Raw genomic sequence first — 70,002 nt, forward strand, 5'->3', positions numbered from 1 at the left:
CTACAAAAATCACACTACAACTCTCTCGCTCTCTCTCTCTCTCTCTCTCTAGAAAATATAGAGACAAGTACAAATCGTTCACCAAGAACATAATACAACACGACTAATGTTGAGCGTCGGAGCCCGCACCGAGGGAAAACCCAACCTACGTGCGGTCATAGGGTCCGGCCCTAGATCGAACCACGGACGGTTCTTAGTACTAATCCAAAAACGCGATTAACATTTTGGCGCTAGAAGGACGGGTTCCCGAGAACAACCACGGGCTTTCCACTAGCAAACTATTTTCCTCCGCGGAAAAATTTCAATACAACGAAGATTGACCCCAAAGCTTTCTCCATGGAAACTTTCCACCACGACCTCCGGTTTTACCTCAAAGGTCTTTGTCTTGGTGACCGGAGACTTTTTCTTAAACAAACTTCAATGGCCCCGGAATGGATACGGCCGAGACGATCCGACCGAGCACAAAGACAAAATACTCCATGTCGGGGGCGATCGAGACTCCCCGACAAGATACAAAACAACACCCCGGAACGGATACGACCGAGACGATCTGATCGGGCACAAAGAAAAAAGACTCCAAGTCGGTGACGACTGAGACGTCCCGGTGAGATATGAAATCAAGATCCCGGAATGGATACGACCGAGATGATCTGACCGGGTACAAACAAAGAAACCATTGACAAAGTCCGCGGTTTGACTCCTTAATCAAACCCTGAAAACAAGCTCCACGACAGCCACCATTGTAACTCAATGCCTCATTGGCTTCGTGACCATTGTCGCTCAAAGCCACCTTGGCTCCGACCCTTGTCGCTCAAATGCCTCTCTGGCTCACGACCTTAGTCGCTCAATGCCTCCTTGGCAATTCGAAGATACGACCCCGGGTAGCTAAGGTGGGATCGGCCCCGAGTGGCATAATGACTCCGACCCGATATGGCTCGGGATAGTCCCAAGAAGGGCGAAGCCCCGACCTCAAGGGGTACGAGTGAGCATAGCCCAAAGAGGCATCGACCCTGGCCGTAAGTGGTTGAGTCGTCATGCTACTCGGATACGAAAAGGACTTACTCAGCCACAAGAAGTTTGGGTCGTTGCACAACTCAACATAGGTTTTGCTTGGGTCCCTCAGTCTTCCAAAGTACAATCTTAGCCCCCGTGGCTCTGAAAATCCCGACCCCCGTGGTTTAAGGTCGCTCGATCCCCGTGATCGTGTCGCTTAAGGCCCCTGTGGCTCCGAAAATCTCGACCCATGCGGTTTAGGGTCGCTAGGTCCCCGTGATCGTGTCGCTTAAGGCCCCCGTGGCTCCGAAAATCCCGACCCCCGCAGTTTAGGGTCGTTCGGTCATCATGATCGTATTGTTTAAGGCCCCCGTGGCTCCGAAAATCCCAACCCCCGCGGTTTAGGTCGCTCGGTCCCCGTGATCGTGTCGCCTAAGGCCCCCGTGGCTCCGAAAATCCCGACCCCCGTGGTTTAAAGTCGCTCAGTCCCCGTGATCGTGTTGCTTAAAGCTCTTGTGGCCCCGAAAATTCTGACCCTGTGATTTATGATCGCTCGATCTCCGTGATCGAGTCTCTTAGCCCTCGAGGCATAATCTTTCGATATCCCTATCGCGCCGCCCCGCATAATCATAAATGGAAAACCAAACGGTCCAAAGACATCAACTACGAACCTCTCGGGGAGTTCAAATTAAATTTCTTGCACGACAAGTCACGCAAGAAACTGGGGGGTTAATGTTGGGTCAGATTTTTGCAAGTTAGAAATGACACCCCGAGAGCAAAAAATGACACATCAAGCCCATACATATGGCTCAAGCCCACAAGAAAACTCACGCGCCAAGCTCCGAGTCAACACTCGTAAAATATCTTTCAAAGGAGACTCTCAAAGAATATTTTCAATCTAGACTTCTTGAAAAATCTTCAAGGCAAAGCCACAAAAATGACCACCTGGTTGGCCAAAGAAAATGACCACTCGGTCGGCCAAAGAAAATGACCACCCGGATGGCCAAAGAAAATGACCACCTGACCATCTTCAGCCAAAACAACCCGACCATCTTCACTTGGCCAAAACCACCCGGTCGTCTTCACTCGACCAAGACCACCCGGTTGTCTTCACTCGGTCAAGACCATCCCGTCGTCTTCACCCGGTCATCTTTACTCGGTCAAAGACCACCCGGTCATCTTCACTCGGCCAAAGACCACCTGGTCGTCTTCACTCGGCTAAGACCACCCGGTTGTCTTCACTCGGCCAGGACCACCCGGTGTTCTTCACTCGGCCAGGACCACTCGGTCGTCTTCACCCGTTCGTCTTCACTCGGCCAAGACCACCCGGCCATCTCCACCAAACCAAGTACTTCTCACCAAACCCCTTGGCTCCTATAAATCCCCACACTCATATTCACAACACAAAAGTAAGTTTCTCTCAACTTGTCAAAAGTCTACAAAAATCACACTACAACTCTCTCTCTCTCTCTCTCTCTCTCTCTCTCTCTCTCTCTCTCTCTCTCTCTCTCTCTAGAAAATATAGAGGCAAGTACGAATCGTTCACCAAGAACATAATTCAACACGACTAATGTTGAGCGTCGGAGCGCGCGCCGAGGGAAAACCCAACCTACGTGCGGTCATAGGGTCCGGCCCTAGATCGAACCACGGACGGTTCTGAGTGCTAATCTAAAAACGCGATTAACAATATGCAAAAAAAAAAAAAAAAAAAAAAAACCCTACTTGAAAAGTACTCTAAATTTGTATCATTTTATAATAATAATACAAAATTTATATAAATAGCTCATTAAAACGTTTAAAATTGCTATATAATCATCGTTTCGCAAATCATAAGTAAATAGCAATAAAGATGATGTGACTTAATAACGAAAGTAGCTATTTACCTAAAATTTACATCTGTAAATACATGAAAAATATTATTTATCTAAAATTTATAAAACGTTTGTTATTTAACAATGTCAAACTATAAATATAACTATTTAACTAATGGACTTTTTTATAATTGACGGATACAGCATGTCAGCATCTACCCCCGTATATTGAGTCAATATAAGTAACAATAATATCAACGTAATATTCGTCGATAAAATGTGTAAGCTTTAAAAAGCTTGATTTCCAAGGGACGTTGCTATCTAACTGATTTTTTTTTTTTTTTCTGAGTCGGTTATATAAATGTAGTTGTCTTCGTTTTGGGCTCTTCTACTATAATATATATGATTTTCAATTGCAAAATTGAAATTATTAATTTCCATCCTAACAATTAGCTAGTTTATTATATGTATGTATGTGGCCCATATATGGTGAAAGATTTTTTTCGACATTCAATCTTTTAGACTAAACATTCTAGAATCGAAGATTGCATTGTATATAACTTTATGCAAATAGTTCTTCTGCTCAATTCTCATTGTTGGCCGAGATGATGATTGTACCATGAGTGTAACACAAGTGTGACATTTTCCACACTTTTGAGTCCCGTCGGGGACATGATCGTAATATTTTCACCGTTGTGATAAGCCCTTTGTGCGTCGTTTGTGTGGAACGTTTATCGGAGGTGGTTGTTGCTCCTCTAATTCTTCTTCTACTCTTGATTGTTGGATGCAGATTGAGTAGCTTATTTTCTTGTTGATCTCGATAATTATATAGATTCATAAATTGATATGGAATTAATGGATAGTACTCTTCAGGTGGAATTTAGAGGGGCTATAAAGAGGAATGTACGAGTGGTGAAATTTAACGAAAAATATATTTATATCAAAATGATGTTGGACTATAAGCAGTTTGAGGTGCAACTGTAATTATTCATATTGACAAATAAATTTGGTCGTTGGATCTCCAATAAATTTAAATCCATTTGCCTTAATGATCAAAATTTCGTCCGTCCAATTCCAAATGATGGCGATTGATTGATTGCTCTACCACGTAATTATTGTCTTCCTTAGGCTATGGGGTGTTCACATCATCATAGGGACTTTTGTGAAGAGACCCGACCCAAAAAAAAAATGCTTACAATATATTTTTTGCACAAAAAATCTGGTAAATTTGAGGTGATGTCAATTTGATCGATTATGGCGTGTGAAAGAGTAAACACGCTACTAAAAAATAATGACAGCTGGGATTAGTTTTTTAGAATGGATCATTTTTTATTTTATGAACATCATGATTCATGATGTATATAACTATTTATATGTATATATTACATATGAAAAAAAATATATATATATATCCGTTCTGATTGATGACTAGATTTATAAAAATACCGAACATCTCAAGTTTTTAGCAAAATACTACAAATAAGTAATTCTTCTGTTTACTAAATCCAATTTTACAAATATTATTTTCCAGTATTTATGATGAATTCTTTTTACACAAAAAAAAAGAGAAATGAAGCTGACCCTAGCTTAGTATAAATTTTTATATCAATAAATTCGAACTATTGTTCGCCTGAACAGTACCGGATTTTATTTGAGACTCCGTGAATAGAATTCGAAATTTTCATTTAGATTACTGAAAAATGGCAGAATCGAGCTCAAGGAAAATTATTGACAGCATACATATACTTTTATCTTACCAAAAAAAAAAATGAACTCATACAAATCTCTTCAAATTTTTCCCTTCTTATCTAACTAATGAAAATAAAATAAAAAATAAAAATAAAATCAAACAACTCGCCAAATCGTATATTTTGAGTTTTCCGATAAAATGGCTAGAATGGTCAAAATCCTTTATTATTTTTCCTTCCACAAGACCATTCTCTTATTTACATATATATATATATATATATATATATATATATATATATATATATATATATATATATATATATATATATAATTAGTCGAACTAAGCCACTTAAAACTTTGAAATTGTAATCTAGTCAACGTTTCGTCCAAATTTTCACTATAACAAAAAATGATAACGTGTCTTAATTATGTAAGATGTTAATTACTATAATATTCTCTACTAGAATTTGGCTTAAAAAACTTGTAGTCCACGTTTGATCATTCAAAATTTTTCGAAGTTAATACACGTGTATATATTTCGAATTAAAAAAAAATTATATATTTGGCAAAGTTGGTTATTGAGCATTTATTTCTTTAATGAACATTATAGCCGTGTAAGCAAATATAGTGTAAATGTTTGTAAATTTTTGTTAATCTCCGATGCTTTGTTAATTTCTGTTAATTATGGTAAATTTACATATGTGCAGGTAGAACCGATCAATGTCCACCAGTTTGAAGTTGTTGATGGTGTTATCAATTGATATTCTTTCATTTCCTTTAATACGCATTTAATACGGTGTTGTTCGCAAGCCGATCAAATTTTCAATACGCATTTATTTAGTTGACTTATACAATCAATTAATATTTCTTTCCTTTCTTATTACATTAACAAATATCCTTTTATGTATTCAAATTAACCAAATTTCAGTCACGTGTAGATTAGAATTCCCTCAAACGTTGGCTACTATTTTCTTCGATTAAATTTGATCACAAGGGTATATTAGGTAATTAATAGTCGTAAATTTCAGTAAATGGCTAGATTAAAAAATTTACCAAACGTGTGCTAGAAACAAAAAACCAAGTTTCAAAATGGTTACGTTGTTAGATATATATATATATATATATATATATGCATATACATAGATATACATATATATTTAATCCATATAATTATTCCTTCATTCGAAACCAAACAATTGTTTGCTTCTACGTCTTCATTTTTCCGAGAATCCTTTGTCCACAATTCCATAAATATTTAACCATAATTTATAAGAATACTCTGTTACTCCATGATTATATATATATATATATATATATATGCTGTATAATATGTGCGTTTAACAATAATCTGAGATTCTGAGAGCAATCCTTGGCGTGTATTGACCATATGTTAATGCCCATTATACTATCATAAAGCTATAACTAATCATGCGCTTACGTACTTATATCTTATATCTAAAAAAGCCAACAATTTGACCCTCTTACAAAGATAATGATTGCATAGATCAAGTATTTTATTTTATGTTTTTGTGATAAGATCCTTTATATTTTTTAGTGTTTACAGATGAATAAGTAAACGACATTATACAGCACTTGGCAGTTCCATGATAAAGTATAGTACAAAATTAACAACAAGAGAAGACAGCATTATTTCCTAATGGTATTAGAGGCACATAATAGAGGTATATAAAATGCTATAAAATAAATAAATAAAATATATTATATTCCACATCAATTATGCTGTTCCCTGAATTCCTAATTTCTCCTTCTATCTCCATAAAAATAAAAATAAATGGTTAATTTTTTTATCAAAATAAGTAAATGGTTAATTGTTTATTAATGTCCGATAAAAAAAAAAAAAATTGTTTATTTATGTTGGCTTTTCCCACAGGTAATCGGGCTTTGTTGTCACCTTGAAGAAAAAGCATTTAGCTAGCCTCTCAGCCAAGTACGTCCGTCCAAAAAATAAAAAATAAAAAAAAATAACAAACAAAAGGCTGATTCAGTAATTTTAGGGAGCTTGTTGGGATGACGTGGCAGCCTTCAAGTGGTTGAGGGACAAGAGTAGAGAGTAGACGGTTAAAAAGCAAAGGAAAGAGTTTGTTTTTGCAAAGTGCCAACATTATTACTCTAATAGAAGGATCTTCCAAATTCATTGGAGAATCTATTCCCTGTTTTTATGATGCACTTACCTTTGTTTTTGCAACCTAGAGTTTAGCGAGAGAGAGAGAGAGAGAAACAAATTGCACTTTTCCCTTTGGTCATTCATTCTTGTATAAATTTATTGAATTTAGTTTTGTCAAAAAAAAAAAAAAAAAAAAAGCTTTTTGTTAAAGCTGAGCTAAGAATACAATGCAATTACACTCACTCCGATCAATCCTCTGTTCGGTTTCTTGCGCTTTTCAAAATCATTTACACAGATGGGTATGTTCATAATCCAATTCCAATCTAAAGAGGAAAACCAAGTATAAGAAAGAAAACCCATGTTTTCCTCAAAAAAAAAAAAAAAAAAAAAAAACATGTCAACATGTCTTTTCTCTCTTTCTCTCTCAGTTGATAATTGGATTTTTTTTTTTTTTTCCCAAGTGATGGGTGATTCTATAGGTGGAAATGGCGGCGAAGGTACATCTGGGTCTAAAAGCTTTGAGACTAACTCAGATGGATTTTTAGGGTCTTCACTAGATTGGGAATCCTCACAACCCTTGTCTCAATCAGAGACATTTCAGCCACATCTCTTTACTGACGCTGATCATGTGAGTTCTGTTTTTTTTTTTCTTCGTTTTTCGACAGTCACTTGTTAGATAAGCATACAAGTTCATGAAGAATAAGAAACTGAGTAGACCTAACAAAGGGAAGAAGAACAAATTCATGAAAACCTCTCTGTGTCTTCTAGATATTTTGGTGCATAATATAACCATGCTGCTTGTTTTGTGACTCTACTCTGCCATAAATCTTTATAGTATATCATTCCTTTCATATGCATTTTTTTCCAGAACCTTATAGGACCGGCTAAAAGACAATCGCCGATCCAACCTCAAAATCGATCACATCTACGAAACCCAATGTACAACAACAACCTTGTTGTAGAAAGTGAAGCCTTGATCCACGTAAAGCTCCCGTGGAGCCTCGGAGGAAATCAAGTCGCGGTAACAGGCTCGTGGGACAATTGGGAAACTAGGTACCAAAAGAAAGAGGCTAATGTTTTAAAAGAGTTATTAGCTTATTTCAATACAGGACATTTTGTGAATTTGTGTTCAGAGATCAGTTGTGTAGAGGAGTCAACGGTTTCTTCGTCACCAAGGCACTTCCACCAGGTGAATATCAATACCTCTTCATCGTCGATGGCTATTTGAGATGCGCTCCGGACTTGCCCTGGTCTGATGCTTCGGGCAGTGCTTACAATGTTCTGGACTTACGGGTAAATATTATTTCTCATCATATAGTTTCTTTCGCTGCACAACCTTGTTGTTCTTACGCTTGGAATGAGTTCATTGGAAATGGAGCTTGGAATAGAATAAAACTTGCACAAGGTTTATTATCTTAGGCCTTAGATAGTCTTTTGTAAGTTGTTGCTGTCGTTGTTGATTAAAATAGAATAGTTTAACATTGTTAGACTATAAATGAAGGCTATTATGATATAAGAAAGGCATACTAATTGTAATAGAGTGCAGGGGTAATAGAGCTGGGAGATGAAAACTTCATTTCGCCTCAAATTCAAGACCTATCAAATGTCCTTGTTCTTTGATTGTAAAAAAAAATTACTGATGTTTAATTTCGAAATCAACTAGAAAAAAGAGGATTAACTCATAACTTATATAATCTTGTCAAGTCCCTTCGCCTTCCTTCCTTCTTGATGTGGGATATTTAGCCAAACCTCTATGACTTATTTCCTCATAACGTACTTAGATTTGAAAGTAATCAAACATCATCATAATAACCTTTGATAGTAACTCAAATATGGTTTCAAAAAATCGAAGTCATGCTCCGCTCATAAATTTGGTCTGCATTTGTGTGTATTTGTCAGGAAAGCGAGTCGGAATTGCCAAAACACCTATGGGAATTTGAAACCCCTGAGTCCCCTCCTTCGAGCTACAACAACGAACCAATGAGCGAGTATGATTACAGTAAGCTTCCGCCAGAAGCACCACCACAAGTACAATTCGCGGTCCCAAACGAGCCCTCTACATCGACCTCCTCAGACAGCCAAATGCCCTCATTGCCAGAGCCTCAACACCTCAATCATTTGTTCATCCAGACCCACGCCGAGACACGGTTCTTAGCGCTCCGTTCCACGAGTAGGTTTCGCAAAAAGTACGTTACAATGGTGTTATACAAGCCTTCTAGATGAAACAACTCAGGTGTTTGGTGTGGTAACCGATATTGTAACTGATATATATAGAAAGAAGGAAAGAAAGAAATGACTGAAGCAAGATTCAAGTATAAAAGAGGAATCAATCAAGTATTTGATTCATAATGTATGAGGAACTCGTCATACAAACAGAGATTTATCTGAATCTGAATAAAAAGGTGAGGGCTCATTAAATCGAAATCAGCGAATCGGAGCCTTGATCCAGCCATTGGCAAAGGCGATGGCTAAGATCACAAATGGTGTTGACATGCCAAAAATGATTATGTAAGGAAGTGGTGTTTTCATTGGATTCTCACCCTCCCTTTCACCTGCTGTTTGCCAATACCTACACACTAATCAATTCTTGTCACCAAAAAAAAAAAAAAAAAAATTTGGAAATACTAAAAGAGGAAATGGAAACTATTTGCATACTGTTCTGGCTCTTGTTCCCTGGTGATGAATTTCTTCTTCTCGTCTTTCTTTCCCTCTTCGTCTCCACCACCTATGTATATCCATAATACATTAAAAAATAATAATAAAAAAATATATAACAGATTGACTGACTGGCTTCACAGGATATTTAGATCAACTCAAGTATTTGACAACAAAAATAAAAAAAAAAAGTCAAGATTTAGAACCTAGTTGGGCATGAATCTTGAAACCATTATTGGCTCTTCTTCTCTTTGGTGAGAATGTGGTGGGTTGAGAGAGAGGAAGAGGAAGCAGTGATGGTGAAGAGTGTGGGAGTTGGAATAGTTTGGTCGGGGTGGAAGAAGAGAGAATCAACTTGGCAGCCATTTTTGTGGGACTTGAAGTCTCTCTTTGCCCATGACTGGACCATCACATGTATATATGTAATGTGGTATTAGATATATGGATGGTATTTATTTGTAAAATTTACCAACCTTATCTATATCCAGGTTATGACCAAGTGATTGTTTCTTTTCCTTGATAATATTGAAAGCCTGGTTGTCTTCTTTTGAATGTATTGTTCCTCTTTTAAATCCCTACTTTCGTATACCTAACTTTTTTTAACTCTATTTTTCTCTCTCTATTTTTAGCTTATTTTTATCGGATACTAAATTATTGATTCATGTGTCAAATAATTTTTTTTTATGGAACTAGATTACTTTTAACCAAAACTTTGGTTGATATATAAATATCAAGTAATATAGTGACTAAACTAAACCTATGCCATGTTGATTGAGTCACTGCTTCACGAGATAAGAGAGAGGCCATAATTTCTAGTTTTGAATCAGTTTTACTTATGTATGATCTGAAATACGTATAATTAACTATTTTCTTTTTGATGTAAAAGAATTTGACATACGGCATCAATGTTGCTATGTTCCAGAATTTTGCCTCAGTAGACTGCCCATTAAATTGTGAAACCATCTCAAACAAAATTAATTTATATTTATTTTGAGAAACTGACTAATTGTTATTCAATAGGTCCATCTTTCTATGCCATCTTCAAACTACAATCCACAGATTTATTATTTTACGCATTAACTGCAAAATATAAATTTATATGCATCTTCTTTTCATTTTCGTTCAAAAAAAGTCGTTAAACTCTTTGTTTATGTGATATCTAACTTGATTTACTAGTAATTTCACACCATTTGTTAAGTAGAAATCGTCAGTTTGAATTTCCACTGACACGAAAAATACCCTAAAAAAAATCCTCAATATTCTCTCACTTTCTCTAATAATAAATAATAAAACTCTCTCTCTCTCTCTCTCTCTCTCTCTCTCTCTCTCTCTCTCTCTCTCATAATAATAATATAAAAATCAATCTTTTAAAACCATCAATGTGTGGTCTCATTCTTGATTCTTGCTCGTCAACCACCAAAACTCTCACGTCTTCTTCATACACGATTTTTCATATTTGATTTCACTTCCTTGAAATCAATTTGTAGTCATTCATACATGGTATATTGATTACCTTATATTCTTATATACGTATCACGAAATAGTCAGTCACTATGCTATACTGTATCAACATTCGAGAAACATTTTATATTCTTGTTAAAGACGTGGGATTTTATTACATTGATTGTTGTAGCGTCGTTTTATGCAAGCTTAAAAAAAATCTGATAAAAACGACACTTGGGAGATGATGGGTTATGCCCACTCCCCCGATCCGATTCAAGCCCACGAGTCATCATTAACCAATAAGGGTTTAGCTTATCATAACCGCGAAATATTATTCTCTCGAAATATTCCATTGAGTTAAGTGTCATGACTACCTTGTCATAACCGCCTCTTAGTGCTACTTGCTTTTATAGGGTTGTTTTACTTAGCTTATTAATATACTTTGGTGTCTAAAATTTCTTTTGAAAGTTAGAGCATCTCGAATGCCAAAATGCCAAAAGTCGTCAACTTTTGTCGCATCATTATTATAATAATATTTAATTATAACATTCTTTTACATCTTTTATTTGACATCTGATATATAAAAATTATTTCTTCCGTGATGTATGTTACAGTGTACAAAAGACATTCCTTCTTATGTGTCATGCCGATTGCCAGATTTACTAACAACTTTTAAAAGTGTCAACTATAATATTATTTTATTTTTCACTTTATTTGTAGTGGCCGTTGGGTTCATATTTGTTATATTTTTTATTCAAAAATAATAAAATAATGGTCTTCATGGTATTGGTGCCAAAAAAAGAAACTGTGTCTAATTTTCTCTTTTATTGTTGTTGATTTTAATGGATATACCATATTAGATGTCATTCATGTCATTATCGTGCAACTAAAGTTGTCATGGAGATGCTCGAAATATCACTTCCCTTGTGATTTGGGAAGAATCATGGGAAATGAATTCAGAATTGTCATGACGCTGACTAATCACATCACTTAGTTTGGATAAAAAAAAATAGAGAAAAAATAAAAACGATAATAATGACCATTAAATGGAGGGTCCAGCCATTGATGAAGTTTTATCATCAATAAACAAGAAAAAGGAAACGTAAAGAAAAAGAGAGACGACTTTCATAATATAAAAGCTAAAGTTGGTATAAATAGGTAATATAATCACTTTGTATTCCCTGCTTATCTTTATTAGAAAAGTATTCAAACAGTATATTATTTTTAGTTGCAATATTTTTAAAATAACGCTTGTTTAAAATCCTTTTAAATATATTATTTTTTCAAATAATAACATTTTATTGAAGATTATTTTTTTGTAAATAAAGTTGTAAACTATCAACAAAGGTAATCAATTCTAATAAATTTTTAAAAACATCGATAAACAACAAGAAAAATAATTATTAACATATTTAAAATATATTATTTATAATAATAAAAAAAATTAGACATGCTATTTTCGTATGTTTTAAAAATACTATCCAAGACCATTTCCACTATTTTATCAGTCCACTATAATTCGTAATTAGATCATATCGATGTAATTACTCTTCGCAATACACTATTCTCTTTATGATTTTCGTAATTGCGTTATCTTAGAATAATGTTTATATGTCTTCTGGAAGTAAATTAGCAAGAATTTCGAAGGTAGACCAAAAAATAGTTTTAGGCACACGTTTATGTTATTTCACAGTAAAGAGGAGGGCCGGGGGATTATCGAACACTTCTCATATATTACAAAAAAATCTGATAAAAAATATTAATTTCTAAAAAAGGATTATTTATATAATTGGTAATGTTTTTAATATTTGGAAGGGAAATTAAAAAAAAAAAAAAAAAACGTCATGATTCATAGATAGTGGAGGTGTGGAGATACTGCGGTATGATGGACTTTTAGTTACCATTATAGGCAGGCACCGGAAAAATAACAAATATAAATAATGTGGACCAGGTCGATGACGTGGACCGGGTCGCGAATGTGGGGCCCGGTTGGGCAGTCCGTGTGATCGACGGTCAAACACGGTCAAACGGGTTACAAGGCCGGGTTTAAGGGATGGGGCGGGTGGGGAGACGAGAGGGACCGGGAATTGTGCTTGAGCTTCGCGCGGATGTATCACCACCCAGACTAGATTTGAGAGGGAAAAAAAAAAAAAAAAAAAAAAAAAAAAAGGTTCTTTTTTTGGTGTTAGTCTTGATGTGAAAGGTGATATCAAAAGCATTTAGGTTAGTTTTCTCTCTCAATTGTGTAATTTTAACATTAAGTTATAACTTAAAGGCGTTACGTACGTTGTTGTTTGTACTACACTCTACTCTTTAGTGTCATACTGTTTTGTTGGAAATATCAGATTTCTGCGGAGTTCCTTATTGCTTGTTCAATGTGAGTGAATATAGTTTAGTCGGTTCTTTCTGAAAACACGAATTGAAGTTTTGTTTACATTAGATTTTTTTTTTTTTTGATTGGTTGTTGAGATTGATTTCGGATGTAACGCCCGTAACTGCAAAGTTACAAGTTATAACCAAGTTGAAAGGAGCTCACTATATGGAATGGAGATTCTTTAACTTGCAACACAAGTTTAAAGGCAAATGTTATTTACAAAAAAAAAAAAGTTTAAAGGCAAATGTTTTTTTTATTTATTTTTTGTATAATTTGTTGTTGTTATGATGTTCTGAAATCTGAATTATGATGTTCTTATAATTTGACTTCATTTGAACGTATTCTTCTGTATGGCAATAAATCAAAGTCTAAAACTTGGGATTCGAAAAGCCATCAGGTAAATAATTAAATGACTTCACATAATAATTTTGAAAAAAAAAAAACTGCAAAAAAAAAATTCAAATAAACCTGAAAAAAATGTATTAATGAAATGAAAATATAATTAATCAAATAAACATAATATAATTCAGAAGTATGTAACGCTTGTAAAAAAAAAGGAGTTTGAGTATAATAGCCAATTTGAAACATAAAATTGTCAAAATAACCAACGTTAAGTTTATTTTGTACAATAGCCAATAAATCACATAAATCAAATTGAAGAGACAATAATACCCTTCATTTAAAATGAGGGGTTACCGAATATTAATTAGTTGACAAAAATAAATAAATTAATTAAAAATATTACAATAAATAACTGTTTCATTAATAGATTAAAAAAATTTCTTAGATATTACGAGATCTTCACCGCCGGTCTTCAACGCTAAGTCAACTTATGCAATATTCCGCCGATCTTCATTGTTGATTCGTCTCGAACCGCTAATTCTCCGACCGGAGACACAAAGTCATCAATTCTCCTACAAATAAAAATCGAAATTAATACGAATAAACACATATTTACACAAATCAATACTAATTTTCAAATCAATAGAAATCAACACAAGTTAACAGATTTAACAACAAATCAACACAAATTAACAGATTCCATAAGACATTCAACGCTAAATTCAAATCAACACAAATTAACACAAACCAATACTAATTTTCAAATCAACATAAATAAATACTAATTTCTACCGAAATCACAACTAATTTCAACATTAATTTCAAACCAACAATAATTACTAGACTAACAACAAACAACAAAAATCAACAGAATAATTTCTTTAGGGGTTTCTTTCTTTAATGTGAATAATTTCATTGTCCGACATTTTCAACAGCACAATCTAACACAAATCAACACTAATTATGCAAATCAACTATAATTTCAAATCAACAAAAATCAACACTAATTTCAAACCAACATTAATCAACAAAAATCAACACAGCCGAACATAAACACAAAAAAGCATGACCGGCATAAACTCTAAAAAACACGATTGGACAAAACCAATAACAAACACTCAAGAACGCTAAACGAATTAACAAAAATTAACTTGAATTAATGCTAAACGAATTAACACTGACCGTCCTACCACGAATTAACACGAATTTCTCCTCCTCCCTTGGCAGCCTGCATTGAAGTCTCCGACGAACGTTACATCGTTCGATTTGACACTACGGTCAACCCTTCTTCTTCATGTGCTTGAGAGCTGGTTGGTTAATGAGCCCGACCACGATCGCTCTGACGCTCACCACGAACATCTTGAGTGACGAGAGAGATCGGGATCGTCGGAGGAACGCAGATCATCAGCAATTTTGTTCTGGTTCCGGTGAAAGAGAGGTTCGCATCATCGGATACAGAGCGGATCTTGATCCTTGTGCACAAGTTCTGCGAATATGTCTATGCCCGCACTATCGACACCGCGAGGAGCACAAATATGATTGTTTCTAGCAAGAGACGGCCACATAAGATCTTGTTTGTGCTTTGAAATAAATATGAAAATTAGGGTTCGTGTGTGTGTGTGTGTGTGTGTGTGTGAGAGAGAGAGAGAGAGAGAGAGAGAGAGATAATTCAAAATAGATTGTCGGAGTGTATTTAAGACTATTGATTTTTTATTAATTTGAAAGTTTTTTTTTCTTTTTACAAATCAAATAAACAATTAACAAGGATATAATCGGTAAGCCAAAAAATAGATTTATTGCCACGTCATCAAGTTGGCTAGTTAGTAAAGAATATTGAAACGTTAGCTATAATGCAATTTCAACATTTGAAGTTGGTTAGTCCGTGTAATTTTTCTATAAAAAAAATAGAGTGTACAAGTTTAAGCACTCAAGCTTGGAAAAATAATCCCACATAGGAAATGAATAATAGTTTTAGAGAGAAGAGTAACTATAAATAGCAAATGTAAGTAAGAGTTTAGCAAGTGAACAATTAGACTTAAATGTTTTTTATTGGGCATTAATAAAGAGCTCAATATTAGGAAATGAATAAACTTTGGGTGATACAAGATGGAGAGATCATCACAAGTTAGCCCAATAAGAGGTGAGTGCAAAGGTCTAAAGTGGATGGTTGATTACACCAACAAAAACTACTGTATATACTAATTCGGAAGACTAAATTCAGAAATAAGAAACACAGAAACTCAAATCATCGTTGTCGGCAGTCATCGTTGTCGATGCAGTCGCTGGAGACGATAAAGCTTCGACGACTTTCTTAATATAAAAGCTAAAGTTGGTATAAATAGGTCGATATAATCACGTTCTTTTTCCTGTCTATCTTTATTATTGACAAAAATTATTCAAACAGTATTCTTTTTATTTTTCGATATTTTTAAAATAACGCTTTTTTAAATCCTTTTAAATATATTATTTTTTCAAATGGTAACATTTTATTGATGATTATTTTTTTAAATAAAGCTGTATACTATCAACAAAGGTAATCAATTCTAATAAATTTTTAAAAACATCGATAAACAACAAGAAAAATAATTATTAACATATTTAAAATATATTATTTATAAAAAATTTAGACATGCTATTTTTCGTATGTTTGAAAATTACTATCCAAGTCCATTTCCACTATCTTATCAATCTACTATAATACAAAGTTTTAATCTTGCGAATTTTTTCCGGTAGAAGGTAGACCTAAAAATAGTTATAGGCGTTTATGTTAATTCACAATAAAGAGGAGGGTCGGGGGATTATCGAGCACTTCTCATATATTAAAAAAATGATAATAAACTATTAATTTCTAAAAAAGGGATTATTTATATAATTGGTAATGTTTTTAATATTTGGAAGGGAAACCCGATCGGCTGTGGGGAAATGCTCCAAAGCTCTTGTGTTGGGGCCGCACCAAATTCCGGGAACTCCGGAGAAACATAGAGCAGCAACGGGCGCTTCTTGACAAGCTCAACTCTCTGTTCGCGAACTTCGATGCCGAGAAGACTTCGCGTGAAGAAAAGAGACTTAACTGTTGTCAATGGTGCCCACAAGAAGAGTAGTAGTGTCTATTTATGTACATTTGATGTCATATAGTCTTACGAAGACTCTTGCTTGTAATTGCCTATTCATTCATTAATAAAGTTGAAACGTTCATTCATTCTTTCTTTGTTTGAAGCTTTATGATAAAACCATAGTCTTTTAGTCCATAAACAAACTTAACAACTTACGAAGAGACAAATGTAGATTTGCATGAACAAACTCTTCGTAGTTTGCTTAAAACGATATATTCGCAATCTTAGGGTCAAAGGACTATTGACCTTAGTATGATTGTTAGAAGAATCTATGATGTCTGGTTATGAGGCATTGAGAGTTAGGAACTCTATAGTTCTTCTAGGTATCTTCCGAAGGTACTGAATTGACCAGTGCACTTCTAGAGACAAGATAAGAACAAACCATTTAACCTCTTATGTCTCGAAGTCACTATGTATGAATTGCATCATGCTTACCTTAATCCTGAAATGAGACATGCCATTTCACACCTTAGTATTCTCATTTGAGAAAGTCAAAGTTCGGACTCACTATGTGATTCCGAACAAGGCCTATTGGTGAAGTACTAAGTTGTGAGTCTGTCATGAGTAACTTTGTGAAGTTCTCATAGATATGGAATTCATGTACAAGATTGCTGAAATGCAATGTATGTCACCTCATGCTTTGTTCCTTGGAGTGTGAATAAATGAACTGGCCAGTGTCCAAATTGAGTCCTGACTCTTTTGGATGAAACAATGTGACTTGTTAGCTCCTCGTCAATACATTGTTTCTAACTTATTCACAAGCGACAAAGGAGTTGAGGAAATAACAGCTAGAAGGGTAAAATGGTAATTTAGTAAATCCCGACTAGCTGATGACATTCATGAAGGGTAAACATAGATAATATTCAGTGGATCCGCTCATCATAATTAAGTCGAATTCTTGAGTAGAAAATAAATTCATTTGAACGGAGAGATTTTCAGTGTCAGCTCTTTAGTGGAGTCAGTTGGCATTAAGCTAAACTTGGAAAAGGTTTGTGAACTTTTGAGTCCAAGTGTTTAGCTAAAGCTTTGTTCATTTGGGTCCATGAGGTCACTGTCACGAATCACATCGATAGGAATTGTTAAACTGGAAGCTAAGTCAAAACAAGAACGAAAATTGTCGAAAGGGTATTTTTGTCTTTTGAGACATATGGATGAAATGGATGTCAATAAATTTTGACAAGTTCATTTGATGACTTAATGTCACTCGGCCATAATATGATTAATTGGGCCTTGTGAATTAATTTCGTTTCATAAGAATTTTATTGAAAATTCTTAATGGGCCTTTTTCATGTTGTTATGAACAAATGGAAAAGCTTCTAGAAGCCTATTCTAGAATGCTATAGGCGCCCAAATACCTAAGAGAAATAGACATTATTTTGTGCATAAATGTATTAAGATACTTGCCAAAAGAAAAAGAGGAAACAAATTTCCCCTAAGGGGAAAACATGGTAGGCGCCCAAAAGGATCAAGAGAGAAGCAAATAAAAGAGGAAACAAATCCAAGGACTTACTTGCTTGGTCTTGGGCGTGTGACTCTTTGAAGGAAAAGGGAAATTGGCTCATGAATATGTGATATTCTATAGAAGAGGAAACTACCTTATTGAAGGTGAAACCTCTCCTATAAATAGGAGCCTCATTCCACACTTTTCATTCATGCAAAGTTTTAGAGATTGAGAGCTTCTCTCTCTAGACTTGGCCGCCCCTTCCTCTCTCTCTCTCTAGTTTATATTTTCGATTATTTCTTGTCTTGGCACCTAGGTCCTCACTCGACCTAGTGTTTAGCTCTGCGACTTCGAGACTCGTTCTCAAGTCGTAGTGTTTAAAAGTGCCCACTCACTGATTCCTTCTTTTCGAGTGATTTAGTGATAGAAACTTTCGTGGTTGCTCGAGGTGCCGAGGAAAGGAAGAGAGACGTGCTGCGAGGGGAGACGAGCGTCGCAAACTTTCCAAAAGCTTCTACAAGGTTCAAGCTTCAAGAAAGGTTAGTAACTTTAATAGCTCATATTAGTTTTTATTTACATGTACATGCTCTTGTCTAGGTTAGTAAAAACTAGTTTTACTTAAAAAGAAAATTTTTAAAATTCCGCCGCTTAACGAAGCGTTAAACTTTTTCTTAAACCCTAGATCAATTCCAACATTAACACCCTCTTGGAAAAAGAAAACACTTATTGGAGACAACGTAGCCAGATCGCGTGGCTCCGAAGTGGAGACCTAAACACTACTTTCTTTCACCGCAAGGCGTCGATCTGGAAGAGGAAAAATCTCACCACGGGCCTCCGAAACGACGTAGGAACGTGGATCGACAACCAAGATGGGATCGAAGGTATTATCTCTAGCTATTTCCATAACATTTTCACTTCCTCTAACCCCCAAGTGAGATGTGTGGAAAAAGTGACTAGTTGTTTTGCTCCGATTGTTACCACCGAGACCAACCGGGACCTCTTGCGAAGCTTCACGGCGGAGGAGGTTCGGACCTCCTTCTTCGGAATAGAGCCTTCCAAGGCCCCGGGGAAGGATGGTATTCCCAGCCTCGTTTTCCAAAAGTATTGGAATACGGTAAGAGATAGTGTTACGAAGGTGTGTCTCGGAGTCCTCAACGACGGAGACGAGCTAGGCACCCTCAATGATACGGTCTTGTTCCTTATCCCGAAAGTAAAAACCCAACGGAGATCCAGGAGTTTCGGCCTATAAGCCTATGCAATGTCATCTACAAAGCCATATCCAAATGCATTGCGAATCGGCTTCGACGGACTATGGACGGGGCTATATCGGAGAACCAAAGTGCCTTTGTTGGGGGGAGACAAATATTAGACAATGTTACCATTGGTTTTGAAGGGCTTCACACGACGAGAAGAGGGCGTTTTGGCAACAAAAAATGTGGAGCTCTCAAGATTGACATGTCAAAGGCCTATGATCGAGTAGAATGGGATTTCCTTAAGGCGGTCATGACTAGGCTCGGTTATGCTCATGAGTGGGTTCGTTTGATTATGAAGTGCGTTAGATCGGTGAGATTCGCGTTCATTGTAAACGGTAAGGTGAAAGGCAACATTCTTCCCCATCGTGGGCTACGTCAAGGCGACCTCTCTCCCGTTCCTCTTCCTCTTTTGTTCTGAAGGTCTTTCCGCGTTGTTCCGAAATGCGGAGGAGAGAGGACGAATCTCCGGGCTTATTTTCGGCTCCTCGAGGGTGTCCGTCACCCATCTCTTCTTCACCGATGATATAGCTTCATATTCTTCACGGCCAAAGCTAGAGAGAGTGTAAAGGTCCGTAATTGCCTTGGAGTTTATGCTCGAGCTTCGGGTCAAGTCATCAACTAAGACAAGTCGGAGGTGTGGTTCGGTAAGAACATAAAGAAGGAAGAAGGAGAGATTTTGGCTAGAATCCTCGGTGTGAAGTCCACGAAGGGCCACAAAAGATACTTGGGGCTTCCTATGACTATGGGGCGTTGCAAAGCCGAAGTGTTTAGCTACATCCGAGAACGGTTTGGAAGAAAGTTAGAGGTTGGAAGGGGTCCTTTTTCTCTTTCCCTGACAAAGAGGTGATTATAAAAGCTGTTCTTCAAGCTATCCCTAACTATGTTATGAGTTGTTTCATCCTCCCTAAACACCGCATAGGTGAGCTCCACCAAATGGTGACTAATTTTTGGTGGGGTAGCACCGAAGAAAAAAGAAAGACTCATTGGGGTACTTAGGAACGACTTTGCTCCCAAAAAGAAGAAGGGGGGGGGGGGGGGGGGGGGGGTGAGTTTCCGGAACCTCACAAACTTCAATCAAGCCTTGTTGTTAAAGGTTTTTGGAGGGTGTTGAGATAGCCCTCCTCCTTGGCGACTCGGGTGCTAAAAGCTTGCTATTTTCCGAACTCGAATATTCTCTCGATGAAAAACATGAATTGCGCCTCGAGTACGTGGAGATGGCTTATGTGTGGCCGGGCTCTTATTGTGACGGGAACTAGATGGAGAATAGGTTCCGGGGATTCGGTGGATGCGAGGACGGAGCATTGGAAGCCGAGGTCGTCCGGTTTCACGGTACGGGAGCCGAATCTCATTCCGGTAGGCATGAAAGTGACGGATCTTAAACTCCTGGGAGGAGATTGGAATATTCCGCTTCTTTAGGAAGTTCTAGTAGAGGAGGACGTCGAAGAAGTCATGAAGATCCCTTACATTTCTCCCTCCGCGGCCGATGAGATGTGTTGGAATTTCACGAAGGATGGCGAATATACCGTGAAAAGTGGTTACCGGGTGGCCCGTGATGCTTTAGGTAGGTTTTGCTCTTCGGATCCTCGAGTGACGGATAGATGGTGGGAGGGGATTTGGAAGCTCAAGATCCCCCCTAAGATGAGGGTATTCCTTTGGAGAGCTGGGAAAAGTTGGCTCCCTACCACGGAAAGCCTAGCGCGCTGGGGAATGAAGATTGATACTTGATGATCTTGATGTAAAGACGGAAATGAGACGATTTTCCACGCAGTGTGGGGGTGTAAGGTGAGCGTGAAAATTTGGAAAATCATGGGTTGGTGGAAGAAGATCAAGAAAGCGTTCACGGGAGACATCGTCGCCTTTCTCATCCACATGAAAGACTTCCTCTCACGTCTCGACTTTGAGGCCTTTGTCGCGGTGGCTTGGTCTTGCTGGAACGAACGGAACGAAGAGGTTCACTGCGGAAGACGTGGATCGCCGACAGCAAGTTAATTACGCGCTCCACTTCCTTGATGAATTCCGCCAAGCCACGTGTAGAATGGCCTCGGTGAGTGTTGGTGCGCCTCGTAGAGAACGTTGGTCTCCTCCGTCGATCGGTATCACGGCAGTTTATGTCGACACGGCTTTCCCGTTGGATGGAGAAGGGCGTGGCACGGGTGGTGTAATCCGATCCTCGGAAGGAAAGGTGTTGGGGTCTTTCATTGCCCTGGTGAGGAGACCTTCTTCTCCGCTGATTGCAGAACTCCCCGCAGTCCTCGAAGGTCTCCGCATGGCTTCGGAGATGAACTGCCTCAAGATCCGTGTTCAGTTGGACTGCAACACGGCTGTTCAGCTCTTAATCGGAGAACAGCGATTGGCTAAAGAAGAAGGCTTGTTGGTCCATAAGGCGCTTTCGTTGGCAGGGTCTTTAATTTCTGTTGAGTTTTGTTTTGTTCCACGTGCTTGTAACATTGTTGCGCACATTCTGGCTAAAAAAAAGCCCTCTTATTTTCCGATAGATTTTTCTGGGCTGATTCTGTTTCCCCAGAGGCTATCGGAATTGTCTTGACCGAAGTGCCGTAATCTAGTTTTTCCTTGGGTTTTTTTTTTCCAGGCCTTTCCTTCAAAAAAAAAAAAAAAAAAAAAAGAAGAGGAAGGCCGGGATTATCCAGCACTTCTCATACATTAAAAATAAAAAAAAAAAAATTTCTGATAGTAAAAAATTAATTTCTAAAAAAGGATTATTTATAGAATTGGTAATGTTTTTAACATTCGGAAGGGAAATAGGAAATAAAAATAAAATAACAAATATACCTCTGAAATTGACACTCCAGTTCCACACGAAGCCAGCAAAACGATATTGGCTAATGAAAGAGAACCAAACCGAGTTTATACAATAGACCGCGTTGCAGGAGATAACCACTCAACTGGTCTTAGTTTCTTCGCAGTCAAAAACAAAAACAAGAAACGAGTCCCTTGTTGAAGTTTCCAAACGTCCTTAGATTTCAGCTCAGAAACCAAACCGAACTCAAACACGCACACACTTACAAAAAAAAAAAAAAAAAAAAAGTCTTCCACAATCTCTCACTCCAAATTCTTCTCTTCTCAAATCATCTTCTCTTCCACGCTCCAGAAAGTCAGTTGACTTCGTAAATCCAACGCCACCGATCTCAAAGACTCGAACAAACAAAACCAATCTGACTCGTTTATTTCTTCACAAACCCAGATTCTTACCATCTGCGGATCTGAGCCTGGCTTCCATGGAGGCTTTCGACACTTGTCTTTCAACTACCTCAACCGGTTCTCAACTGTGTCGATTCGGTTCTTTTGTTCCTTCCATTTCGTAATTCATTTATTTATTTATATATTTCCTTGCTCTGTATTTTGATTTATCATTGCTATCGAAATGGCTACGATGAAGAAACCCCGATTGAAAGACATAGCGTCGCTCCGTAGATTTTTAACAGTAGTTTCAGTCACCCTATTAGGCGTTTTCTTGCTGGTTTTTGTGTTTAGCACAAACCCGGGAGCGATCGATTTAGGAAGCGACGATACACACACATGGTATAGCTATAACTATAACCACACATTGATGATGAAGAAGAAGCTTAATCTCCCAAAGCAAAACGACTTATCGTTAAAACTAGAGAAACTGAACCAACTTCCTCCTCGGAACCGAGATCTGTACCCAAATCTGGCCGCGGACCACACCACCATAGTCCTCTACGTCCACAACAGACCACAGTACCTGAAAGTGGTCGTCGAAAGCCTGTCCCGAGTCGCCGGGATCAGCGAGACCCTCCTGATCGTGAGCCACGACGGGTATTTCGATCCGATGGTGGAGATCGTCCGAGCCATCCGGTTCTGCCAAGTGAAGCAGATCTTCGCCCCGTTCTCGCCCCACCTCTTCCCAAACTCCTTCCCCGGAGCCTCCCCGGAGGACTGCAAGGGGAAGGCCCACGGTAACTGCCGCGGGACCCCGGACCAGTACGGGAACCACCGGTCGCCGGAGATCACGTCGCTGAAGCACCACTGGTGGTGGATGATGAACACGGTCTGGGACGGGCTCGCCGAGACGAGCTCAGCCCCGGGCCACGTGGTGTTCGTCGAGGAGGACCATTATCTGTACCCGAACGCGTATCGGAACCTCCAGCGTCTGATCTCCCTGAAGCCCGAGAAGTGCCCGGACTGTTATGCCGTCAATCTCGCCCCGAGCGACGTCAAGTCCCGCGGCGAGCGCTGCGATTGCCTCGTCGCGGAGCGGATGGGGAACGTGGGCTACGCCTTCAACCGCACCGTCTGGAGGAAGATTCGAGGGAAAGCCGCCGAGTTTTGCTCCTTCGACGACTACAACTGGGACATCACGATGTGGGCCCGGGTCTACCCCTCGTTCGGCGGGCCCGTGTACTCGCTGCGCGGGCCCCGGACGAGCGCAGTCCACTTCGGCAAGTGCGGGCTCCACCAGGGGCGGGAGGGGACAGGTGGCGGGTGCGTAGACGATGGGGCCGCGAGCTTCGACGTCGATGACGTGGATCGGGTCGTGAATGTGGAGCCCGGCTGGGCTGTCCGTGTGATCGACGGTCAAACGGGTTACAAGGCCGGGTTCAAGGGATGGGGCGGGTGGGGCGACGAGAGGGACCGGGAATTGTGCTTGAGCTTCTCTCGGATGTATCACAACCCAGATGAGAGTTGAGAGAAAAAAAAAGGTTCCATTTTTGGTATTAGTCTTGATGTGTAAGGTGAGATCAAAAGCATTTAGGTTAGTTTTCCCTCTCAATTGTGTAATTTTAACATTACGTTATAACTTAAAGGCGTTACGTTGTTGTACTATACTACTCTTTAGTGTCATATTGTTTTGTTGGAAATATCAGATTTCTGTGGAGTTCCTTATTGCATGTTCAATGTGGGTGAGATTAGTTTAGTCGGTTCTTTCTGAAACACGAATTGAAATTTTGTTTACATTAGATTTTTTTTTTTTTTTTGTTCTACTTTGATTGGTTGTTGAGATTGATTTCGGATGTAACGCCTGTAACTACAAAGTTACAAGTTATAACGAAGTTGAAAGGAGCTCACTATATGGAATCAATGGAATGAGATTCTTTAACTTGCGACACAAGTTAAAGGCAAATGTTCTTTACAAAAAAAAAAAAAAAAGAACTTAAAATGCAAATGTTTTTATTTCTATTTTTGTATAATTTGTTGTTCTTGTGATGTTTTGAAATCTGATTTATGATGTTCTTATAATTTGACTTCATTAGAACGTATTCTACACTATGGCAAAAATCAAAGTCTAAAACTTGGGGTTCGAAAAGTCATCAAGTAAATAATTGAAGGGTGACATAGCTAAATAGCCAATTGAAAACTATGACTTTGTAAAATAGTTAATGTTTATTTTAATTTAGTGAAATAATCAAAATGTGCAATAATCTGGTTTCAAAATTTTTTTTTAGAGTGATAAATTGTTTATAATAATCGTTAAAAATTTTAATCTTTGTTGTCAAAAAAATTTTGAAAACGTAAATTTGGTTACTTTGCTGAAAAGTTGAAATTTTGGCTATTTTGCTAAGAGATTGATAAAGAACTAGCCATTTGAAGATAGAGGTTTTAAAATAATAGCCCAATTATTAGTTTATTAGGTAACTAGCCCAAATTATATAGAGTTTCCAGAATTACCCTTTGCCTCAAAATACCCTATCTCTCTCTCACGTTTCAATCCCAAACTCAAATTCCCCAAAACCAAATCCAAAACCACGGCCTCCGTCATCATGACCTTATCATCTTCCTCGGCTTCCTCTTCTTCGTCGGACTTTTTGGCGAGCTCCTTCGCTCGGTCAAAGGTCGGGTCCCAAGTGTTGTCGGGCCGGAGGCGGAGCTCGGCCTCGCTGTGGGTGTATCGGCAGGTTGCTCCGTGGCCGCACGTGCCTCCGGGTTGGCGTCGGAAGAAGGAGCACAGACTGGTCCTCCATAGAGGATGGTTCGCTTGCGACTGAGGCTCGAGGTTCACCGCCACTCCGTCGTCGGAGTCTCTCTTTCGCTTCTCTCCGGCGCGGCCAATGCGGGATCGGAGGGATGAGATTCGTCGGAGGTTAGGGTTTCGGGTGAGGGAAGCTGGGTTTCGGGAGATGCCGCCATTATTAGGGGTTTTAGAGTGAGAGTTTCGGGAGATCTGCAACGTGACGGCGGGCTCGGATTACATCCCGTGCCTCGACAACTGGGCGGCGATCGGTGAAGATTCCTTCGCCTCATTCATAACCTGCCTCCACAACATAGATTTATTATTGTTCTGTGAAAATCGAATTGAAACGTACATCCAGATTCAATTTTTGTGAAAATGATTGCGCGTTGTGTGTTTTTTAATACAAAAATATAGAGAGTTGATGAATTTTGTATTTATTTGCTAAATTTTCTCCCAAATGTATGTATCTGATATAGAGAATTATGGATTTTAAAATTGATATTTTCTATCTTTGACGTTGCTATGATGTTGAAGTGTTGAGAATGCGCATGCTGAGGATAGCGAATGGTTAATATGATTTACTGTCGGATTTACTGTCCTCGATTGTTCACAGAAATAATTAGTAAATTGTATTTACTGTCGGATTTACTAGTTCTTGTTACGGTAAATAAGATTTACTATTGTTCTTGTTACGGTAAATAAGATTTACTATTGTTCCTGTTACGGTAAATAAGATTTACTGTCGTTCTTGTTATGATAAATAAGATTTACTTTTGTTCTTGTTATGATAAATAAGATTTACTTTGGTTCTTCTTACGGTAAATAATATTTACTATTGTTCTTGTTACGGTAAATAAGATTTACTGTCGTTCTTGTTACAACAAAATATTATTTACTGTAGTTTTTGTTATTGTTAATTAGATTTACTAATTTTTTTGTTATGGATGATATTATTTACTATGATAGTTAATAATATTAACCTAAGGGTACTATTGGAATATTAGAATGTTGTCATGATAAATTGGCTATTTTCCTAAATATGTTAATAGTTGGGCTATAATTTTAAAGTATGAGTGTTGTTTTGGCTAGTTGTTTAGTCGACCATTTTGCTAATCAATAAGTTTCAAATGGCTATTTTGTATAATTTTTTCATAATTAAATGACTTACATAATAATTTTGAATAAAAAAACTGTGAAAAAAAATCCAAATAACCGTAAAAAATGTATTAATGAAATGAAAATATAATTAATCAAATAAACCGAATATAATTCAGAAGTATGTAATGCTTATAAAAAATAGAGTGCACTCAAGCTTGGAAAAAATCCCACATAGAAAATGAGTTATAGTTTTAGAGAGAACAGTAACTACAAATAGAAAATGTAGTAAGAGTTTAGCAATCGAAAAATTAGACTTAAAAAAAAAATTATTGAGCCTTGATAAAGAGCTCAATATTAGGAAATGAATAAACTTTGGGTGATACATACAAGAAGAGGTTAGTCCAATAAGAAGTAGAAGTGTGCGCAATGGTTTAAAGTGGCTGTGTGATTACACCAACAAAAAATATATAACCTAGATTAATTTGGAAGACTAAATTCAGTAATCAGAAACATAGAAACTCACATGTCGTTATAGTTGTTATAGTTGTCGCTATCGGCGCTGGAGATGTCAAAGTTGTGGAGAGACGAGAGATAATTCGGTCGATTGCTGATTTAAAATATAGATTAAATGAGCCATAATACGGCCTCGGAGAGATAGGCGAAGGCAAAGAGACTTTTATCGCCTATGAGCAGAGTTGCGGAGAGACGAGGAGGGAGAATTGGTTAGATAGAACATCATTGGCTTAGTTTAAGCGAAGATCAACAGTCAGCGTACCTGGATGACGCCATTGTCGCGAGAGAGCAAGAGCGATCTAGTGATCGAGCGTCGGAGAGAGCGTTTGATCAAGCGAAAAAGCTAGCTAGAAGGAAATGATTTTTTTTTATTCTCGTAAGAGATAAATGAATTTGGCATGAGTGAGTTAGGGAGTTATATTTTCCATAATGATTTTTTTCCCCTCACCTCTTCGCTTTTGTTTAGATGGAATAAATGTATTTAGTGGTATTTACAAGTTGATAGGAGTGGGCTCGGTTTTAAATTGGATTTTAAACTAGATATTTACATTATTTGGAAAAATTTCATAGTATTGTTTAAGAACCACATTATTTTAAACGGTTTGAAAAACTTGAGAGAAGACCATGTGAGAAAAACAACGAAATCCAATTAGTCTAGTTATATTTTTTTAAACTAGACTGGACCATTTTAGATTAGTCTAAAAATCCAAATAAGACCGGATTAGATAAAACTTTTTTAAACGAGACCGATAGTCTAAAACGTTGGTTGTCCAGTCTGATTTATAGTTTTATATTTTATTGTTTGATGTAACTTCTAAATAATTTTCTATGATATTCTGATTTAGGTGAGTTTTGGGGAAACGTGACTACATAGGGCGTTGCTTTGAGATCATTTGAATTTCTTGAGAGAGAGAGAGACAATGTATGGCAAAAATAAAAATATAAAAACTTCAGACTCGAAAAGTCACCCGATAAATAATTAGAAGACTTGCATAATAATTTTGAAAAAAATTTAAATAAAACCGTAAACATTAAAAAACCAAATAATAAATATGGTAAAAAATGTATCAATAAAATAAACTGAATATAATTTAGAAGTGTGCACTTGTAATCCTTATAGCCCGCTTATAGTTTTGGAGAGACGAGTTAGTATAAGTAGCAAAAGTAAGTAAGAGTTTAGCAATTGAACAATTGGACTTAAATTTTTTCAACCGATGGGACTTGATTATAGCTCAATAGTAGAAAATTAATACACTTAGAGTGACATGTATTGGGCCTAATCTGAAGACGAAGAGACCACTTCAATCCAAAAAGAAGAGGCTGACCTAATAGGAGGTGGACTTTTGCGCAAGGGCCCAAAGTGGATGTCTGACTACACCAACAAGTGAAGATCGTTTACTGTGACCCCTTCATCGAAAAAAGAGGTTTGCCCAATAGGAGGTGGATGTGTGCGCAAGGGCCCAAAATAGATGTCTGACTGCACCAACAAGTGCAGATCGATGGGCCTTGATTAATACCTCAATAGTAGAAAATGAATACAGTTAGGGTGATACATGTATTGGGCTAAATCTGAAGACATAGAAGGTCGTTCGAGCTTTTCCAGGGAGTATGGCATCAGTTACTACAGCGCCATTTCAATCTAAAAAGAAGAGGCTGGCCTAATAGGAGGTGGACGTGTGCGCAAGTGCCCAAAGTGGATGTATGACTACACCAACAAGTGAAGATCGCCTACTATCAATAAAAATAAAAAGAGGTTGTCCAATTGAACGTGGATGTATACGCAATGGCCCAAAATGGATGTCTAACTACACCAACAAGTGAAGATCATCTACTGTGACCCCATCAATTAAAAAAGAAGAGGTTGGCCCAATAGGAGGTGGATGTGTGCGCAATGGCCCAAAGTGGATGTTTGACAACACCAACAAGTGAAGATCATCTATTGTGACCCCTTCAATCCAAAAAAAAGAGAGATTGGTCCAATAGGAGGTGGATGTGTGCTCAATGGTCCAAAGTGGATGTTTGACAACACCAACAAATGAAGATCATCTACTGTGACCCCTTCAATCCAAAAAGAAGAGATTGGCTCGGTATGAGGTGAACATGTGCGCAAGGATCTAAAGCGGATGTTTGACGACACCAACAAGTGAAGATCATCTTTTGTGACCCCTTCAATCCAAAAAAAAGAAGAGATTGACCCAATATGAGGTGGACGTGTGTGCAAGGGTTCAAAATGGATGTCTGACTATACCATCAAGTGAAGATCGGCTACTGTGTCGTTACCATTGGTACTTAAAAAAATGATTTATTTTCTTTTTTGAATAATCTCTATCACGGAGCATGTTTGGTTGGGTCAAATTGAAAGAATGAAATGGAAACCATTTTTAGAATTAAAATTCTATAGAATAATAATTTCTTTCAATCAACCTTTCCATTAAAGATAGATCATTTTTACCATAACAGCCCCATTATTAAAAAAAAAAAAAAAAAAAAAAAAAAAAAAAACTAAATTGTTTTTAAAGTCTGAATACAGCATAAAAAAAAAAAAAAATAGAAAACACCAATCTGAGAAAAATGAGCCGGCGGTGATCTGAATGGCGAAATGAACACGATCACGGCCAAACGCCGAGGTCTGGCGTGCCGTTCTGCCGACAAGTCTCCTACGAGGTGCTCGACCCTGACCTCGACGCCTTCCGACGAGCCTTTATCTCCGATGGGCCCTCCTCGCCGCGGAAGCCGCAAGCTCATCCTTTTCAATATGCCTATTGCCCGCCTCCATCGCCGAGCCCCACGATTCCGTCGGGATCTAATCATGTTGTTTACTTAGCTGTAGTATGGTTTTGTTTTGACTGGTTATGTGTTAGTGTGACGTTGTTTCTGTAGTATTAGCTGATTTTGGCTATGTTTATTTGCTGGTTTCGTAATAGCAAAACCTAATTAATAATTATGAAACTACTTATTTGCATTTGGAAAAAGATGAAGTAATGGATATTTTTGTCAATTACTAATTTATTCTATTCTTACTTCTAACAGTTTAAAAAAAAAAAAAAAAATCAAACAATTGTATCGGTATTCATTTCCATTCCGTTATATTTGTCTTTTTAATTCTCATTAACATTCTCTTTTTATTTTTCAACCAAAACACCCATAGATTTGAAGAAAAAGTGAATTTTTTTTTTATATGAATATGAATTAAATAAGTGATATGAATTACGTATTTGTAAGGATCCGATGAATCATTTGATTATCTAGTTTGATATATATTAATGTTAAGAATAATTCCCGCAATAAGAGTGATTATACTCCAAAGGAAATTAAATATATAATTATACTCCAATTATATTCCTATATTTCTTATACTTGAGAGGACAACTGATTACTTCACTGTTATAACAATCTACTTCATCTATATATGTTCACAAGCAAAAATCAGATAAACGACACAATGAAAATATCTAAAATGTTGATGATAATTAATTATTTATATAATTCATTATATTTTTATATATAGTGATAAATGACACAATGTACATATATAAAATGTTGCGATATCTAAAAGTTTCTTAAACTATGACAATATTATAGATTTTAGGGGTCTTAAATTTTGTAGTTCAACATATTTTTAATTTTGGAAGTTGTAAAAGATATTTATGTAATTTAAAAAAATTAAATGGATACAGCAAAATGAACAGTGATTTGTGAGAGAGTGTCCGTCATTTTCTTCATATATATATATCTATATATATATATATATATCTATATATATATATATATATATATATATATATATATATATATATATATATATATATATACACACACACGTACGTAATAATGTCTCTTTTCATTCACTTTTCTTACCAAATATATTATAAAGTAGTCTTTTTTTTTTCTTTCTTTTTTATAGAGAAAACTACACAAAGTTACCATTAGAAATATGGTTAAGTACCCTTAAATATAAGAGAATGACATCTAACAACATACATTATAGACTTGAGTAGCAATGAATCTAATACTAAGGGTAGGTAATCGCTCACCTTGTGCAAGTTTTCGACAAACGTGAGAACGGAAAGCACATTAAAATTCGAGCACCCATAAAGCCCTTGCAAAATACCCAAAATGGTTGGTGGAGAGATCCATTCAATCAAAGTCCGATGACTATTCAACCCGATGACCATGAAGAAGATGACTATTCAGCCTGCGTAGAAAAAATATAACAGAAAACCCACAATCGAGATGGGGGCGGACGGCTAAGCCGTATCCCATCAGAACCAAACCAAGAAATAACCAACAATAAATAAAGACTTAAGCAGTACCATAGAGTTGGAAATACAAAAAACAGCAATAAGCAAACAAGACAACAATACAATTGGGAAAAAAAAAAAACACAAGTATCCAAAACCAAGACCATTTATGACACCTCCCAGCCTCTGGCATTCGCCACTCTTTGCCAAGGATAATCGAGCCACCCTTTTAATAATCTCCACCCTTCCAAATGTCCGAACGCCAATCTCAGAAAATATCCGGCTCAAAAGAGAGAGGAGTCGCCGCAGAAGACAGTTGAAAGACAACCTCATCTGCGAAATAAAGAAAACAAAGAGGGAAGAGAGAATGTTGATAGGAGACATGTTGAAGCAACATCGGACGTCTGTAACCATGTAAAAGAGTGGTGGTTACGCACAAGAAGATTTAGTGTTCTTTATTAGAGAGGACGAAGCGTTTTATTTTGTCCAATCTTTTTTCTTTTTTTTTTTCATTTTTCTTATATATCAGTGCATTAGTGTCGTTTTTTCTTCCCAAATTTTTTTCGTATATATCGTAATAAATTATTTAAAGCAGAGAGCTTATTACCAAATAGATTGCACACAAATATCAATCGAGCTTTTTTAATGAATTTTTTTATTATTTTATTTTTCTCTAATTTTTATGTTTCAATAATCTAAACGTGAATATGATTTTTGTACGGTTTTAAATTTATTTTTTTGATATTAAATTTGAGATATGATTTATATTCTTAGGCATAAACCTCATTCGAGCTAGGTGCCCGCAATAGACAACACATGTGGTCCGTTGAACTTCATATTTGTAATTCAAGTTTTTTTTTTTTTTTTTTTTTTTTTTGGCTTTTATCAAAATATTACCATGAGCAATTGAGCATGAGGAGCCCATTTATAATAATAATAATAATAAAATCAATAAAACGTTAAATTTATAATGTTTTTAAATGTTGAGTCACCGTCAACATGATGTTCTTATTTTATTTTCTGATTTTTTTTTAAATTTATAATGTTTTTTTAATCGATAAATCAATCCGCAACAGTATTTTCATAAAACTAAATCATCGCTCAAACACACCCCATTTTAATCTTATTCTACTCTATTCCATAACAGTCGATGTAATTTACATTTTGTTCGTTTATTGACTCGTTAACGTCAACCACAAAGCTTGCCCACAACTTGCTCTCGATTCCAGTTGCAGAGGTGACAAGCGATTTCGGAGCTATACCAAACTCGGCGACGTCTAAAGGAATCATCGCATTTTTGGCAATCATTTTTCCCCTCTTTAAATTCCCATACTTCTCGGCACATTAATCTTTCATCGACTTGGTTCAATTTTTCTTCATGTTCAAGGTGATTATTTAGCAGATTCGTGATGCTTCGAGACTCGACAATGTGAATTCAGACAAGCCATTTCAGGGCTTCGTCGTTTCTGAACGCTACACGCAATTGCTTTGGTACATATTTCCTTGAGTTTCTTTTGTTCTTTTTAGAGCTTCAAAGTTATTGCTTCAAGGTTCGGATCAGATTTGTGCTTTCTTTATCACTATCGCTATCGGTTTACCTAAACAGCTGTTTAGCTTTAGTTGATGACCTTCGGATTTGGATTTTAGCTACTTAATTTCTGGGTTCACATTTTGTTCTGTAAATGTTAATTAAAATGAGCACTATCACTATGCTTTCGTTTCAGTCTCTGAAGTAAGCAAAACAAGCTCAATTCTTGTCTTCTAGTCTTAAATATTGTTTTTTTGGTTAGAAAAGTGATTGTGTGTAATATTCCCGCATGTAGTTTTTTTTTTTTTTTCTTTTCCGTTATTTTTTCGGTTTGCTTACCTTGGAGTTGTTCATTAGGAAATAAAAGACATACTCGTAACGGTTTCAAGGCCCGTTTTTCAATGATGAAGCCATCGAACAATATCTGGATTCGACGCCAACAGTGCCCTTGTGCAGATTGGAAGTGTTACATTAAGCACGAAGGAGACGATCAAACCTCGTCGCTGAGCTCTCAACATGCGAAAACCGATGTATCGATGGCATCATCGTCGTCCTCGGGGATCGTATTCACGCCTTACGTGGGCCAAATCTTTGGCACCGACGACGAAGCGTTCGAGTATTACAGCAATTTCGCTCGCAAGAACGGGTTCTCAATCAGAAAAGCTCGGTCAACGGAGAGCCAGAACTTGGGAGTGTACCGGAGAGACTTTGTGTGTTACCGGTCGGGTTTCAATCAGCCGAGGAAGAAACCCAATGTGGAGCATCCGAGGGAGAGAAAATCGGTCCGGTGCGGCTGCGACGCGAAATTGTATCTGACGAAAGAAATCGCCGACGGGGTTGCGCAGTGGTTCGTTTCTCAGTTCAGCAACGTTCACAATCACGAGCTTTTGGAGGACGATCAGGTCCGGCTTCTTCCGGCTTATCGGAAGATACAGGAACCCGATCAGGAGAGAATTCTTCTGCTGTCGAAAGCCGGGTTTCCGGTGAATCGGATCGTGAAGGTTTTGGAGCTGGAGAAGGGTGTTCGACCTGGACAATTGCCTTTCATCGAGAAAGATGTCAGGAACTTCGTTCGGACTTGTAAGAAGGCGGTCCAAGAGAGCGATGCGTTGCTCTCTGAGAAGAGAGAGAACGAGGTTTCGGAGCTCGTCGAGGCTTGCAAAGCCATGGCGGAACGGCACCCGGGCTTTGTCTACAACTATACGACGACCGCGGCGAGTGGGAACGAGAGAGTCGAGAATATCGCGTGGTCGTATGTGAATTCTCTCGTACCGGTTTTCGGGGACGTGGTTTCGTTCGAGACCGCATATCGTTCGACCGCTCACGGGTTGCTTCTCGGACTCTGGTTCGGCATCGACAATCACGGGAAGGCGATTCTGTTGGGTTGTGTTTTGCTGCAAGACGAAGGATCTCATTCGATGTCTTGGGCTTTACAGGTTAGTTTGGGACTGCCTGTGAAACTCTCGTGATCAATGCTCGTTTATCGTTCATGATTTTTATTCTTTTGGGCAGAACTTCGTTCAATTCATGCAAGGAAGACATCCACAGACCATTCTAACCGATATAGATGCGGCGCTCAGAGACGCCATAGCGACGGAGTTGCCAAACACTAAACACGTGATATCCATATGGCATGTAATGTCGAAACTGCCGAGCTGGTTCTCTCTGTGTCTCGGGTCGCAGTACTCGGAATTCAGATCGGATTTCGATGGGTTGTGTCATGTGGAGAGCGTAGAGGCTTTCGAGCACCAATGGAGCGTCTTGGTTGCTCGGTATGGGATCGTTTCTGATAAGCATGTTGCGCTGTTGTATTCATACCGAGCTTCGTGGCTGCTCTTTTATGTCAGGAGTCACTTCTTGGCGCGTATGATGACAGAGGAGTTTTCACAATCCTCCGAGTCGTTCATGAAGAGAATCTTGAGTGTACAACCGTGTCTGCAAGTTTTCTTTGAGCAGGTACACAAGAACAATACTAAACTCTCGGAATCTAACATGTTCAGACTCTTTTTATTTACTTTTCTTTACTACGGAAAACAAAATTATGTGTTCGGTTCCTAACTATGAAGTATAGTTTTTAAAAATGGGAGTTACAGAAGACAGAAAATTTGAGAACACCATTTGATGGTTTCACTTCTCTGAAGCCTAAAATACAATGTTAAAAACGATATAATTTGAAAAAAAAAAAAAAAATTATTGATATTGTTTTAGACATTTCATATATTAATGTTGACATGGAAGACTATATAGAGGTGTTTTGAAAAAAAACTATGAAGTATAGTTTTTAAAAATGGGAGTTACAAAAGACAGAAAATTTGAGAACACCATTCGATGGTTTCACTTCTCTGAAGCCTAAAATACAATGTTAAAAAACGATATAACTTGAAAAAAATTATTGATATTGTTTTAGACAGTTCATATATTAATGTTGACATGGAAAACAATATAGAGGGGTTTTGAAATGTGAATGCAGCTTTTTGAAAACTGTGACGAACTGTTAAGATCTTAGGGGTGAGAGTACTTTTAACAATTAGTAGTTAGTTTAGAGGTGATTTTAGAATAATTAGTAATTCATATATTTGTCTATATATAGAAAAATTAGATTGGAGGGAAGCTTAGGCTTTTGGGAGAGTTCTGGTCTTTCGAATCCCCGTTTGCTTAACAGTGTCAAAGAGACCCTTAGCATGCTCTTTTTTTTATTTTTTTGGTAGGTCAATGTTTTGGCCAATTACGAGAATCAAATCGGAGAAGCAACCCAATACACGCACATCAAGACGTGTTTGCCGATTGAAGAGCACGCGAGGAGCGTTCTAACACCCTACGCTTTCCACCTATTACAGCACGAAATCGTTCTCTCGATGCAGTACGAGAGCGTCGAGATGTCAAACGGGTCGTATCTCGTGAGGCACTTCAAGAAAATGGACGGAGAGTGTCTCGTGGTTTGGTCACCGGAGGAGGAAGAACGAATCCAGTGCTCGTGCAAGGAGTTCGAGCACTCGGGGATTCTGTGCAGGCACTCGGTCCGAGTGCTCGTTGCGAAGAACTACTTCGAGATCCCGGATAAGTACTTCCTCCTCCGTTGGCGGCGGCGGCAGGGAGAGGATTCTCCGGCACCGATCGACGAAGCCGACGCCCGGGCCTTTCGCTCGCTGGCCAAGACTCTGCTGAGTGAGTCGTCGATCTCCAAGGATCGGTTCGATTATGTCCGCAGAGAACTCTCGGGACTTCTCGAAAATGTGAGAAGGATGCCCGGGACTGAAGAACATGGTTCGGTTATGGCAATTAACAATGCGAGTGAGTCATAGGCAGAATTGAAGGTCAGTCCAGATTTTGGATGTGCGAAATTATTATTTTTTGTTGGTATCGCTGTATTTACATCGAGTTGAAAGATAGGAGAGGAAATGGCCATTGATGGTGTAAATTGTAATAATTTATCCTTTTTTTAGTATTGTTTTATTTATTGGTGAAATTGAGGTTATAGTTCTGGCTGAAAGTTGAACGAGTCTTTGATTTGTCGTCGCTGATTTTCATAGTTCTCTTGTTTGCTAACTAAAGATATTATGTTTTAATTATATTCACAGTGTATTAATAAAATAAAAAAATGTTCGCAAATGAAGATTGACGAATGAGAACAAAGGAATTAAATGAGAACAAGGTGCACAACAACTTCCTAAGTTATGTTTCCAACATTGGTGGTGATTTTGAGGACGCACTAGTCTAGATTGACGAGCCGAAGAAGACGAGTTGAACTTTAACACTCCCCCTCAAGCTTGATTGTAAATGTTTAGAAGATCAAGCTTGCTACATATCTCGGAGAAGCTAGTTCGATGAAGAGACTTTGTGAGAATGTATGCCACTTGATGTCGAGTTGGAATGCACTCCATTTCGATAATCTTTGACTCTATCTTCTCATTGATGAAACGACGATCGATCTCTAATGTACTTAGTTCGGTCACGATGGACTGGATTCTTTGCAATGCTTAGGGCTTGGTTGTCACATAGGAGCTTAACTTGACATTTGAGCTTAATCTTGAGGTTGTCCATTAGCCATCATAACCACAAACTTTTGTTCACTCCATTAGCCAATGATCTGAGCTCGGCTTCTCCACTGCTTCGGGCAACAACTGTTTGTTTCTTGCTCTGCCAGATGATGAGATTACCCCAAATATAGGGGTAATCTCATAGTTCTCTTGTTTGCTTACTAAAGATATTATGTTTTAATTATATACACCATGTATTAATAAAATAAAAAAATGTTCGCAAATGAAGAAAAAAATAAAAATAAAAATACTTAAAGCAACAATAAAAATTCAGGAAATACGACACAGAATTTGAAGTTAAATTTATTAAATATGTAGAAATTGAGAGAGAGAGAGAGAGAGAGAGAGAGAGAGAGAGAGAGAGAGAGAGAGAGAGAGAGAGAGAGAGAGAGAGAGAGAGAATTGGAAAGGAAAGAGAGAGCTTCGAAATTCTGAGAATATTTTCTACTTGTTATTAAGATTGATGAATATACAAGTATATATAGAGTTACAGAAGCAGAAGAATTAAATGAGAACAAGGTGCACAACTTCCGAAGTTATGTTTTTGTGAACAACTGTACAATAAAATAGGAAGTTATTTTCTATTTATTATTTCATATTTTTTTTCTTTATTTAGCTGATCAGAATAATATCCTAGTGTATCAGGATGATTATCTAATTCTATTTTATTTCCTTTTTGTATTTTATTTTCATGATTTCTAGTGATACTCAACATGGTTGGTTCTCTATAAATAAAGAGAAAATAATGAGATGTAAGATATAATTTCAGAGGAATAAAACAGCAGTGTTATTTTTTTTTTTGCTTCTTTCCCATATGCTTTTATGGTATTAGAGCAAGGATCCAAAAGCTAAAGTTGAGAGAGCCATGGTCAAAACGAACCTTTCATGGAGTCAGGCAAGGCTATACACCAGAGGTTGCCTCTGAAACCTCTCATGTGTCACCTCTCCCACTGCTGCCTCTATCAGTTGAGAGAGCCATGGTCAAAACGGACCTTTCCTGGAGTCAGGCAAGGCTATACACTGGAGGTTGCCTCTGAAACCTCCCATGTGTCACCTTTCCCACTGCTACATCTATCCCTACCGATAATTCTGTGTCCCTTCACATTACTCCTTTCAAATTGACCGGACGTAATTTTTTACCATGGTCTAGATCTATCCAAATGGTGATTAAGGGAAACGGTAAATTCGGCTAGCTTGATGGATCAATCCTACAGCTAAAAATTTATGATCCATCCTATTCCCTATGGGAAGTCCACAATTTCATGGTGATGTCATGGTTAATCAGTACGATGGAGGAATCAATTGTTGAAGTCTACCTGCTATATCCGACATCCAAGGCTATATGGGACGCAGTCTTCTTGGCTTACTCCAATTTGGAAGATGCCTCCTAGATGTTAACGTTACGCACTCGTGCCCGTGATCTTCACCAAGATAGCGGATCGGTAACCACCTACTTCACCACTTTGAAAAAGATTTGACAGGAAATGGATCTTTTCACCCAACTCACATGGAAAGATCCCTCGGATGCCACCGTGTTCAAAAAGATCCTTGCCCGAGAACGAACCTACGATTTCCTTGTCGGGCTACATCCTTCTCTCGATGAAGTTTGGGGGGCATCAAACTCTTTCCGTCCATGGATGAAATATTTGCAGAGGTTCGTCGAGAGGAAAGCCGAAAACAGGTTATGCTCGGGCCTTTGTCTCTACCACAACCACTTGTTGAAGCTTCTGCCATGGCTGCTCGTGACTCTGGCTCCAAACCTTGCTGCAATTTGCAATGGTGCGATCATTTCCAATGTCCCTACCACACCAAAGAGATATGCTGGAAAATCCATGGAAAGCCTGCTGATTGGGTTCCAAAAAATCAGCGACACTCGGATACCGAAAAGCTCTTAATGACTCGAGCATTCGCCCTGAACTACCTGCTGAAACATCTTTCTGTGCGACCCAACTGAAACAACTTCAACAAATGATTGCGTCCTCAACTTCATCGCATGTAGCACAGACCGGTACTACCTTATCCTCATTTGCTCATATTGCTCATCAATCAGATCCTTAGATTATTGATTTTGGAGCGTTCGATCACATGACGGGAAATCATAAGCTTTTCTCAACTTATACCGGGTGTGATGATATGCCCCTCGTAAAGATTACTGATGGTACAACATCCATCGTATTGGGCATTGGTTCGGTTGATCTTGGATCGAATATTTGCCTCACCAATGTTATGTACATCCCAAGTTTTTCTAAAATCAATCTTATATCAATCAACAAGCTCACCTCTGATATTAAGTGCAAAGTTGTGTTTGACTCATCCTCCTGTTTGTTTCAGGACCAGATATTGGGCCGGACGATTGGTCATGCTAAGGAGCACTCGGGTCTTTACTACTATCTACAATCCACAAATAAAAGTTGTCAAACAGTATCACTTACAACTCCAACAAGACACCAACAAATAATGATCATCCATAAAAGCTTAGGCCATCATGCTTTCCGTATTTACGTCGTTTATTTCCTGATTGTTAAAAAAATTAGATGTTTTTTTTTGTGATATTTTCCAAATGGCCAAACATCAAAGGGCCACTTGTTTCCAAATTCCATACAAGGCCTCACATCCGTTTGCTCTTATTCACAGTGCTATATGGGGACTCTCTCGCATCAATACATTATCAAATAAACGATGGTTTCTTACATTCATTGATGACCATACACGCATGAGTTGAGTTTATTAGTTGAAAGACAAATCGGAGACTAGTTCAGTATTCAAAATATTTTTTTATTTATGATTAAAACACAATTTAACTCATCGATTCAAAATTCTTCGCACCGATAATTGTACTGAATATTTTAACACTATTTTGAATAAATTTTTTTTCTAGAAAATGGTCTTCTTCATCAAAGTTCTTGTCCTCACACTCCGAACGAAAAATCGTCGTTTGTTAGAGGTATCTCGATCTCTTCTTTTTCAAATCAAACACTCCTAAATTAAATTGGAGAGAAGCCCTTCTCACAACATGTTTTTTTTAATAAATCGGATGCCCTCCCATGTTCTCAACTTTGCCACTCCTTTCTCTGTTTTACAAAAACACTTTCTCGAAAATCGATTCTCGTATGATCTAGATCTCTGTGTGTTCAGGGTTACTGCATTTGTTCATATACACGATATAAATCACAGTAAACTTGATCCTTGTTCCCATAAGTATGTGTTTAGAGGGTATTCAGCAACACAAAAAGGCTACCGTTGTTTTTCCCCCATCATTCAAAATAAAGTGTCTCCCGTGATGTTACTTTCTTTGAACACGAATTCTCATACTCTAAAGCTCCACTTCAGGGGGAGGCACGTAGTTTAGTGCAGCCTTTGGGAAATATACCAGAAAACACCACCTTCCTCCACACACATCTATAAGGGAATATTTGTGGGAACCATCTCCAAGCCTTCAACTCGAAAAAGCAACTGACATCCAAGCCTCACAGCTTGAAAAAGATATGGAAATTCCTGACTCACTACCGACAAACCATATAGGAAAGGATCTGGTTGAATCACGAAAGTTGTTGTCAAGATTTGACAAATTTTATTCACGACGAGACCAAGAAGGAGAAGTTAGTAGAGACACCGAGGCTCGCGCTGATTAGGACTCTGACCTAAAGTTAGGAACAAACACAAGTTTAGTTGAACTCGATGTCGCGATTGCTTTAAGAAAAGGGACTTAGACGTGCACGAAGCACCCTATTTCTGATTTTGTTGGATGTGCTCATCTCTCTGAAAATATACAGTGTTTTATCTCTCAGCTCTCAGAAAATCTAGTGCCAAAGACAATACAAGAGGCATTGAGCAAGATCGAATGGGCTCAGGCAGTCCAAGAAGAGATGAAAGAACTTAAAGATAACTCAACGTGGGAAGTTGTTCAAAAGCCAATGGGGAAGTCAATAGTCGGGTGCATTGAGCAAGATCGAATGGACTCAGACAATCCAAGAAGAGATGAAAGCACTTAAAGATAACTCAACGTGGGAAGTTGTTCAAAAGCCAAATGGGTGTTCACGACAAGTTCAAAGCTGATGGTTTAATCGAACGATACAAGGCACGATTGGTAGCTAAAAGGTACACTCAAGCAAGGGCTTGGTTCGACAGATTTACCAAAGCCATCTTGAAGCAAGGATACAACCAAACTCACATTGATCATACCTTGTTCATCCAAAGAGACAAGGACAACATCACTATTTTGAATGTGTATGTCGATGATATTGTCATAACCGGAAATGACAAGGCTGAAATGGAGAGAGTTATGAAAGATCTAGCCCTAGAGTTTGAGATGAAGGATTTGAGATATCAAAGGTATTTTCTAGGAATGGAGATTGCTAGAAATAAAACCGGTATTTCTGTGTCCCAAAGGAAGTATGTGTGGAGCTCTTGAAGGAAACTGGTATGACGGGCTGCAAATGAGCTAATACACTGAGGGACATGAACAAGAAGATAGAAAACGTGGAGAATGATGAGAGTGTTAATAAAGAGAGGTACCAGTAGCTTGTCAAAAAATTGATCTATCTTTCTTATACACGACCAGATATAGCGTACTCAGTCAGCCGCGTAAGCCAACACATGCATGCACCTACATCGACTCACATTACAGAGGTCAACCGGATACTCAGGTACCTCAAAGGAATGTCGGAAAAAGGTTTGTTCTTCAAAAAGAATGAATAAATAAAAATAGAAGTCTATATCGATGTCGACTGGCCTGGTGACGCGGGCAACAAAAGATCTACTTCTAGTTACTGTACATTCGTCATGGGAAATCTAGTGACATATAGGAGTAAAAAAACAGCCTGTTGTAGCAAGAAGTAGCGCTGAGGCTGAACTAAGAGCCTTGGCTCAGGGAATTTGTGAGGCACTATGGCTAAAGATGCTCGTAGAAGAACTTGGAGCTGCTGCTCAGTCTCCGGTCAACACCAAGGACGGGATAATCACTGTTTCATACATCTTAACTACTGAATAGACTGCAGACATTCTCACGAAGGCCTTATTCAAACCTACTTTTGAGAAGCTGACTACCAAGCTTGTAATGTACAATCTGTACGGTCCAACTTGAGGGGGAGTATGATCAATCGTACAATGAAATAGGAAGTTATTTTCTATTTATTATTTCATATTTTTTTCTTTATTTAGCTGATCAGAATATTATCCTAGTGTATCAGGATGATTATCTAATTCTATTTTATTTCCAAATTGTATTCTATTTTCCTGATTTCTAGTGATACACAACATGGTTGGTTCTCTATAAATAAAGAGAAAATACTGAGCTGTGAGATATAATTTCAAAGGAATAAAACAACAATGTTATTTTTTCTTCTTTCCTTTACGCTTTTAGTTTCCAATACTGGTGGTGATTCTGAGGACGCACTAGCCTACACTGACGAGCTGAACTTCAATACGCCCCCTCAAGTTTGATTGTAAATGTTTAGAATATCAAGCTTGATACATATCTCGGAGATGCTAGCTCCATGAAGAGACTTGGTCAGAATGTATGCCACTTGATGTTGAGTTAGAATGCACTCCATTTCGATAATCTTTGACTCTATCTTCTCACTGATGAAGTGACGATCGATCTCGATGTGCTTAGTTCGGTCATGATGGACTAGATTCTTTGCCATGCTTAGGGCAGCTTAGTTGTCACATAGGAGCTTAACTTGACCTTCGAGCTTAATCTTGAGGTTGTTTGTTTCTTGTTCTGTCGGGTGATGAGATTACCCCAAATATAGGTACACATACCAGATGTAGATTTTTGATCTAATACTAACCATGCCCAATCTGTATCCGTGAAAACTGCAAGTGCTCGATTATTTCTCTTTTTGAACCAAAGACCGTTCTTGGGGTGGATTTAAGATACTGATCAAGAATTCACATGATTGCTTCTACGTGGGCCTTTGATGGGTTATTCATGAATCTGCTGATCATGTTCACTGAGAATTCGATGTCAAGTCGGGTATGAGTGAGATAGATGAGTTTTTTTCACGAGTTATTAGAATCTTTCTTAATTGTCCGCAACTTCGGGAGTCTGAGCTTGATGTTCGAATCCATGTGATTATCAGCTGGTTTGTAGTCGAGCATGCCAATTTCTTTGAGAAGATCGAGAGTGTATTTCCGCTGAGATACATAGATACCTTTCTCATACAAAGATACCTCCATGCCGAGAAAATATCTCAAGTTTTTAAGATTCTTAACTTCAAACTCGGATGACATGATTTGCTTCAATCTTGCTATTTCTTAGAGATCGTCTCCAGTTATGACTATGTCATCAACATATACACTCAGAATAGAGTGTTTGCCTCGGGTGAGATTTTCGAGAACAATGTATGATGTGCTAGTATTTGCGAGTAGTTGCATCGTTTGACTACGTGAGTAAACTTCCCGAACCAAGCACGAGGTGGCTGCTTCAATCCGTATAAAAACTTCTTGAGCTTACAGACTTTGTTGGCAGCCTTATCGTTTTCGAAGCCCGGTGGAATTTGCATATAAACTTCTTTTTCTAGTTCACCATTCAAGAAAACATTCTTCACATCGAGCTGGAGTAGAGACGAATCTAAGTTGACAGGAAGAGAGAGAAGAACTATAATGGTGTTGAGTTTTTCTACTAGTGGGAATGTTTCTTGATAATCAATGCCATAAACCTGAGTGTGCCCTTTAGCGACGAGTTGAGCCTTAAGCCTTTTCACGGTGCCATCGAGATTATGTTTGATGGTGAACAACCATATGTATCTGACAGTTCACTTTCCGAATGGTAGCTCGGTGATCTCTCAGGTGTCATTATGTTTGAGACTTTGGATTTATGCATGAGTTGTAGCTCGTCAAGCTAGAATCTAGAAAGATTCTTTGATGGAGCTTGGCACTTCTTCTTTGTCCATTCTTATCACACGGGCTTGATAGCTCGCCGAGAGATTTCCGTAGTATTAATCTTCATTCCTATATGGGCACATGACCGAGTAGGTTTTCTCAAGGCAATGAGTGAGTCTGAGGAAGAAGAGCTATTTCCTTGTTCACTGTTGTCGGTGTCCAGGACATGACAGACTTCAGGGATCCGAGCTTGTGCCTGACTTTGGGTGAGGTTTGGACTACAAGGGACATCCGAGCTTGAGTTTGAATTTTCGGAGCTCGGGTTTTACTGAGGTGAGCTTGGAGGGGCATCGGATGATTTTGGTGGGCTGGACATGGGAGCAGTGTTTGGGATTACTGTGCCAGAGCTTGGAGGGACATTTCATTTTGGCTCGAGTTTTCCTTGATGATATCTATGGGTAAATACGGAACAGCCAAACACTTTTGGTGGGAGTGTGGATATGAGTCGTGTTTGAGGGTATCTGTCAAGGAGAACACGAGCTGGAATTATGAAGTTGAGGACCCGAGATGTCATTCGCCGTATGAGGTAGGTGGTTGTGAGAACTGCATCTCCCCAGAAGTGGGATGAGACATTTGAGGAGAATATGATAGCTCAAGCAACCTCAAGGAGATGTCGGTTTTGTTGAGAGGTATGAACACACGAGCTGGAATGAACTATGCATTGGGCTTTGAAAAATTGACCGAGCTCCAAGTTGAAGTAATCTCGGGCATTATCAGTGTGAACGATCTGAATGGAGGTGTCGAACTGAGTTAGGATGGTTTTGTGGAAGGATTTGAATAGTTCAGTTGTTTATGACTTGTGTTTCATCAGGTACACCCAATTAGCTTGATGTCTGCGGATGCTCGAGCTGCTAGGTTTTCATCACAAGTGATGATGAGAGCTAATGAGTTAGCGCTCAGAGTTAAGCACAGATTATGTTGATTTCATCCAAGCATGATTTTCCTTCTAATTTCTTATGTCTAATCGCAAAGAAGGCATGATTAGTGGTTTTGTACTGAGAATCTGACCTCGATCGTTATCTAAGTCTTTGTTGAGCCCGGATAACAGTTTGAACACACGTTTGGTGTCCACAATTATGCGGTAGAGCTTTGCATCTTCAGGACAAGTGTTTGTAGAGATCGATCTTATGCCAGAGATGTGTGAGCGAGCTGACGTACTGAGTAACATACTTCTCTCCTTGACGCAAGTCATGAAGAATGTTCTCAGTCTCGAATACCTCAAACGCGTCTTTTGAGTCGAAGAAGATTTCTCTAGGTCTTCCCAAATTTCTACTGATGTGGAATAGTGGAGGAATGTCTCCCCGATTTTGGGGTTTATTGAGTTTATGAGCCAGGACATCATCATGCTATTTGTAGCCTTCCAACCCTTGTATGTCGGATATTCTCACTTCGGAGCTTTGGTCATGTCGGTGAGGTAGTAGTCCTTTCTTCTCCTAGAAATGAACATGAGTACATATTGTGACCACTGGAGAAAGTTGTGGCCATTGAGTTTGTGATTCGTGACATGATGGGAGAATTGATTGAGTTCGACCGAGTGGGCATTGTTTGAGAGGCGGATGAAGTGGTATTGAAGGAAAATAAGTTTTCGAAGATGTTCATGGTGATTATGTTTATGGGCTCTGATACCATGTAGAAAATGAGAGAGAGAATCAGAAAGGAAAGAGAGAGCTTCGAAATTCTGAAAATATTTTAGACTTATTTTAAAATTGATGAATATACAAATATATATATATATATATATATATATATATATAATTACAAGAAAAAAAAAAATTTAATGAGAACATTTCCAACTAATTACATAAGAAATGAAGACACAATTAAAGTGTACCATTTTTGAAGTTATGTTTCCAAACAAACAAAATGGATTAAATCATATACAATTAAAAAATGGATTAATAGAGAATACGAATTAAGATATGGCCAAAAGCCAAATTTTATTTACCTTTATGTCGACAAATTAGATATGGCCAACAGCCAAATTTTATTTACAAGGAAAAGTATTGGGGCCCCAAAAGTATTTGCAACGACTAGAGAAGTAATAATTGAGGGAGCTTTCGAATCTTATGATACACGCCGCTTGTGTGAACGAATAGAAAATGCGACAAATCCATCCAAGATTATTGACTTTTCTATCTGAGTTGTCAGAAGAAGACCTTAGTCTACTACCCCAAGTCAATTAAGCAATTTCCTGCCAAATTCTACTTCTTCATTTATTTCTCACTCATACTTTTTATGCTTATAATTTTTGTACCGCCCATGGGTTGAAATATTATCATACCGTCGTAGATCATTTAGATTCTAGAATACTGGTCGCGATACGTTAATAAATTTGTTTTGGTATGAAATATCGCTGAAGCACTGTGATCTGCCGACGAAAAGAGTTGCATATACAGCGTTAAATCTATGAAATAAACAAGAGGGGTGGAAAATGAAGAGAACGCGTTGCAAGGGCCAAAATGAAATTAATTTTACAAAAGAAGCCAAATACATATTAGGTTCGTCATAAAAAAAAAATTTAAAAATCAAAAAACAAAATAACTATGAGATCTTTTACAAAATATTTTGGTTGAGATTTTGAAATATCTGTCAATAATCGGTAAATTGAACTTGTCTTCTCCCTTGATTATGTGTCTGATCTTATGGGTTTATTGTATTCTATATATAGACAAATGTTTGTATCGTAAATCCTTCTTGGCTTTGTTCTATAATCTTATTGTCATTTATGTTACAGTTGGTTTGGTCTAGTGATAATCTCACACATACATCGTCTCAGAGATTTCGAGTTCAATGCCAATAAACTGTAGAAATGCATTCCCCTTTAAAATTTACCATAAATCATGTAATTTTGCAAAATAGTGTAACTTGCACTTACACTAATATATCATATAATTTTGATCAATAATGTCACTTCTCAAAAAATATTATTCTAAATTCTTTTTATGTAATTTAATAACCCTTTCAAAATCACGGTGAACAGAGAATAATATTCATAACTAATACTCAGGAGGGTTGATGTCTCCCCTGAAATTTAAAAATTGCAAATTTTACCCTAAAAATTTTAACTTTTTTTTAATACTTTTTACCCATATTTATATAATTTTTTCAAATTTGCTCTCCTAATTTTTTTTCTTTCAAATTTGCCCCCTCGACTTAGCTCCGAATGTAATAATATATATTCACAATCACTCAGGGCCCTAAATATTAGAAGAACAAGCGCGTAATAATGACTGATATGGAAATTTAAATCCATTGCATTGAAAAAAAACGTTACTTTTGCCATTTCAAATCAAATTTGTCATTATAAGTTTATAACTTACGGGGGTCTAAGGTATATATAACTGAATCTTAACCTTGATTTTCATAAAAAAGAAAAAAAAAACTTCCAAAAAGAAGAGAAGAAAAAACTTCCGGAAGTGAATCTCCCCCCCCCCCCCAAAAAAAAAAAAAAAAAAAAAAAAAAAAAAAAAAAAAACACTCTTAATTAACAATCTATTCTAGAAGTAAAGTAATCGAAACTCGAAACCATAAAATTCTAGAAACTATAGACCTCCGAGTTTGATTTCTTTTTTTACCCTTCTAATAAAATCCTCACACTTCTGGTTAAACTCTTCGTCTTCTTCTTCTTCTTCTTCTTTCTCTTCGAGATCTTCAATGACAACAAGCTCATTTCCCATTACTTCATGTTCGTACACATTAGCAAGGACCGAGACTACATTATTCTCTGCAGATTTACGATTAACACCATCGTCAAAGCAAACGACGCGTCGTTCTGGGTTCTCCGTAACGAGGACTCGACTAGTGTTGTCGTTTTCCGACGTGTCAGCAGCTCTAACGGAGTTTTTTAAGATAACGACCAAAAGGCCGTTACAGAGAAGAAAAACGACGTTCTTGTCAAGGATAGATGACTGGTCTGATGAAACGGAGACATAGATGACGTCGTAGAGCTTGTTCAGAAGGAAACGCAAATACAGCATCATGGCCGAGAAAGCCGAGAGCGAGAGCAACAATTTCATGGCTTTTTTCTTCGACGCGGTGCCGTTTCTCGTGCGCTTCAGTGACTCCATGCTTTGATGAATATAAACCTATCGGCAAAGATTGTTATTGGTTCGCTAGGAGATCAAGTGAGAGCTTTATAATTATATGGTTGATGTGATTTAGCGAATTTGCAAAACTGATCTTTCCGTGTTGGCTTTTTATATGATTTTGATTAGTCGTCGTGAAGAGGAAGACTTCAAGTCAACGGACCAGTCATCACGTATCAATGTCTGTTACAATAAGTCTAGGCTTGTCGCAATTAGAGAAAATAGATGGTCCCTTGATTTTGTAAGGTACGGAGACAAGAGAGAAGACCAGTTCTTTAATTAATTAAAAGGAAGTTTCCGTCAACCTGCCTGTTCAAGCAACCAGCCAAATTTATATGAGAAATTGTACAAATTAAGCCAAATAAAAGTATAACAATAAAGAAATAGCCATAGTTTACATACTTTTATTTAAAAGAAAAATTGCATCAACTACCACTATTTGATAAGTTTTTTATAATTTTCAACCAAAAGCTTAAATAGGCAAAAAATACTACTAAATCACTTGTACAAATACAATGTTATCCTCAACAATTACTGTCAACAATTAATGTCAATTGTTGACATAGATGTCAAAAATAAATGTCGATTGTTGACATAGATGTCAAAAATAAATGTCGATTGTTGACATTTATGTTAACAAACAGATAACCCAAAACTCACAGATGTCAACAATAGATGTCAATTGTCGATATAGAGATATCAATTGTTGACACCATGTTGAGGGTAAAATTGTATTTGTACAAGTGGTTTACTAGTATTTTTTGTCAAATTAAGTTTTTGGTGAAAATTGGAAAAAAAAAAAACTTATCAAATATTGGTAGTGAGGCAATTTCTCTTTAAATAATTACTCAATTTGAATTATTTATGCAATTTTTGTTTAAACGAAGTACTGTTTTGTCCTTCTATATTTTTCGTTTGAATTTTTGGCGCAAATAGTTTCCAACCTTTTATGATAGTGGCGTTTTGATCACTAAACTTTTTTTTGAAATATTTTGGTCCTTAACTTATTGATTTTGATCTTTTTTTGAAAAAATTATAATATTTTTATTTATAATTCAACACCACTTTAACTTAAAACATATTTACAAACTAAAATAACTTTATTATAAGGTATATAGTTTCATAAAATAAAATATATTTTTTTCGAAAAAGGACCAAAATACTACAAAATCAATAGGTTAGGGACCAAAATACTTCAAAAAATAGTTTAAAGACTAAAATGCCACTATCATGAAAGGTTAGGAACTATTTGAGCCAAACATCCATTTCGTTTTTAATTCTACTTTTTCTCTAAAAAAAAGATAGCCGAGTTTCTTTTTTTATTTTATTTTAAATAATGATACCTTTATATTATTGTTTATACGTTGATACTTTTTTTTTTTCTTCCTCTTTGATGATTAAATTTGTATTTGACTTTTTTATTGGTAGGCTATTATGCTTTAACAGTTTTTGTTTATTAAAAAAAAATCATTACTTTCCTTTATTTAAAACACGCTCAATTTTTACTTTCCATTTATATTGCTATTACTCACTAAAACCAACATACTAATACACATTCAAAAATATGATTATGGCTTGTGCGTGTGCTAAAAAATCTCTCCTGTTTTGTCTCCTTCTCCTCTATTTATAGGTGTCTTGGGTTCTTGGACGTATTATGTCTGCGGGCGTGACGATGAATATTATAGGGTGATCAATCCCTCGTCCCATACGATTTCTTAATAACCCTTCCCGCTACTCTTGTAGTTGGTGGTTATCCCTCAGGTGTTCGGTCTTGACCGTCGATGTGTGCATTTTGATTTGGTTTTACACGTGTTTATTTAGTTTTGACTAGTCTTTGATCTATCATCTTCTCTTCTCTTCAAAGTTTTGCTTGATAGGGTTCGTTCTTGACTTATGAACGAGTCGTTTTTTAACCTTCAAGAGCTCTCAGGCCTATTTGACTCGAACTCGGTGATGAATATCTTTGTTCTCAGAATACCGAGCAGCCTTTTCGGCCAGCACAATATATACGTTTATAGCTATTGATAAAGATTCCTATTATATATTCTATATAAGCAATATGCCCCGCGCGTTGCTGGAGAATAGTTAATATACTTTAGTCTGGAGGAAGAAATATATAGAGACATATCCAAAACTATTCAGGTTTGAAATAAATGTATTTAAATTTTTCGGAGACATTTTATCTTTTTGATAAAAATAAAAAAAATTGTTATGAATGTACACTACTTATGTCTATGGTCTAATCTCTTATTTTTTTTCTTCTTAAAACGAAAGTTTTTCTTAAAAAAAATGTTTTTTAAAAAACATTGTTCGCTGAACAATGCTTTTGTGAGTAGAGAGGGTTCTTCTAGTTTATATATATATAATATAATATCCCATTCAACAATATGTACTATTTCCCGTCAATCTATATTTCAAAATTTGAAATATTTTTTCTCTTTTGAACGTCCGAAACAATTTATATATTAATATAGACTATTATAATATATTACAATATTACGATAGATATTATAGAGAATATTACGTAGCTATTAGGGAGATTATCATGTAGTTGTTAGGCTAATTACATAATACTTGCTAATTACTTCTTTCTTGTACATTAAGCATATTTACGTATATAAATACATCCTGAACTTGAATAAGAAACACAACATTTTCTCTGATTACACATGGCTTAACAGAAGTCGAATTTTCGTTAAGCTTAATGGAAGTTAGCATTTTCGTTAATTTCCATTAAGTAATAGAAAAATCAAATTTAAATGGTAAATGAAAGGGACTCAAATGTTAAAAGTTTAAAATAAGATACTAATATGCAACATTTATATATATAGAATATGTAGAGAGAAATGTAGATTGTAGAGAGATTTGAGAGAGTTGAGAATGTGATTTGTTGTGAAAATTGAATGAAAATCGGGTGTCTTTATAGTGTAAATTGAGGGAGGGATGAAAGTATAAAAATGTTGCTAATTTCAATTTCAAACGGTAATAAACGGACAAATATTCTCAGTCGTTGATGTCCAAACGATATCAAAACCTCTGTCAATTTTCGACAACCACTCTACTATTTCCAACAATCCATGGAAGTCTTTTTTCCATTTCCGAGTCATACCAAAATCGGCACTTTCGTCACGTACACCATGGCATTCAAAAGGCTTTCCTTCCGTGTGGTACCGTGCCGAATGCCAGGTTTGCTATATGGACTTTGGTAAGTGGGAAGATGAAGAGGTTTTTTGTTGATGAATTTTTTTAGGAAAATTATACAGAAGAAGAAGTTGGAAGGGCAGAGTACGAATAGTCACATGTCAGCTAGAAATGAATGGGAAGAGAGAGAGAGAGAGAGAGAGAGAGAGAGAGAGAGAGAGAGAGGAATTTGGATTAATATTAAAAAAAAGATAAAAAGCGAAGGACGCCGACAATCAAGAAACAAGGAAAAACAAAAAAAAAAATATATATATATATATGTATAAAGACTGACGACGTGACGAATAGACACTATATCCATGTGTTGAAAAGAGAAGGATTTGCTTGAGTTCTTATTATTTATGTTATGGATGGATTAATAATACCACACACTCATATGTAGTTTAAGCATTAAATTTAGGTTTTAATTTGTTAATAAATTCAAGATTGACAAATAAACTGACTAAATTAAAGTTAAATTAAAATAAAAATGGAAACGAAAAGGGTGTACGTGCATTGTGTACCCGACACTATATTAGTTTATTTGTTAGTCTAACGACCAATGAATCAATACTTAAGAAAAAATTAATATTATTTCTCCAAACAATTTATAAAGGGGCAAATTTTGTTAAAAATTACTCTAAAATGGTATTTTAAGTTAGACTAAATTCGAAGTTCATGACATGATTGGTACAGAGAAGAGCTTAGTAACTTAAGAAGACCCTGGATTGTGAACTTTTTTTAAATTAAAAAAAAAAATATTATAAGCTTTCACAGAGCAAGAGCCAAATGAGCTTATACCAGAGTGTATTGTTTAGGAAATTGACAAGCAATAATATTGTTTGTTTATCATTTACCAAAAATCAACCAAAACTCAAATATTGACATATTTAGTACCAAATCGATCACGAACTGTAACTAGTTCGTGAACAATGTGTCATGAAATCAACTCACTTCATGACCGATTTGATACTAAATGTGTCAATATTTGAGTTTTGGTTGATTTTTTGTAAGTGACAAGAATTGATATTATTGTTGTCAATTATACCTAGTTATAAATATAGTTTTAGAAGGAAAATATATAGGGTCTTTGGCTTTGAAAAGATACAGAAAAAAAGATAAAAAATAAAAAATAAAAACGAATATGAATATAAATTGGGCAAGGAAGAAAAATAACCTTATTAAATTTAGGCTATTAAATAATAGCCATAGTTTCATTATGTTTAAAAAAAGTAACCAATAACCTTATTAAGTATGGATAAAATGACTAATATACATGTATTACAAGTAAAATCAGTACAATAATTATCTTACGAAGTACAACTTGATACCGATGATGTAGTCCTAAGAATTCCAAGTAACTAGGAGACTTTCTCTAAGTACTAACTAATCTAGTAAATGAGAGTAAGTAAATGAGAGTGTTAAATGATAGGTGAAGCTTTGGGCTTATGCTTGGTGTGCGAAAAATTGAAGTGTCCTTCTTCAGCGAGCTCCTCTTCTATTTGACGTTTTAAGTCGAGTACGTTGGGTGATCAGTCCCACGTCTTTGACAATTATCAAATAATTGCTCTCAGAACGTGTGTAGGAGAGAGTTATTCCTCGTGTGTTTGACATAACCGTCGGTGTGAGCTTTTTGCTTTAATTTTTTTATTATGTACATGTGTTTGCTTTGTTTTGAATAGATTTTGACCTACCATCTTCTTTTCTCTTTGAAGTTCTACTTGATAGGGTTCGTTCTCATCTTATGAACGGGTCGTTCTTTAACCTTCAAGATTTTTCGGGTCTATTTGACTCGAACACAGTGCTGGATATCTTCTGTTCTCGGACCGTCTGAGTACCTTCTCGGTTTCGACAAATCGTATGAGTAACAATACCCTTTATAATTCCGACTGAATAAATTTTGGAAAAAAAAAAAATTTCTTCAGATGCCTAATAAAACACGTAGAATTTAGATTAATATAGAATGATTTATTTCACATTGAATGAGAGAATTGTGGAATTAGATAAAAATATCTAATTGACCGATTATTTATGAAAGAATGACAAACACACTTTTTAAAATAAATAAAACGTGATAATAAACACTTGCAAAGTTTTATTATATATATATATATATATATATATATATATATATATATATATATATATATATATATCGAGTTACAAGAAATTGGTTTTAATAAATCGGTTTCTGAATGAATATATATTGATAATATCCATGACGTTATTTGTGTGTTTGTTTTGTTTTGGTTTTTATAGTGTTTGCTCTGTAATGATTTATAAATTTTTTAAGCAATAATTATTTGTTGGTTTGTTGTTTTTTCGTTAAATATTATGTTTGTTGACTAAAAATATAAATGTTTGATGGTTTATTAACCCATGCAATATTGTTAGATGACTTATTTGCTTGTGAAAATCGGAATTTTTGTAATGAGATAAATTATTAGTTGTTTGTTTGTTTTAAAACAAAGTATTGGATTATATTATTTTGTTTGTGATGAATTCTTAGCCGTGTGTTTGTTTAAAACATAGTATATAGTTTATCTATCTATTAACTGTTTCATTTGTCTTATTTTGTATTTTATTATTATATTAATTCTACGAAAAAAATATTATTTTTAATAATTACACACAAATTTTAGTATACATAATGTGTTTTTTAATATAAAAATAGAGAGTAACAATAACATATAAATTAACAAACAAATAAGATACTTTGTTATTAAATAAACAAACAACTCTAAAACTCATTAACATTGGACGAACAATCCGTTTTTAAACGAAAATCATTTGAACTACCATGATATTTTTTATTTTAGTGGTTGTAAACTTGCAAAATTCTCAATCTTACCATTTCAAAATCGTGTTTCGTCATCTCTTGCTCCATTTGATATTGTGCATTCTGATGTGTGGGGACCTGCCCCTGTGTCTAATAAGGGTGATTCTAGATATTACATTTCTTTATTGATGATTTCACTCGTTACACTTGGGTTTATCTTATGAAGCGTGGATTTGATTTTTTTTTGTATTTATCGTGATTTTAGAGCTCTCGTTAAAACACAACATTCTCATGTTGTTAAATGCTTTCGTTGTGATTTAGGGAATGAATATACTTCACGTGATTTTTTCCTGTTACTTGCTTCTGATGGGACCATTCATCAAACCTCATGCGACGACACACCTCAGAAAAACGGTATTGCCGAAAGGAAACAACGTCATCTTGTTGAGACCGCTCGCTCATTCCTATTGTCCACCGAGATTCCTAGTATTTTTTGGGGGGAGGCTATACATACCGCCGCTGAGGTTCCCGGTAAGTTCGCGACGATATTCAGCGATTTTTATATTCTTATAACTAATATCAAATGAAATTCAGCGATGTTTTGTTTTATACGCAAAAACAACGATATTTTGTCAAAATAATGCGGCGTAACGCATAACATGTACATTTCAGGCCGAGAGCTGAAAAGCTCAATTTCACCGACTAATCGCCGCAATTTCTCGACATTTTAAACTTTGTTTTTCAATCCTAAATAAAATATAAAACTCTCAACCTCTAAACTTATCAATAATGATGCCTGAAAGCGCACACAATAATAAATGTTGAGTTCCGATGTATTGGAACCGAAAGGGTGGTCATGGCCAATCGATCACACAAACAGGTCTTTTAGAAGCAATCGATGAGCATTCTCAAGTGACTATGAAAAAAAAAACAACCTTGCAAGAGAGACTAATCCAATTTATGTGACCCAATATATACTCAAACCTAAACTAAAAGAAAAATGAACATCCAAACAAAATATAGCACAATTAAACAAAACAATGCAACATTTTTTGACGATACAACTAAAAAACTTGTTAGTCATCCTTGGTTAGAGGTAGTGGACATGAAAAATTTGGACAAGACAAAGAAGCAAAATACCAGTAGAGAGAGCATCAATAATTCTCTTCGAACGCCATTGCCTCAGGCCGTTGCTCCACCGTCGAAAGATTCGATTACTCGTTTTTCACCTCTGTCGACCCCCACCATTCAAAGATATGACTTTATTAATGTCCCTCGCCCCAATATCTATGATTAGCCGTCAAGGAGAATCTCTGTGGTCGCCACCCACAGCCTTAGGGAGAGAGGGTGCTTTGACGACTAGGGAATTCTCAAGAAAAAACCCTAGACCATAGAGATATATAAATATATTATTATATATAAAGGAAAGCATATCGACACTGTTCACATACTCATTTTAGTGTTAAGTCTACAGTGAACGGACAGTTATACCCTTCAAAGTTACGAAATTACATGTATGTCATTGTACAAAAATAATACTAAAAAACTTAATAAATTACTAAACTGCCACTGTCTTTTGAACCTCTTAAAATTACAAAAATGGTCATCGGGCTATCAAATATAAAAAAAAAGCCCAGAGATTTTTGGAAACAAACCATCTGATACGCTTGGAAATTTTTGAATACGGGATGAATTCAGATTTTTGTGGAGGGTGGTGACTGTTCGGCTCAGTGTTTTGATATGCCTTTTTGTGTATATATATGTATATATACACTCGCATAAGTTTTTAAGTTAATAAGTGACATTTATGTATTTACCTAGTTTTTAGTTCTCATTTAATTTTAAATGTATCATTTTTTTTTCACAATCAACTCTATTTTTACACTCAATCTTTTTCACCCATCTTATTTTACCTTTTATTATCTTCTTCTTCTTTTCTTTTTTTTTTTCTTTTTTTTTTCTTTTTTTTTTCCTTTTTTAACTTCTAAAAACTTAATAATCACATTTATAATCTATTTCTGTACAATTTAAAATTTCTTTTTCGGCCAACAAATTTTGTATGTGGCTTGTTTCATAGTTTTTATTTTTTATTTTTTATTTTTCAACGTGATAACATTATAAGATATAACTCAACGGACTAATAACACCGAGTATGATATAGAACATAGAACATGTGACTAATATAAACGTAGGTTATTAATTTATATATATAAACTTCACTAAAACAATTAGACGTTGAACCAGAGAAAGAAGAAATTTTAATGGTGAACACAGATAATGGCAACTCACTTAATCATTTATAATTGAAAGTTAATATTAACTAAAATGTAGGTTATTAATTTAAATTGTTAAGAAAAATGTTATCCAGTCGTATAAAAAAATAAAATAATAAATTGGTGTGTTTAAAAATTAAATTAACCTTTTTTAAAAAATTATTAACCCTACAACAAAAAAGGATGAGGTATTTGTGGCGATTTTATCACACACTCCAACACTGCTGCAATAAAATTTAAAAAAAAAAAAAAAAAAAAAATAGTTCAATCAAATTTTGCATCTTTTATGGCTCACGATTTTAGTATTTTACGTGACTCTATTATCCGAATATGAGTGTTTTGACCACATTACCCTTAAAACCCAAAGCTCTCTCAGCCACACGTTGAAGATTTAATCTCCGTAGTAGTTTTCGTTCTCGAACCGTACCATTTCAAGAACACTAAAGCAAAACTGTGTACCGTGCACGTAAAGAAATGTATATTACATTTGAGAATATATTTTCCCAGTTTAGTTAACTAAGACATAAATACCCAGATATCTACAATACCAAATCTCTCTGTTCCGTTGAGAGAGAGGAATTGCATGGCTTCGCAAATCTCACCGTGTTCATCTTCGTCGTCATCTTCAAGATTCCTCGTCCAATCGTCGTTCAAGAATGAGACGACTCTTTTCACCAAGTTCGTCAATTTCCCGAGAAATAAACATTCGTCATGTTGGGTTTCTCGGATTGGATTAAGAAATTCCGGAAAAAAGGAATTCGAGCTCAAATCCTCAAATGGGTATCCTGTAAACGCAATTTCATCCAACGGTGGTTAGTTTCGTTATCGTTTTTTTTTTTCCTTCGTATCTGGCTTGTTCGTGATTATCTTCTAAGCTTAAATTTGACCACTCTTTTATTTGCCTAGTGTGTAATTTTCAAAATCATTTCAAGAATACCATGATCATTGTAAACCAGTACAAGAAATTCTTTGGATATTGCAATTGGCGACCTTATATTGACAATGCGATTGCTGAACTTTGATGTGGGAATTTAGGTTTAGCTTCAAATCCTCTTGCCAATGAGGCACGAGAGAACGGAGAATTCTTCACGGGATCGGAAAATGGGGATTCGACTCTGAGCATAACCGTGGTTGGAGCTTCCGGAGACTTGGCCAAGAAGAAGATTTTTCCGGCTCTGTTTGCCCTTTTCTACGAAGGCTTTTTACCCAAGGTTCTAATCCTTCTGACAAGTAACGTTTTCGGGAACTGACCGTATATCGATTTTAGCATCTTTTTTTTTTGCTATCTCACGTTCCTCACTTGGCAGAACTTCAATGTATTTGGGTATGCCCGGACTTCAATGAGCGACGAGGATCTTAGGAATATAATCAGTAGGACCTTGACTTGCCGAATCGATCAGAGGTAATCAGAAATCCCTGATTATTTTAAATTCTCCGATGCGAAAAATTATCTCTCTCTAGATAAAACTATGTGTGCACTTTTTCTCTAGGGAGAATTGTGAGGACAAAATGGATCATTTCTTGAAGAGATGTTTTTACCATTCGGGCCAGTACAGTTCGGAGGATGATTTCATACAGCTAGACAACAAGCTCAAAGAGAAGGAGGTAATTTATTTATTTTTTCCCCGTCTAAAACCTCTTGATCGCTTGCATATTGTTTGCCTAATGTTTGATCAAGTGAAGTCGACTTTATAAGATGATTAGTACTAGATATATTAGAGTTTTTGCTTACCCGAATGGTTTAGTCGGGCGGGCCCACGGTACGGACATCATAGGGCCTTGTCACTTTCCCGTTTTCTGTACTATCTCGATTATAACCGATTTTTTGACATAGTGATATGTGTGTATACTTGTTTTTGTCTTTTTTTTTTTTTGTATATTATTTAATTTTTTCAGTCGATGAATAACATGGTATTTGTCAATAACGACTCGTCCTCAGCCTGGGAGTGTTGCAGATAGGCTGTTTTACTTGTCAATACCGCCGAACATCTTTGTAGACGCGGCGAGATGCGCTAGTTTGAAGGCTTCTTCGAAAAAAGGTTGGACAAGGGTCATCGTCGAGAAGCCATTTGGCCGTGATTCCGAGTCGTCTGGCGAGCTGACCAGATGCTTGAAGCAACACCTCGCCGAAGACCAGATATTCAGGATAGACCATTACTTGGGAAAAGAGCTCGTCGAGAATCTCTCGGTACTTCGCTTCTCGAACCTCGTCTTCGAGCCTCTCTGGTCCCGAAACTACATCCGGAACGTTCAGCTGATATTCTCGGAGGATTTTGGAACGGAAGGGCGCGGAGGGTCAGATTCTTTTGTCGACGACGGGCTTTATATGTGCTTCTTCGTTACACAAAACTCTAAAGTAATCTAATTCCCATAATTTTTTCTCTTGGCCTCTCTTAGGTACTTTGACAACTACGGTATCATCCGCGACATTATGCAAAATCACCTTTTGCAAATCCTAGCTCTGTTTGCGATGGAAACACCCGTCAGCTTGGACGCCGAGGACGTTAGGAACGAAAAGGTATCATAAATACTTGGAATGCCTCTCGAAATCTTCTGCTTTGTTCAGTAGCATATATAAACTTAAGCATGCATCTCAACTTCTCGTTTCATTCTACGCTCATTCTAACGCATCAGATTCGAGTGACTCTTGAGGAAGCAGCGAGTCTCTCTTCTCAAAGAACCTATATATTTCAAACTTAATCAGGATTTGATAGATTATCCAACCCCGAGGAATTTCAGTAATTGGACTCTCAACTTACCACATCAAAAATAAAATAAAAAACACAAAAAAAGACGTCATCAAAAGAGGTCTTGTTAAGGTTTTTGTCATTAGTTTTCCTTTTTTTTTTTCCTTCTAAAATAGAAGGGTTGGAGATGCTCGACATAAACGAAAGAGAATCCATCTCCTCCCATCATTTATACTTAAATAAGCAAAAATCAGAAGAACAAAACATTATCGGAATCATCACCGATATATAGGTTACGAGTAGTAGCGTATTATTGCCTTTTTTCTATATTCAGGTAAAGGTTCTAAGGTCGATGAGAACACTGGAGCTGGAAGACGTGGTGGTGGGGCAGTACAAAGGCCACAACAAGAGCGGGAAATCATACCCGGCTTACACCGACGATCCGAAGGTCCCAAACGGAAGTATCACTCCAACATTCGCGGCCGCGGCTCTTTTCATCGACAACGCTCGCTGGGACGGTGTTCCTTTCCTCATGAAAGCCGGCAAGGCTCTTCACACCAGAAGGTACGCCCGCTTTAATCATCATCATTGTTATTATATCTTGATGATGGTCTGAGATTTTGGACGAAACTCGGTGGCTCAGAGCAGAGATCAGAGTCCAATTCAGGCACGTGCCGGGTAACTTGTACAAGCGGAATTTCGGGACCAATTTAGACAAGGCCACGAACGAACTGGTGCTTCGTGTGCAGCCCGACGAGGCCATTTATTTGAAGATCAACAACAAGGTTCCGGGTCTGGGGATGAGACTGGATCGCAGTGACCTCAATCTTCTTTACCGATCGAGGTATGGTTGATAACCTTCTTTGTTGTGTTTGGTAGTCCGGGAAAAGCTCAAGAGAGAGAAGAAGTAGATTCCTTATGATGTTTTCGTTCTAACTTGGAAAATTGAATATAAAGAAAATGAAATCTTGCACCGACGCAAGTTATATTGAAATTCATGTTGTAGTAGTAATGCAGTCTCCCATAGAAAAAATCCATGTGCAAGGTAAGCAAAGATGCTAGGGGTTCCCATTTTCTCTTTCCTGGAAGCCTTGGCATCCAAGTAAATTTTGAAATTCGGTTATATCCTTTTTTTCATATATCGCCTTGCGATATTTGTCCTCCGTGAGCAGGTACACGAGAGAAATACCGGACGCGTATGAGAGGCTTCTGTTGGACGCGATCGAAGGGGAGCGGAGACTGTTCATAAGGAGCGACGAATTAGACGCGGCGTGGTCGCTCTTCACTCCACTTTTGAAGGAGCTCGAGCACAAAAAGATAGCCCCGGAGCTCTATCCTTACGGAAGCCGAGGCCCCGTGGGCGCTCATTATCTTGCAGCCAAGCACAACGTCCGATGGGGAGATCTCTCTAGCGATGATTGATTGATTGATTGATCAATCGCAAAGATAGTTCCTTTTTTTTTTTTTTTCTCTTCCCCTAAATATTTCTATGTGAATAATATTTTGTGTTCTCTTAATAACTAGCTCTGAAGAGCTTACTTAAAAGTGAGTTTTAACACCAAAATAGTCCATTTGCTTTAGACCCCTTTGGTGATTTTTATTACGGTGCTCAATTAACGTTGCTATTGAAGCCAAATTCTCAAGTTTGCTTAGATTTTGGAAACGTCTTTTTAATGAAATTTACTGATTCATTTCTAAGTAGTTCTCGGTAGCAAAAATATATACAAAACCCAAATATATATGTACTTCTTCTTGAAAGATGGAATGCAACACATTATTGCATTTCATGAAATCGTTGGAAAAAAAAAACCATAAAGGAAAAACAAAATAAGCATTTTCTGCTGCTATAGAATTTCAAAAATTTCCCATTGCCCAAGACCGTGTGATCCATGGTATTACATAGCTTATCGTCATCTTTTCGAGTGTTTCCATATTTTTCATGAAAATGTTAACGGGCTATTCTAATCAAGGTTTCAAATATGGGCGCTTACCACGTGGTAAACCGAGAACTGCACCTTCCCGGTATTGTTTCGCATATATCTTGCAGCTCACCGCAAAATCGTATGTTTCCGCGCTTATTGTGCTTAACGCAAGTTTTCTGTCACTATTGAGAGATTTCCTTCACGAGTTCTGTGATTTTTCGTGTTAACCACAAACTTGTTGGGTTTGGGGTTTCGAGTTGATATATTATATTTTGGTTGATTTAAGTTTATGTTGAATTGATTTTGATTTTATCTGAATTCTTGTTGATTATTCTGTTTATTTTTGTCGATTTGGTAAAAGAAAAAAACAAACTAATTCAAAAGCCGCTATCTCACGTTCATTGCATGAGATTCCAATTATTCATGTCGTCTTTTTTTTTAATTTTTTTTTTGTTTTTTTTTTGTATATTTCATATATTTGATTACATTGAACATGCAATCTCGGATTACAAAGAAATCTTGTAAAGATTTAAATGGAGATAAATCATTGTCTCAGAAATTGAACTCATATCTTCACGCATGAGGAGACCTCAAAATCATGAGGTAATGCCACTCAAGTCAGATGCTTGGGGTGACTCATGGTTTTTATCAAAGAACACCGAAAGAAAATCGAACCACCACTCCTATAAAAAAAATACTATAATATTCTATTTTTAAATAATTTATTAGATTTATATCATAACTTAAGATGAAAGATTTTGAATCAATTGCATGAATATTAAACTTCTTGCATATTTAAGTCTTTTTGCTTCTTAAAGCCATTTGATGAGTTGTTTTCAATATTTTTTCTTGTGATATATCATTATGATTAATAAACTTCTACGGGCAAAGTCAATTTCTTTTCTTGTGATATATTAAAGAAATTGTTTAAAATAAGACTGTTTTGAGGCAAGTTTCTAAATTTCTACCATTTTAAAACAAAACTAAGAACACCACATTTCCTTGGTATAGATTATTACATAAATGCCTCTTTGTAACTATTTTTTTTCATTTAAATTTAAGCATTGAAAACCATTCCCACCCTTTCACACTCCACTCAACTGCCACTTCTCTTCTCTACTTCATATTTTTTTTTCAATTCTCCATTTTTCTCTCTTCTTCACCACGAAACCAGACACATTTCGATATTTTTTTTACCACCATTTCACCGGTGTACGACTAGAAAAAGCCGGCGACTAACCCAAGCAAAAAGCGATTTCCTTTTTCTTCTTCCTAGAACACACTAGACGCGCAGACACCTAAAAAATTCCCAACCAAAACTCATTTCCTTACCCATTTCTGATTCCGACCACCACTCCCTAAATTTCTCTGGAATCCATCTTCTTGTGTCTCCATTAAACCTGAATGACAAAGACTCGCCCTGAAACAAAACATGCCAACCCTAAATCGCTAATGGAAGAATCTTCACACCAAGGTTACAAGATCGTCGCCGAACAAGCCACCACCGGCGAAGAAGAAGGTTCAAACAAAGCCTGGGTCCAAGTGTAAGGGCCCGGCCTCAAAGCCACCACCCGGTAAACGCCCTAAACCCGAGAGTGAAGAATCAAGCTCTGGAGGTAATGCTACACCGTGGACTCTGAATCACCAACACCGAATGCTAGTGAAAACTCTGCTCGTTTGCGTCCATCGCACATGCCGAAAACACTATGCCTTTAAAATAATTTCTAAAAAAGTCTCATCGATGATAATCACGGGACGACAATACTTCCATCCCTGTTTACATCCCTGTTTTCAGAGTCCACGTCCGGATGGGTATACTTCTTGACAAAGTTGAAGGAAGCAATTAGAGAGAGGGAACATCAAGTCATTGTGTCGGATAGAAACAATGGAATCAAACGCGCCATCGAAAAGGTTTTTACTCATTCTGAACATAGATATTGCAATGTTCCATCTACTAAAGAATGCGAGGAATAAGTTCAAAGATTTGACGAATGAAGTGAAGTGGAAATTCTATAGTGCTACAAAGGCATACACGATAGTTGAGTGGGAAAATTTTATGCTTATGATTGATGAAGAGAACCCAGCAGTCTGAGCCTATCTTCAGGACGTCGTCCCTTCAAAGTGGTCCCGCTCTCACTTCAGCAAGAATATATACTCAATTCTGACGAAGAACAATGCAACTTCTCTCAAATCTGTCCTTGTCAAAGCAAAGGAGTTCTCGATTTCGAAGATATTTGATTTCTCGAGGGAAAGAATGGCAAAATGGTTTTTTGAACGGAGGGAAGAAGCCTTGAAACCATGACTGCCTTTTATGTAGGTGTGAACTTGGCATATCATATTTAACAACATATTCTCATCATTTATGTCTTGCTTGGATGGCAGACTCAGACACTTTGGAGATTGATGACCATTTGAAAATCAATGGTCTCTTTATTCAGTACAGTACATAAACTTCTCTGACGAAGTTTTGGGATGCACTCATAGGGCCGTAGTCGGAGCAAGTGTAAAAATTCGATGAGAGGCACCTCACCTTGGCCCTCGGCTTGCTCTTGGCCTTTGTCACGAATGACTTTACACCCCCAATGAAGTAATCCTATGCAAAATTTCCCTAAGAGAAGGCGTTAAATGCCTCAGGATCATCCACCATCATCATGTATGAGAGAGTCGGCATCGCAATTGTAGGTTGGCCCGAAAGGAGTACATTGTACAAGAAATGGATAAGAAAGCATCAGACTCGCTCGATATCATCTTCCCAATCCTTCCTTGCCTCAATCAAAGAAATTATATTTCCCCGCAAAGCAAGTGCCTATTTATGGAACGTCTCAACATAGAGGCTATTTTCTCGGACGTGAGTATACTCTGTCCTCTTGAAATCGTAATTGTCGTCCGGCTTCAATCCCATAATATCGGCGAAATGTCACTTCGTGAACTCCCTCGGAGTTCCCCCGATCTCGATTAGGAGTTTTTCTAGCGATTATGGTTGTCCATCAAAGTACTGGTCATCAACATAAGGTTGCTTATGAGCTTTGAAGACCATGAGATTGTAGGCATAGACATATATTGCCCAAAACACGATTCCTTAAACAATGATATTTGCTCCTTCGTCATTTGAACTTGTTATTTGAACCCTTCCACGTTCCCGTGGAAATTGAAATTGCATTGATCGATGGACTCATCGGTCATGAACCCTTTAATTTTTTAACACATAAAAATCACAATCACACCAGTTATTCTAAGTGACATTATATGATTTAGTGACACCAGTGTAACTATATGAAAACACTTGACGATTTAATGACACTTTTGTAGCTAAATCAGTGGCATGTAACTAATACATCAAACTTCTTAAGATTTAGATACAGAAGTGTCACTAAATCTTCTTAGTGACAAGTTTGTAACCAAATTAATACCTACAAATAAAATACATACATTATTGTTCTTAGTGACAAGTTTGTAACCAAATTAATGATTTTTGTGACAAGTTTGTAACTAATTCACGTATTTTGTGACAAGATTGTAATTAATCTCGGAATAACTCCTAAAGAGAGTGACAAAATTACCTCATAATCTTGAAATATGGGCATCTTTGTCATTCTAGTTGCCCGAACAACCCACATACACGAAGGATCATGATAAATCACATGGAGATACTTTTTAGTAGAGCTTCTTGTCTTGTACGTGAAATGATTGAGGATCGCAAACATGCTCAAATGCATTTGCAATGCCTTTTTGTTGGCAGATATTCCGCCTCTATAAACAGTTGTTGGGGAATTAATATCCATTACCTCAACATATGTGGAATCGGTATTTGCTGAGATTATCGGCGCATGAGAACTAGGACTGCTCTCACCCAATTCACCAAAAGCCTGAGGGGTGTTAGAGAAAGAGGGGACTGACTCCCACTTGTGATTGAATCGGTGTGGTGCTCATCACACATCTCATGTAGAGGAGATGGCATGTCATGGTACTTCTGCAAGTGGGACTTTTGCGGGACAGACTTCGGCAGCTGGGACTTGTGCAGGAGGAACTTATGCATGTGGGACTTGTGCGGGAGGGGCTTTGGCATGTGGGACTTGTGGAAGTGGGACTTGTACAAGTTCAGTTCTGACACAACCACTCTCACATATGTTCGGAGTTGAACCAACATGTGCAGAGTCGACAAGGGGGTTTGCGGTCAATGGAAAAATCTTTAAAACCAGGGAGAATATTCTGGTATCCGGTTTCTATTTCCGAATATTAAAATAACAAGCAAAGCTCATGTTGGAGTCAATTGATACTGGTTTTAACGTCCCTTTAGTCTCGTATTTAACCTTGAGCCTTTGAGCTTCTAGATTCAACTTTCCCTCCGAACCCGAAAACAATAACTTCATAAAATCCTCATAGTTGATCGTCGGTTGTACAAGGAAGGCATAAGAGCTACTAGCCTGGTAATACTCATCTCTGAGCCACACACTAGTATGCTTGACGAATGTAAAAATATCTCATTTCATCACTGCACATTAAGAACCACAAACACGGTTTATGTTAGTGACATATTGGTCACTATGACATGTTGTATCGACTTATTTAGTGACAAAGGTATCACCAAATAATGGACACTAAATCGAACACGCAGATAATTTAGTGACAAACTTGTCACTAAATCTTCAAACGAAACCCAAATTCCATTTGAAGATTTAGTGACATTTTTGTCATTGTATCTCTCAATTAATATTTTAGTTACATATTTGTCACTAATTATTCAAACGAAACCCAGATTTCAAAATCACTTTTTTTTACTCCGGCTTTCTTAATTCAAGCTTAATAACACAAGTTCACACCGGAATTGATATTTTCCTAACCTAATTCAAGAACCCAGAACTTAACAAACCCATAAACATAAAAGCGAAACTTCCCTCAAATGAACACATGTGCGGATCTAGATGAAAATTCGTTGGCCGATATATAACATGTATCAAGAATGGAAGACGCCGACGACGAAGGGATAATAGAGAATGAGGTTTTCTGGCCGAGCTAAGATATGATTCAAATAAGAGAGAGACGGGTGGGAATGTGGTTTGGGCGACTGAATGACGAGAGAGAGGGTGAGAATGTGGAGAGAGGAAAAAAAATTAGTCGGTAAGAGAGTGTATGAGGTATTAAAGTAGTATGAGAAAAAATAAATGAAATATAATTAATGGTAAAGTTGAGATTAAAATGGGAAAAAAAAATAGTATATGTACTTTGATTGAGGTTAGATTTTGTTTGACTAGTATTCGTTTGATAAATTTTTCAAAATAGTAAGAATTTAGAAACTACCTCTCAAACACTCCTATAAACAAAGCTATAGAATTAGCTATCACAACAATTATCGCAACAATGCTTGACGCTACCATTATTTTTCAAAAAAAATTAGTAGTAATTAGTAATCGGTAAAATCGAGTATATAATTAGTAATTTTGAATGTAATAAAAATATCTAAAATTAGTGCTAAAAATATCTAAAATTTCGTTCCATCCCATTTGTGTAGCCCAAGCCCACCCATTCGAAAAGATTAAATTAATAATAAACAAAAAAAAAAAAGGTATCGTGATCCATTATCCGGGAATGGGATTACTGGCGTGGCGGTGATGATGAGGTTGAGGTTGAGATTGAGCATGAGCATTAGCTTGGGCGGCTTTAGTGGGAACTGCGACAACAACAACAACACTGTCTTCAAGTTCAACTCTTCATCATCATTATCTATGAATTGCAATGTGGTGAGGTTGAGGTTCCACAGGCTCGTGGGCAGTGCGAAGAAGAAGAACAAGGATTTGGAATGGTGGGAGCGATTCTTCCTGGACGAGCAAGGCAACTGGTTCGGCTGGAGAGACGACTTCGACGATCTCACCCCAGAAACAGAATTCGGAATCGATGATGATTACGCCGACGAGGATTCCAAGTTCCAGGCGTGGAAGCGCAGGGCCGAGGCCATCACGGAGCTCAGGGAAGCTCAGCAGCAGATGGCCAACCAGGAATCTCGCCGGTGGGAGGACTGGCTCGACAACGACGCTTCTTCTTCCGCCGACGATTGGGACAAGGACGCCATAGCGACATCAACGACAACGAGAAGTTTGGGGAGCAAGAACGAGGAAGAGGAGGACGATGATTTGCTGTACCAGGACCGAGTTCTCCGTTACGCGACTCTCAACTCGGCCAAGTTCTTGGCCGTGGTCATCCTGGTCCCGTGGTGCCTCGACTTCGCTGTGCACGACTACGCTCTCATGCCCTTTCTAGACAGGTTCGTTAGTTACTATGAGCATTGCTTTGTGTTCAATGCGAGAGTGAGTGAGTGAGTGAATGAATGATGAGGCAGATATGTGAAGAAGGTTCCGCTGGCTGCGCAAATCCTGGACGTGAGGAGAGAGCAGAAGCTCGACATCGTTGCCCAGCTCAAGACCGAGCAGGCTCGGATGCGTCTCGAGGTCCAAATCGGGAAATCCCCGCCTTTGTCGGACGACCAAATGTGGTCCGAATTGCACACCAAGGCGATCGAGCTGAGGGACGACAGGAGGCTCGAGAACCGAAGAGCCTTTGCCAACATCTTCTCCGATATGCTCTTCGGCCTCTCCTTGTTCCTTCTCCTCTACGCCAATCCCAACCAAGTCAGTCAGTCACTCGCTCTCTCTCGCTCTCGTTTTTATACCGAACTCTTAATTTAACAATGTCAGTTTTATTTTTTTTTTCTCAGGTGGCTCTGCTCAAGTTCACGGGTTACAAGATAATAAACAACGTGTCTGACACCGGCAAGGCATTTCTAATTATACTTGTTACAGATATTTTTTTAGGGTCGGGTCTCTGCAACAAGTTACTTGCGTCGATGATATGTTATGTTGTGCTATGTTATGTTATGATATTCATTTGTTTGAACATTGTGTATGTGTTGTGGACACAGGTATCACTCGGAATCAGGTTGGGAGACTCTGGTAGAGGTTTTTGTCGAACACTACGGGCTTCAAGCGGATCCAGCTGGCATCACCATTTTTATCTGCCTAGTCCCCGTCATCGTGGATGCTTGTGTCAAGCTTTGGGTTCGTTTCCTCACAGTTTCCCCAAAATAGTACTATACTTGATTGCACAAGAAACAATGTGTGTTGATGATTCTGTTTTTGTTGTGTGACAAACCATGTCAGATGTTCAAGTTCCTTCCGAGACTGTCCCCGAAGGTGGCCAACATATTCCAAGAAATGAAGCGCCACTAGCGTCGTCGTGTTTGCGACTACACACCGATGAGCCTTTCACACAATCATATGTTTACATCACACTCTCTATTGTTTTTGTAATGCGGACTATTATTTCTATAGACTCGCAAAGAGAGTTATGGGAATAGTTCCAGCTCTCAACTCAAAACTCAGAATCAAGGCCTCTAACTAACTAACTACCTACCCACTCCAGGGTGGAGTGGAAACGAACCTTTGACCACACACCCCCAATTATATACATATATTTATATGTATATGTATACATTACCCACACCACATGGGAGTCATGTTTTTGCCAGGCTGCCAAAGCTATATTCCTTTTTTCCTTCATATGCTTATGGTCCTACACTCTCTCCCACTACAAAAATACATTTTACTCGATGTAAGTACATTTCTTTTATACCTGAATTGACATATCCGAAGTAGTTACTGAATGTATTCATCTCATCTGCAAAAAAGTCTACTTGATCCTTACAACTAAAATCTAGTCTAACATAATTGGCTTTCACTGTATTCCAATCATTTCAATTTAGTGTTGAATACAACCATTAGTTGGGGTGTCATGGTAGTGGGAAATAGATACCGAGTGAATGTATCTCCAAACATTTATATACAAAAGAGCAAATAGTCAAAGCGTTTGTTTATACTTTATACATAGATGCAAATACATGGTAGTTGAAGGGTCGGTGGTAATTCCAATCTGGTTGGTGTTAATCAATCTGTTTAATCATTCATTAAGGCCCCCACACTCCATGATTTTTCCAATTTTGAAATTATCCGCCAGTTGGAAAATGCTCAACACAACCATGTCTATTATTATTTATTATATTATATATCCCAATTGAAGAGGAAAGAGTCTTTTATCTTTTCTTTCATGCATAAAAGCCACACCCATCTCACACTCTCTCCACCACCAATAAACACTCTCTCTCTCTCTATATCTCTCTCTTGAAAAGAAATGGCTTCTTCTTCTTCTTCTTGGTTGGGACTGGTGGTTGCCACGCTGGCAGTGGTTGCCGTGTCGGCTCAGGACGCGCCGTCGCCGTCGTCGGACACAGGGCCGCTGAACTTGACGGGGATCTTGGCGAAAGGAGGGCAGTTCAACAGGCTGATAAGGCTAATGACGGAGACGCAAGTGGCGGAGCAGGTCGTGAACCAGCTCAACAACTCGAAGGACGGAGTGACGTTGTTTGCGCCGACGGACAACGCGTTCGACAACCTCAAGCCGGGCCTGCTCAACGACCTCTCCAACCAGGACCAAGTGGACCTTCTTCAGTACCACATCATCCCAAAGTTCTACACGCTCGAGAACTTGCTCACGGTCTCCAACCCCGTCCGGACCCAATACTCGCAGGACGGGCTCAACTTCACGGGGAAGGCCCGCGACGTCAACGTCTCGAGCACCGGAAACGTCACCACCCGTCTCAACAATGCCCTCCGAACCGACTTCCCGTTGGCCATCTACGTCGTCGACGTCGTCCTCCTACCCAAGTCGCTTTTCGAAGCCGACGCCCCCGCCTCCGCCCCTCCTCCCGCCACCGCCAAGACTCCCGCCTCCGCCAAAGGCAAAAACGCCACCGACTCCAGCCCCTCCCCCGACTCCAACGCTGCCGCCTCCGCCACCTCATCATCCTCCGCCGCTCTCCTCCTCTTCATTGCCTCCTCCTTCATTGCTTCCTTGTTTGCTTGATTCTTTTTTCTTTTTTTTTCACGTCTTTTATATTCATTGTTATTGAGTGTCACATTCATATTTCTTCTTGTTTGCTAGTGAAACATTTGATTTGACCTTGTTGCTGTAAAAAAAAAAAATTATTTGGAACGAGTTACGGATCTTGCATCTACATCTGCATCACGGATTGATTCGTTGTTGATATTATTATTGTTATTATTATTACAGCGCCACTTGATTATTAATTGCCACCCTTTCCCTTTGTTTGTTTCTATACCGCGCACATGCCGTTTCTTTGATTAATATAAACATCCACCTTTGAAATTTAATATAGACTCAATTCAGGGTGGAGCCCATTGTCCATTTGGCCCTTCATTCATCGCTGAAGCTCATATGCCCCGTCACGCACGCCTCGTCGCCTCTCTCCTTGCTTATCTGTCGTATTGTCGGCAGTTAATCTCAGTTATACATTGATTATACGAGATCAAGACCAATAAATAACAAAGCAGTAAATCCTGGATAATCCTAACTACTTATAACCTGAGTACACGCTTGTTGAACACTCTTTCAACCCTCCCCTCAAGCTTCGTAGTAGATATTGAGAAAATGTTTTTGCTACATAGTCTATAGAAGATCGTTCATGGTATAGCTTTGGTTAGGAAATCAACTACTTGCTTATTGAGATATACTGCATGGAGATAGTCTTGGACTCGG

General features: G+C 37.5%; 9 protein-coding genes across 13 annotated transcripts; 7 read left to right on the forward strand and 2 right to left on the reverse strand.

Moving 5' to 3' along the window:
- Nucleotides 1-6,595: 6,595 nt before the first annotated feature.
- On the forward strand, nucleotides 6,596-9,042 carry LOC149407416 (SNF1-related protein kinase regulatory subunit beta-2-like). 2 transcript variants are annotated; one of them, XM_089613610.1, is made up of 5 exons: nucleotides 6,596-6,917; nucleotides 7,080-7,246; nucleotides 7,487-7,671; nucleotides 7,728-7,911; nucleotides 8,518-9,042. In XM_089613610.1, exons 1-5 carry the CDS (start codon nucleotides 6,914-6,916, stop codon nucleotides 8,839-8,841), a joined length of 864 nt encoding a protein of 287 aa, XP_089469736.1. In that variant the 5' UTR covers nucleotides 6,596-6,913; the 3' UTR covers nucleotides 8,842-9,042. The 2 variants fall into 2 exon arrangements, with proteins under 2 accessions (XP_089469736.1, XP_089469744.1); XM_089613618.1 differs by having other exon boundaries at nucleotides 6,598-6,917; nucleotides 7,752-7,911.
- On the reverse strand, nucleotides 8,912-9,766 carry LOC149407417 (uncharacterized). The gene is made up of 3 exons (XM_089613630.1): nucleotides 9,480-9,766; nucleotides 9,274-9,343; nucleotides 8,912-9,187 (listed from the first exon to the last, which is right to left on the reverse strand). Exons 1-3 carry the CDS (start codon nucleotides 9,637-9,639, stop codon nucleotides 9,043-9,045), a joined length of 375 nt encoding a protein of 124 aa, XP_089469756.1. The 5' UTR covers nucleotides 9,640-9,766; the 3' UTR covers nucleotides 8,912-9,042.
- An 11,508-nt stretch (nucleotides 9,767-21,274) lies between these two features.
- LOC149407418 (uncharacterized) lies at nucleotides 21,275-21,784 on the forward strand. The gene has a single exon (XM_089620098.1). It carries the CDS (start codon nucleotides 21,275-21,277, stop codon nucleotides 21,782-21,784), a length of 510 nt encoding a protein of 169 aa, XP_089476224.1.
- Nucleotides 21,785-22,153: 369 nt separating this feature from the next.
- Nucleotides 22,154-24,101, forward strand: LOC149407419 (beta-1,2-N-acetylglucosaminyltransferase II). The gene has a single exon (XM_089613652.1). It carries the CDS (start codon nucleotides 22,622-22,624, stop codon nucleotides 23,906-23,908), a length of 1,287 nt encoding a protein of 428 aa, XP_089469778.1. The 5' UTR covers nucleotides 22,154-22,621; the 3' UTR covers nucleotides 23,909-24,101.
- An 8,014-nt stretch (nucleotides 24,102-32,115) lies between these two features.
- Nucleotides 32,116-36,168, forward strand: FRS10 (FAR1-related sequence 10). The gene is made up of 4 exons (XM_089613662.1): nucleotides 32,116-32,514; nucleotides 32,909-33,987; nucleotides 34,064-34,507; nucleotides 35,260-36,168. The coding sequence occupies exons 2-4, from the start codon at nucleotides 32,953-32,955 to the stop codon at nucleotides 35,851-35,853; spliced, it is 2,073 nt and encodes a 690-aa protein (XP_089469788.1). The 5' UTR covers nucleotides 32,116-32,514; nucleotides 32,909-32,952; the 3' UTR covers nucleotides 35,854-36,168.
- Nucleotides 36,169-46,907: 10,739 nt separating this feature from the next.
- On the reverse strand, nucleotides 46,908-47,659 carry LOC149407421 (uncharacterized). Its single transcript, XM_089627682.1, has one exon. The coding sequence runs from the start codon at nucleotides 47,538-47,540 to the stop codon at nucleotides 47,016-47,018; it is 525 nt and encodes a 174-aa protein (XP_089483808.1). The 5' UTR covers nucleotides 47,541-47,659; the 3' UTR covers nucleotides 46,908-47,015.
- An 8,543-nt stretch (nucleotides 47,660-56,202) lies between these two features.
- Nucleotides 56,203-60,175, forward strand: LOC149407422 (glucose-6-phosphate 1-dehydrogenase, chloroplastic). 2 transcript variants are annotated; one of them, XM_089613679.1, is made up of 9 exons: nucleotides 56,203-56,602; nucleotides 56,826-57,001; nucleotides 57,098-57,192; nucleotides 57,281-57,395; nucleotides 57,730-58,085; nucleotides 58,188-58,308; nucleotides 58,812-59,041; nucleotides 59,121-59,321; nucleotides 59,650-60,175. In XM_089613679.1, the coding sequence occupies exons 1-9, from the start codon at nucleotides 56,374-56,376 to the stop codon at nucleotides 59,897-59,899; spliced, it is 1,773 nt and encodes a 590-aa protein (XP_089469805.1). In that variant the 5' UTR covers nucleotides 56,203-56,373; the 3' UTR covers nucleotides 59,900-60,175. The 2 variants fall into 2 exon arrangements, with proteins under 2 accessions (XP_089469805.1, XP_089469812.1); XM_089613686.1 differs by lacking the exon at nucleotides 56,203-56,602 and having other exon boundaries at nucleotides 56,893-57,020.
- A 5,641-nt stretch (nucleotides 60,176-65,816) lies between these two features.
- LOC149407423 (CemA-like proton extrusion protein-like protein) lies at nucleotides 65,817-68,309 on the forward strand. Of its 3 annotated transcripts, none has more exons than XR_016296810.1 (5): nucleotides 65,817-66,658; nucleotides 66,734-67,022; nucleotides 67,109-67,163; nucleotides 67,313-67,448; nucleotides 67,551-67,706. XR_016296810.1 is itself a non-coding variant. In XM_089613716.1 (5 exons), exons 1-5 carry the CDS (start codon nucleotides 66,009-66,011, stop codon nucleotides 67,617-67,619), a joined length of 1,242 nt encoding a protein of 413 aa, XP_089469842.1. In that variant the 5' UTR covers nucleotides 65,817-66,008; the 3' UTR covers nucleotides 67,620-68,309. The 3 variants fall into 3 exon arrangements, 2 of the variants coding, with proteins under 2 accessions (XP_089469842.1, XP_089469836.1); XM_089613716.1 differs by having other exon boundaries at nucleotides 67,109-67,206; nucleotides 67,551-68,309; XM_089613710.1 differs by having other exon boundaries at nucleotides 67,109-67,168; nucleotides 67,551-68,309.
- A 151-nt stretch (nucleotides 68,310-68,460) lies between these two features.
- FLA13 (FASCICLIN-like arabinogalactan protein 13 precursor) lies at nucleotides 68,461-69,557 on the forward strand. Its single transcript, XM_089613730.1, has one exon. It carries the CDS (start codon nucleotides 68,578-68,580, stop codon nucleotides 69,307-69,309), a length of 732 nt encoding a protein of 243 aa, XP_089469856.1. The 5' UTR covers nucleotides 68,461-68,577; the 3' UTR covers nucleotides 69,310-69,557.
- The last annotated feature ends 445 nt before the right edge of the window (nucleotides 69,558-70,002 follow it).

Source organism: Urtica dioica, chromosome 1, assembly GCF_054948205.1.
Source record: "Urtica dioica subsp. dioica isolate 48M chromosome 1, U.dioica_male_clone48M_v1_H2, whole genome shotgun sequence".
Taxonomy (NCBI): domain Eukaryota; kingdom Viridiplantae; phylum Streptophyta; class Magnoliopsida; order Rosales; family Urticaceae; genus Urtica; species Urtica dioica.

Excerpts from the sequence above, each read along its gene's own strand:
- LOC149407418 (XM_089620098.1), top strand. The coding sequence starts at position 21,275 with ATGGCCTCGGTGAGTGTTGGTGCGCCTCGTAGAGAACGTTGGTCTCCT.
- FLA13 (XM_089613730.1), top strand. The coding sequence starts at position 68,578 with ATGGCTTCTTCTTCTTCTTCTTGGTTGGGACTGGTGGTTGCCACGCTG.
- LOC149407423 (XM_089613710.1), top strand. The coding sequence starts at position 66,009 with ATGATGAGGTTGAGGTTGAGATTGAGCATGAGCATTAGCTTGGGCGGC. Across the intron at positions 66,659-66,733 it reads CTCATGCCCTTTCTAGACAG|ATATGTGAAGAAGGTTCCGC; the intron begins GTTCGTTAGTTA and ends ATGATGAGGCAG. Across the intron at positions 67,023-67,108 it reads TCTACGCCAATCCCAACCAA|GTGGCTCTGCTCAAGTTCAC; the intron begins GTCAGTCAGTCA and ends TTTTTTTCTCAG.
- LOC149407421 (XM_089627682.1), bottom strand. The coding sequence starts at position 47,540 with ATGGAGTCACTGAAGCGCACGAGAAACGGCACCGCGTCGAAGAAAAAA.
- LOC149407422 (XM_089613679.1), top strand. The coding sequence starts at position 56,374 with ATGGCTTCGCAAATCTCACCGTGTTCATCTTCGTCGTCATCTTCAAGA. Across the intron at positions 56,603-56,825 it reads CGCAATTTCATCCAACGGTG|GTTTAGCTTCAAATCCTCTT; the intron begins GTTAGTTTCGTT and ends GTGGGAATTTAG. Across the intron at positions 58,309-58,811 it reads AGGACGTTAGGAACGAAAAG|GTAAAGGTTCTAAGGTCGAT; the intron begins GTATCATAAATA and ends TTCTATATTCAG.
- FRS10 (XM_089613662.1), top strand. The coding sequence starts at position 32,953 with ATGATGAAGCCATCGAACAATATCTGGATTCGACGCCAACAGTGCCCT. Across the intron at positions 33,988-34,063 it reads CGATGTCTTGGGCTTTACAG|AACTTCGTTCAATTCATGCA; the intron begins GTTAGTTTGGGA and ends TCTTTTGGGCAG. Across the intron at positions 34,508-35,259 it reads TGCAAGTTTTCTTTGAGCAG|GTCAATGTTTTGGCCAATTA; the intron begins GTACACAAGAAC and ends TTTTTTTGGTAG.
- LOC149407417 (XM_089613630.1), bottom strand. The coding sequence starts at position 9,639 with ATGGCTGCCAAGTTGATTCTCTCTTCTTCCACCCCGACCAAACTATTC. Across the intron at positions 9,344-9,479 it reads CAAGATTCATGCCCAACTAG|GTGGTGGAGACGAAGAGGGA; the intron begins GTTCTAAATCTT and ends GGATATACATAG. Across the intron at positions 9,188-9,273 it reads AGGGAACAAGAGCCAGAACA|GTATTGGCAAACAGCAGGTG; the intron begins GTATGCAAATAG and ends ATTAGTGTGTAG.
- LOC149407416 (XM_089613610.1), top strand. Across the intron at positions 7,247-7,486 it reads TCTTTACTGACGCTGATCAT|AACCTTATAGGACCGGCTAA; the intron begins GTGAGTTCTGTT and ends ATTTTTTTCCAG. Across the intron at positions 7,672-7,727 it reads TGGGACAATTGGGAAACTAG|GACATTTTGTGAATTTGTGT; the intron begins GTACCAAAAGAA and ends ATTTCAATACAG.
- LOC149407419 (XM_089613652.1), top strand. The coding sequence starts at position 22,622 with ATGGCTACGATGAAGAAACCCCGATTGAAAGACATAGCGTCGCTCCGT.